The sequence below is a fragment of the Pongo pygmaeus genome, chromosome 18, assembly GCF_028885625.2.
Source record: "Pongo pygmaeus isolate AG05252 chromosome 18, NHGRI_mPonPyg2-v2.0_pri, whole genome shotgun sequence".
NCBI classification, from domain to species: Eukaryota; Metazoa; Chordata; class Mammalia; order Primates; family Hominidae; genus Pongo; species Pongo pygmaeus.
In genome coordinates this window covers 38529414-38601502 of record NC_072391.2, presented here as the reverse complement: position 1 = coordinate 38601502, position 72089 = coordinate 38529414, and positions in this window count along the sequence as shown.

Here is a 72089-nt window from a genome sequence, read left to right as displayed (position 1 = left end):
ACAAATAGTAGTGAGAAGCATTTTCACAAACTTCTGTGTGATGTGTGCATTCAACTCAAAGGGCTGAGCTCATCTTTTGATAGAGCAGTTTTAAAACACTCTTTTTCTGGAATCTGCAAGTGGACATTTGGAGCGCTTTGAGGACTGTGGGGGCAAGGAAATATTTTCACATAACAAGTAGACAGAAGCATTCTCTGAAACTTCTTTGTGGTGTGTGCATTCAACTCACAGAGTTAGAACATTCCTTTTGACAGAGAAGTTTGGAAACACTCTTTTTATAGAATAGGCAAGTGGATATTTGGACCTCTTTTAGGAATTCGTTGGAAACGGGACACCCTCACACAAAAACTAGACAGAAGCATTCTCACAAACATCTGTGTGACGTGAGCATTCAGCTCGCAGAGCTGAACCTCTCTTTGATAGGGCAGTTTTGAAACACTCTTTTTCTAGAATCTGCAAGTGGACATTTGGAGCGCTTTTAGGCCTGTGGTGGAAAGGAAATATCTTCACTCACAAACTAGACAGATGTATTCTCTGAAACTGCCTTGTGGTGCGTGCATTCAACTCACAGAGTTGAACATTCCTTTCGAATGAGAAGTTTTGAAACACTCTTTTTGTAGAAACTGCAAGTGAAACCTTGGACCGCTGATGGGAATTCGTTGGAAACGGGACACCTTCACACAAAAACTAGACCAAAGCATTCCCACAAACTTATCTGCGATGTGTGCACTCAGCTCACAAAGTTTAACATTTCTTTTCATGGATTAGTTTTGAAACACTCATTTTGCAGTATATGCAAGTGGTCATTCGGAAAACTGTGAGGCCTATGGTCGAAAAGGTAACACCTTCACCTATAACCTAGAAAGAAGCGTTCTGTGAAACTACTTTGTGTTGTTTGCATTCAACTCACAGAGTGGAACATTCCTTTTGTTAGAGCAGCCATGAGACAATCTTTTTGCATAGTCTGCAATTGGACATTTGGAGAGCTCTGAGGCCTGTGGTGGAAAACGAAATATCTTCACATAAAACCTAGAAAGAAGCATTCTCAGAAACCACTTTGTGATGTGTGCATTCAAGTCACAGGATTGAACATTCCTTTCGTTACAGCGGTTCTGAAACACACTTTTTCTAGAATCTCCATGTGGATATTTGGAACACTTACGGCAATTTGATGGAAACGAGACATCCTCACACAAAAAGGAGACAGAAGCATTCTCACAAACTCCTTTGTGATGTGTGATCTCAACTCACAGATGTGAACCTTCCTTTTGATAGAGCAGTTTCGAAACAATCTTTTTCTAGAATCTGCAAGTGGATATTTGGAGAGATGAGAGGCCTGTGGTTTAAAGGAAATATCTTCACATAACAAGTAGACAAAAGCATTCTCTGAAACGTCTTTGTGGTGTGTGCATTCACCTCACAGAGTTGAGCATTGCTTTTGACAGAGAAGTTTGGAAGCACTCTTTTTATAGTGTCTGCAAGTGGATATTTGGACCCCTTATTGGAATGCGTTGGAAATGGGACACCATCACACGAAAACGAGACAGAAGCATTCTCACAAACTTCTGCATGATGTGAGCATTCAGCTCACAGAGCTGAACCTTTCTTTTGATAGAGCAGTTTTGAGGCACTCTTTTTCCAGATTCTGCAAGTGGACATTTGGAGCGCCTTGAGGCCTGCGGTGGAAAGGAAATATCTTCACATAAAATCTAGACAGAAGCATTCTCTGAAACTTCTTTCTGGTGCGTGAATTAAATTCAGAGAGTTGAACATTCCTTTTGACAGAGAAGTTTTGAAACACTTTTTTTGTAGAATCTGCACGTGGAAATTTGGACCACTTCTAGGAATTCGTTGGAAACGGGACACCTTCACACAAAAACAAGACAGAAGCATTCTGACAGACTTCGGTGTGATATGTGCATTCAACTCACAGAGTTTAATCTTTCATTTCATGTGGCAGTTTCGAAACACTCTTTTTGTGGAATCTGCAAGTGGCTATTTGGACCGATTATAGGAATTCATTGGGAACGGGACACCCTCACACAAAAAGTAGTGAGAAGCACTTTCACAAACTTCTGTGTGATGTGTGCATTCAATTCAAAGGGCTGAGCTCTTCTTTCGATAGAGCAGTTTTAAAACACTCTTTTTCTGGAATCTGCAAGTGGACATTTGGAGCGCTTTGAGGACTGTGGGGGCAAGGAAATATCTTCACATAACAAGTAGACAGAAGCATTCTCTGAAACTTCTTTGTGGTGTGTGCATTCAACTCACAGAGTTTGAACATTCCTTTTGACAGAGAAGCTTGGAAACACTCTTTTTATAGAATAGGCAAGTGGATATTTGGACCTCTTTTAGGAATTCGTTGGAAACGGGACACCCTCACACAAAAACTAGACAGAAGCATTCTCACAAACTTCTGTGTGACGTGAGCATTCAGCTCGCAGAGCTGAACCTTTCTTTGATAGGGCAGTTTTGAAACACTCTTTTTCTAGAATCTGCAAGTGGACATTTGGAGCGCTTTTAGGCCTGTGGTGGAAAGGAAATATCTTCACTCACAAACTAGACAGATGCATTCTCTGAAACTGCCTTGTGGTGCGTGCATTCAACTCACAGAGTTGAACATTCCTTTCGAATGAGAAGTTTTGAAACACTCTTTTTGTAGAAACTGCAAGTGAAACCTTGGACTGCTGATGGGAATTCGTTGGAAACGGGACACCTTCACACAAAAACTAGACCAAAGCATTCCCACAAACTTATCTGCGATGTGTGCACTCAGCTCACAAAGTTTAACATTTCTTTTCATGGATTAGTTTTGAAACACTCATTTTGCAGTATATGCAAGTGGTCATTCGGAAAGCTATGAGGCCTATGGTCGAAAAGGTAACACCTTCACCTATAACCTAGAAAGAAGCGTTCTGAGAAACTACTTTGTGTTGTTTGCATTCAACTCACAGAGTGGAACATTCCTTTTCTTAGAGCAGCCATGAAACAATCTTTTTGCATAGTCTGCAATTGGACATTTGGAGAGCTCTGAGGCCTGTGGTGGAAAACGAAATATCTTCACATAAAACCTAGAAAGAAGCATTCTCAGAAACCACTTTGTGATGTGTGCATTCAAGTCACAGGATTGAACATTCCTTTCATTACAGCGGTTCTGAAACACACTTTTTCTAGAATCTCCATGTGGATATTTGGAACACTTACGGCAATTTGATGGAAACGAGACATCCTCACACAAAAAGAAGACAGAAGCATTCTCACAAACTCCTTTGTGATGTGTGATCTCAACTCACAGATGTGAACCTTCCTTTTGATAGAGCAGTTTCAAAACAATCTTTTTCTAGAATCTGCAAGTGGATATTTGGAGCGATGAGAGGCCTGTGGTTTAAAGGAAATATCTTCACATAACAAGTAGACAAAAGCATTCTCTGAAACGTCTTTGTGGTGTGTGCATTCACCTCACAGAGTTGAGCATTGCTTTTGACAGAGAAGTTTGGAAGCACTCTTTTTATAGTGTCTGCAAGTGGATATTTGGACCCCTTATTGGAATGCGTTGGAAATGGGACACCATCACACGAAAACGAGACAGAAGCATTCTCACAAACTTCTGCATGATGTGAGCATTCAGCTCACAGAGCTGAACCTTTCTTTTGATAGAGCAGTTTTGAAGCACTCTTTTTCCAGATTCTGCAAGTGGACATTTGGAGCGCCTTGAGGCCTGCGGTGGAAAGGAAATATCTTCACATAAAAACTAGACAGAAGCATTCTCTGAAACTTCTTTCTGGTGCGTGAATTAAATTCAGAGAGTTGAACATTCCTTTTGACAGAGAAGTTTTGAAACACTTTTTTTGTAGAATCTGCACGTGGAAATTTGGACCACTTCTAGGAATTCGTTGGAAACGGGACACCTTCACACAAAAACAAGACAGAAGCATTCTGACAGACTTCGGTGTGATATGTGCATTCAACTCACAGAGTTTAATCTTTCATTTCATGTGGCAGTTTCGAAACACTCTTTTTGTGGAATCTGCAAGTGGCTATTTGGACCGATTATAGGAATTCATTGGGAACGGGACACCCTCACACAAAAAGTAGTGAGAAGCACTTTCACAAACTTCTGTGTGATGTGTGCATTCAATTCAAAGGGCTGAGCTCTTCTTTCGATAGAGCAGTTTTAAAACACTCTTTTTCTGGAATCTGCAAGTGGACATTTGGAGCGCTTTGAGGACTGTGGGGGCAAGGAAATATCTTCACATAACAAGTAGACAGAAGCATTCTCTGAAACTTCTTTGTGGTGTGTGCATTCAACTCACAGAGTTTGAACATTCCTTTTGACAGAGAAGCTTGGAAACACTCTTTTTATAGAATAGGCAAGTGGATATTTGGACCTCTTTTAGGAATTCGTTGGAAACGGGACACCCTTACACAAAAACTAGACAGAAGCATTCTCACAAACTTCTGTGTGACGTGAGCATTCAGCTCGCAGAGCTGAACCTTTCTTTGATAGGGCAGTTTTGAAACACTCTTTTTCTAGAATCTGCAAGTGGACATTTGGAGCGCTTTTAGGCCTGTGGTGGAAAGGAAATATCTTCACTCACAAACTAGACAGATGCATTCTCTGAAACTGCCTTGTGGTGCGTGCATTCAACTCACAGAGTTGAACATTCCTTTCGAATGAGAAGTTTTGAAACACTCTTTTTGTAGAAACTGCAAGTGAAACCTTGGACTGCTGATGGGAATTCGTTGGAAACGGGACACCTTCACACAAAAACTAGACCAAAGCATTCCCACAAACTTATCTGCGATGTGTGCACTCAGCTCACAAAGTTTAACATTTCTTTTCATGGATTAGTTTTGAAACACTCATTTTGCAGTATATGCAAGTGGTCATTCGGAAAGCTATGAGGCCTATGGTCGAAAAGGTAACACCTTCACCTATAACCTAGAAAGAAGCGTTCTGAGAAACTACTTTGTGTTGTTTGCATTCAACTCACAGAGTGGAACATTCCTTTTCTTAGAGCAGCCATGAAACAATCTTTTTGCATAGTCTGCAATTGGACATTTGGAGAGCTCTGAGGCCTGTGGTGGAAAACGAAATATCTTCACATAAAACCTAGAAAGAAGCATTCTCAGAAACCACTTTGTGATGTGTGCATTCAAGTCACAGGATTGAACATTCCTTTCGTTACAGCGGTTCTGAAACACACTTTTTCTAGAATCTCCATGTGGATATTTGGAACACTTACGGCAATTTGATGGAAACGAGACATCCTCACACAAAAAGAAGACAGAAGCATTCTCACAAACTCCTTTGTGATGTGTGATCTCAACTCACAGATGTGAACCTTCCTTTTGATAGAGCAGTTTCGAAACAATCTTTTTCTAGAATCTGCAAGTGGATATTTGGAGCGATGAGAGGCCTGTGGTTTAAAGGAAATATCTTCACATAACAAGTAGACAAAAGCATTCTCTGAAACGTCTTTGTGGTGTGTGCATTCACCTCACAGAGTTGAGCATTGCTTTTGACAGAGAAGTTTGGAAGCACTCTTTTTATAGTGTCTGCAAGTGGATATTTGGACCCCTTATTGGAATGCGTTGGAAATGGGACACCATCACACGAAAACGAGACAGAAGCATTCTCACAAACTTCTGCATGATGTGAGCATTCAGCTCACAGAGCTGAACCTTTCTTTTGATAGAGCAGTTTTGAAGCACTCTTTTTCCAGATTCTGCAAGTGGACATTTGGAGCGCCTTGAGGCCTGCGGTGGAAAGGAAATATCTTCACATAAAAACTAGACAGAAGCATTCTCTGAAACTTCTTTCTGGTGCGTGAATTAAATTGAGAGAGTTCAACATTCCTTTTGACAGAGAAGTTTTGAAACACTTTTTTTGTAGAATCTGCACGTGGACATTTGGACCACTTCTAGGAATTCGTTGGAAACGGGACACCTTCACACAAAAACAAGACAGAAGCATTCTGACAGACTTCGGTGTGATATGTGCATTCAACTCACAGAGTTTAATCTTTCATTTCATGTGGCAGTTTCGAAACACTCTTTTTGTGGAATCTGCAAGTGGCTATTTGGACCGATTATAGGATTTCATTGGGAACGGGGCACCCTCACACAAATAGTAGTGAGAAGCACTTTCACAAACTTCTGTGTGATGTGTGCATTCAACTCAAAGGCTGAGCTCATCTTTTGATAGAGCAGTTTTAAAACACTCTTTTTCTGGAATCTGCAAGTGGACATTTGGAGCGCTTTGAGGACTGTGGGGGCAAGGAAATATTTTCACATAACAAGTAGACAGAAGCATTCTCTGAAACTTCTTTGTGGTGTGTGCATTCAACTCACAGAGTTTGAACATTCCTTTTGACAGAGAAGTTTGGAAACACTCTTTTTATGGAATAGGCAAGTGGATATTTGGACCTCTTTTAGGAATTCGTTGGAAACGGGACACCCTCACACAAAAACTAGACAGAAGCATTCTCACAAACATCTGTGTGACGTGAGCATTCAGCTCGCAGAGCTGAACCTCTCTTTGATAGGGCAGTTTTGAAACACTCTTTTTCTAGAATCTGCAAGTGGACATTTGGAGCGCTTTTAGGCCTGTGGTGGAAAGGAAATATCTTCACTCACAAACTAGACAGATGCATTCTCTGAAACTGCCTTGTGGTGCGTGCATTCAACTCACAGAGTTGAACATTCCTTTCAAATGAGAAGTTTTGAAACACTCTTTTTGTAGAAACTGCAAGTGAAACCTTGGACCGCTGATGGGAATTCGTTGGAAACGGGACACCTTCACACAAAAACTAGACCAAAGCATTCCCACAAACTTATCTGCGATGTGTGCACTCAGCTCACAAAGTTTAACATTTCTTTTCATGGATTAGTTTTGAAACACTCTTTTTGCAGTATATGCAAGTGGTCATTCGGAAAGCTATGAGGCCTATGGTCGAAAAGGTAACACCTTCACCTATAACCTAGAAAGAAGCGTTCTCAGAAACTACTTTGTGTTGTTTGCATGCAACTCACAGAGTGGAACATTCCTTTTCTTAGAGCAGCCATGAAACAATCTTTTTGCATAGTCTGCAATTGGACATTTGGTGAGCTCTGAGGCCTGTGGTGGAAAACGAAATATCTTCACATAAAACCTAGAAAGAAGCATTCTCAGAAACCACTTTGTGATGTGTGCATTCAAGTCACAGGATTGAACATTCCTTTCGTTACAGCGGTTCTGAAACACACTTTTTCTAGAATCTCCATGTGGATATTTGGAACACTTACGGCAATTTGATGGAAACGAGACATCCTCACACAAAAAGAAGACAGAAGCATTCTCACAAACTCCTTTGTGATGTGTGATCTCAACTCACAGATGTGAACCTTCCTTTTGATAGAGCAGTTTCGAAACAATCTTTTTCTAGAATCTGCAAGTGGATATTTGGAGAGATGAGAGGCCTGTGGTTTAAAGGAAATATCTTCACATAACAGGTAGACAAAAGCATTCTCTGAAACGCCTTTGTGGTGTGTGCATTCACCTCACAGAGTTGAGCATTGCTTTTGACAGAGAAGTTTGGAAGCACTCTTTTTATAGTGTCTGCAAGTGGATATTTGGACCCCTTATTGGAATGCGTTGGAAATGGGACACCATCACACGAAAACGAGACAGAAGCATTCTCACAAACTTCTGCATGATGTGAGCATTCAGCTCACAGAGCTGAACCTTTCTTTTGATAGAGCAGTTTTGAAGCACTCTTTTTCCAGATTCTGCAAGTGGACATTTGGAGCGCCTTGAGGCCTGCGGTGGAAAGGAAATATCTTCACATAAAAACTAGACAGAAGCATTCTCTGAAACTTCTTTCTGGTGCGTGAATTAAATTGAGAGAGTTCAACATTCCTTTTGACAGAGAAGTTTTGAAACACTTTTTTTGTAGAATCTGCACGTGGACATTTGGACCACTTCTAGGAATTCGTTGGAAACGGGACACCTTCACACAAAAACAAGACAGAAGCATTCTGACAGACTTCGGTGTGATATGTGCATTCAACTCACAGAGTTTAATCTTTCATTTCATGTGGCAGTTTCGAAACACTCTTTTTGTGGAATCTGCAAGTGGCTATTTGGACCGATTATAGGATTTCATTGGGAACGGGGCACCCTCACACAAATAGTAGTGAGAAGCACTTTCACAAACTTCTGTGTGATGTGTGCATTCAACTCAAAGGCTGAGCTCATCTTTTGATAGAGCAGTTTTAAAACACTCTTTTTCTGGAATCTGCAAGTGGACATTTGGAGCGCTTTGAGGACTGTGGGGGCAAGGAAATATTTTCACATAACAAGTAGACAGAAGCATTCTCTGAAACTTCTTTGTGGTGTGTGCATTCAACTCACAGAGTTTGAACATTCCTTTTGACAGAGAAGTTTGGAAACACTCTTTTTATAGAATAGGCAAGTGGATATTTGGACCTCTTTTAGGAATTCGTTGGAAACGGGACACCCTCACACAAAAACTAGACAGAAGCATTCTCACAAACATCTGTGTGACGTGAGCATTCAGCTCGCAGAGCTGAACCTCTCTTTGATAGGGCAGTTTTGAAACACTCTTTTTCTAGAATCTGCAAGTGGACATTTGGAGCGCTTTTAGGCCTGTGGTGGAAAGGAAATATCTTCACTCACAAACTAGACAGATGCATTCTCTGAAACTGCCTTGTGGTGCGTGCATTCAACTCACAGAGTTGAACATTCCTTTCAAATGAGAAGTTTTGAAACACTCTTTTTGTAGAAACTGCAAGTGAAACCTTGGACCGCTGATGGGAATTCGTTGGAAACGGGACACCTTCACACAAAAACTAGACCAAAGCATTCCCACAAACTTATCTGCGATGTGTGCACTCAGCTCACAAAGTTTAACATTTCTTTTCATGGATTAGTTTTGAAACACTCTTTTTGCAGTATATGCAAGTGGTCATTCGGAAAGCTATGAGGCCTATGGTCGAAAAGGTAACACCTTCACCTATAACCTAGAAAGAAGCGTTCTCAGAAACTACTTTGTGTTGTTTGCATGCAACTCACAGAGTGGAACATTCCTTTTCTTAGAGCAGCCATGAAACAATCTTTTTGCATAGTCTGCAATTGGACATTTGGTGAGCTCTGAGGCCTGTGGTGGAAAACGAAATATCTTCACATAAAACCTAGAAAGAAGCATTCTCAGAAACCACTTTGTGATGTGTGCATTCAAGTCACAGGATTGAACATTCCTTTCGTTACAGCGGTTCTGAAACACACTTTTTCTAGAATCTCCATGTGGATATTTGGAACACTTACGGCAATTTGATGGAAACGAGACATCCTCACACAAAAAGAAGACAGAAGCATTCTCACAAACTCCTTTGTGATGTGTGATCTCAACTCACAGATGTGAACCTTCCTTTTGATAGAGCAGTTTCGAAACAATCTTTTTCTAGAATCTGCAAGTGGATATTTGGAGAGATGAGAGGCCTGTGGTTTAAAGGAAATATCTTCACATAACAGGTAGACAAAAGCATTCTCTGAAACGCCTTTGTGGTGTGTGCATTCACCTCACAGAGTTGAGCATTGCTTTTGACAGAGAAGTTTGGAAGCACTCTTTTTATAGTGTCTGCAAGTGGATATTTGGACCCCTTATAGGAATGCGTTGGAAACGGGACACCATCACACGAAAACGAGACAGAAGCATTCTCACAAACTTCTGCATGATGTGAGCATTCAGCTCACAGAGCTGAACCTTTCTTTTGATAGAGCAGTTTTGAAGCACTCTTTTTCCAGATTCTGCAAGTGGACATTTGGAGCGCCTTGAGGCCTGTGGTGGAAAGTTAATATCTTCACATAAAAACTAGACAGAAGCATTCTCTGAAACTTCATTCTGGTGCGTGAATTAAATTCAGAGAGTTGAACATTCCTTTTGACAGAGAAGTTTTGAAACACTTTTTTTGTAGAATCTGCACGTGGAAATTTGGACCACTTCTAGGAATTCGTTGGAAACGTGACACCTTCACACAAAAACAAGACAGAAGCATTCTGACAGACTTCGGTGTGATATGTGCATTCAACTCACAGAGTTTAATCTTTCATTTCATGTGGCAGTTTCGAAACACTCTTTTTGTGGAATCTGCAAGTGGCTATTTGGACCGATTATAGGATTTCATTGGGAACGGGACACCCTCACACAAATAGTAGTGAGAAGCACTTTCACAAACTTCTGTGTGATGTGTGCATTCAACTCAAAGGGCTGAGCTCATCTTTTGATAGAGCAGTTTTAAAACACTCTTTTTCTGGAATCTGCAAGTGGACATTTGGAGCGCTTTGAGGACTGTGGGGGCAAGGAAATATTTTCACATAACAAGTAGACAGAAGCATTCTCTGAAACTTCTTTGTGGTGTGTGCATTCAACTCACAGAGTTAGAACATTCCTTTTGACAGAGAAGTTTGGAAACACTCTTTTTATAGAATAGGCAAGTGGATATTTGGACCTCTTTTAGGAATTCATTGGAAACGGGACACCCTCACACAAAAACTAGACAGAAGCATTCTCACAAACATCTGTGTGACGTGAGCATTCAGCTCGCAGAGCTGAACCTCTCTTTGATAGGGCAGTTTTGAAACACTCTTTTTCTAGAATCTGCAAGTGGACATTTGGAGCGCTTTTAGGCCTGTGGTGGAAAGGAAATATCTTCACTCACAAACTAGACAGATGCATTCTCTGAAACTGCCTTGTGGTGCGTGCATTCAACTCACAGAGTTGAACATTCCTTTCGAATGAGAAGTTTTGAAACACTCTTTTTGTAGAAACTGCAAGTGAAACCTTGGACCGCTGATGGGAATTCGTTGGAAACGGGACACCTTCACACAAAAACTAGACCAAAGCATTCCCACAAACTTATCTGCGATGTGTGCACTCAGCTCACAAAGTTTAACATTTCTTTTCATGGATTAGTTTTGAAACACTCATTTTGCAGTATATGCAAGTGGTCATTCGGAAAACTGTGAGGCCTATGGTCGAAAAGGTAACACCTTCACCTATAACCTAGAAAGAAGCGTTCTGTGAAACTACTTTGTGTTGTTTGCATTCAACTCACAGAGCGGAACATTCCTTTTGTTAGAGCAGCCATGAAACAATCTTTTTGCATAGTCTGCAATTGGACATTTGGAGAGCTCTGAGGCCTGTGGTGGAAAACGAAATATCTTCACATAAAACCTAGAAAGAAGCATTCTCAGAAACCACTTTGTGATGTGTGCATTCAAGTCACAGGATTGAACATTCCTTTCGTTACAGCGGTTCTGAAACACACTTTTTCTAGAATCTCCATGTGGATATTTGGAACACTTACGGCAATTTGATGGAAACGAGACATCCTCACACAAAATGAAGACAGAAGCATTCTCACAAACTCCTTTGTGATGTGTGATCTCAACTCACAGATGTGAACCTTCCTTTTGATAGAGCAGTTTCGAAACAATCTTTTTCTAGAATCTGCAAGTGGATATTTGGAGAGATGAGAGGCCTGTGGTTTAAAGGAAATATCTTCACATAACAAGTAGACAAAAGCATTCTCTGAAACGTCTTTGTGGTGTGTGCATTCACCTCACAGAGTTGAGCATTGCTTTTGACAGAGAAGTTTGGAAGCACTCTTTTTATAGTGTCTGCAAGTGGATATTTGGACCCCTTATTGGAATGCGTTGGAAATGGGACACCATCACACGAAAACGAGACAGAAGCATTCTCACAAACTTCTGCATGATGTGAGCATTCAGCTCACAGAGCTGAACCTTTCTTTTGATAGAGCAGTTTTGAGGCACTCTTTTTCCAGATTCTGCAAGTGGACATTTGGAGCGCCTTGAGGCCTGCGGTGGAAAGGAAATATCTTCACATAAAATCTAGACAGAAGCATTCTCTGAAACTTCTTTCTGGTGCGTGAATTAAATTCAGAGAGTTGAACATTCCTTTTGACAGAGAAGTTTTGAAACACTTTTTTTGTAGAATCTGCACGTGGAAATTTGGACCACTTCTAGGAATTCGTTGAAAACGGGACACCTTCACACAAAAACAAGACAGAAGCATTCTGACAGACTTCGGTGTGATATGTGCATTCAACTCACAGAGTTTAATCTTTCATTTCATGTGGCAGTTTCGAAACACTCTTTTTGTGGAATCTGCAAGTGGCTATTTGGACCGATTATAGGAATTCATTGGGAACGGGACACCCTCACACAAAAAGTAGTGAGAAGCACTTTCACAAACTTCTGTGTGATGTGTGCATTCAATTCAAAGGGCTGAGCTCTTCTTTCGATAGAGCAGTTTTAAAACACTCTTTTTCTGGAATCTGCAAGTGGACATTTGGAGCGCTTTGAGGACTGTGGGGGCAAGGAAATATCTTCACATAACAAGTAGACAGAAGCATTCTCTGAAACTTCTTTGTGGTGTGTGCATTCAACTCACAGAGTTTGAACATTCCTTTTGACAGAGAAGCTTGGAAACACTCTTTTTATAGAATAGGCAAGTGGATATTTGGACCTCTTTTAGGAATTCGTTGGAAACGGGACACCCTCACACAAAAACTAGACAGAAGCATTCTCACAAACTTCTGTGTGACGTGAGCATTCAGCTCGCAGAGCTGAACCTTTCTTTGATAGGGCAGTTTTGAAACACTCTTTTTCTAGAATCTGCAAGTGGACATTTGGAGCGCTTTTAGGCCTGTGGTGGAAAGGAAATATCTTCACTCACAAACTAGACAGATGCATTCTCTGAAACTGCCTTGTGGTGCGTGCATTCAACTCACAGAGTTGAACATTCCTTTCGAATGAGAAGTTTTGAAACACTCTTTTTGTAGAAACTGCAAGTGAAACCTTGGACTGCTGATGGGAATTCGTTGGAAACGGGACACCTTCACACAAAAACTAGACCAAAGCATTCCCACAAACTTATCTGCGATGTGTGCACTCAGCTCACAAAGTTTAACATTTCTTTTCATGGATTAGTTTTGAAACACTCATTTTGCAGTATATGCAAGTGGTCATTCGGAAAGCTATGAGGCCTATGGTCGAAAAGGTAACACCTTCACCTATAACCTAGAAAGAAGCGTTCTGAGAAACTACTTTGTGTTGTTTGCATTCAACTCACAGAGTGGAACATTCCTTTTCTTAGAGCAGCCATGAAACAATCTTTTTGCATAGTCTGCAATTGGACATTTGGAGAGCTCTGAGGCCTGTGGTGGAAAACGAAATATCTTCACATAAAACCTAGAAAGAAGCATTCTCAGAAACCACTTTGTGATGTGTGCATTCAAGTCACAGGATTGAACATTCCTTTCATTACAGCGGTTCTGAAACACACTTTTTCTAGAATCTCCATGTGGATATTTGGAACACTTACGGCAATTTGATGGAAACGAGACATCCTCACACAAAAAGAAGACAGAAGCATTCTCACAAACTCCTTTGTGATGTGTGATCTCAACTCACAGATGTGAACCTTCCTTTTGATAGAGCAGTTTCGAAACAATCTTTTTCTAGAATCTGCAAGTGGATATTTGGAGCGATGAGAGGCCTGTGGTTTAAAGGAAATATCTTCACATAACAAGTAGACAAAAGCATTCTCTGAAACGTCTTTGTGGTGTGTGCATTCACCTCACAGAGTTGAGCATTGCTTTGACAGAGAAGTTTGGAAGCACTCTTTTTATAGTGTCTGCAAGTGGATATTTGGACCCCTTATTGGAATGCGTTGGAAATGGGACACCATCACACGAAAACGAGACAGAAGCATTCTCACAAACTTCTGCATGATGTGAGCATTCAGCTCACAGAGCTGAACCTTTCTTTTGATAGAGCAGTTTTGAAGCACTCTTTTTCCAGATTCTGCAAGTGGACATTTGGAGCGCCTTGAGGCCTGCGGTGGAAAGGAAATATCTTCACATAAAAACTAGACAGAAGCATTCTCTGAAACTTCTTTCTGGTGCGTGAATTAAATTCAGAGAGTTGAACATTCCTTTTGACAGAGAAGTTTTGAAACACTTTTTTTGTAGAATCTGCACGTGGAAATTTGGACCACTTCTAGGAATTCGTTGGAAACGGGACACCTTCACACAAAAACAAGACAGAAGCATTCTGACAGACTTCGGTGTGATATGTGCATTCAACTCACAGAGTTTAATCTTTCATTTCATGTGGCAGTTTCGAAACACTCTTTTTGTGGAATCTGCAAGTGGCTATTTGGACCGATTATAGGAATTCATTGGGAACGGGACACCCTCACACAAAAAGTAGTGAGAAGCACTTTCACAAACTTCTGTGTGATGTGTGCATTCAATTCAAAGGGCTGAGCTCTTCTTTCAATAGAGCAGTTTTAAAACACTCTTTTTCTGGAATCTGCAAGTGGACATTTGGAGCGCTTTGAGGACTGTGGGGGCAAGGAAATATCTTCACATAACAAGTAGACAGAAGCATTCTCTGAAACTTCTTTGTGGTGTGTGCATTCAACTCACAGAGTTTGAACATTCCTTTTGACAGAGAAGCTTGGAAACACTCTTTTTATAGAATAGGCAAGTGGATATTTGGACCTCTTTTAGGAATTCGTTGGAAACGGGACACCCTTACACAAAAACTAGACAGAAGCATTCTCACAAACTTCTGTGTGACGTGAGCATTCAGCTCGCAGAGCTGAACCTTTCTTTGATAGGGCAGTTTTGAAACACTCTTTTTCTAGAATCTGCAAGTGGACATTTGGAGCGCTTTTAGGCCTGTGGTGGAAAGGAAATATCTTCACTCACAAACTAGACAGATGCATTCTCTGAAACTGCCTTGTGGTGCGTGCATTCAACTCACAGAGTTGAACATTCCTTTCGAATGAGAAGTTTTGAAACACTCTTTTTGTAGAAACTGCAAGTGAAACCTTGGACTGCTGATGGGAATTCGTTGGAAACGGGACACCTTCACACAAAAACTAGACCAAAGCATTCCCACAAACTTATCTGCGATGTGTGCACTCAGCTCACAAAGTTTAACATTTCTTTTCATGGATTAGTTTTGAAACACTCATTTTGCAGTATATGCAAGTGGTCATTCGGAAAGCTATGAGGCCTATGGTCGAAAAGGTAACACCTTCACCTATAACCTAGAAAGAAGCGTTCTGAGAAACTACTTTGTGTTGTTTGCATTCAACTCACAGAGTGGAACATTCCTTTTCTTAGAGCAGCCATGAAACAATCTTTTTGCATAGTCTGCAATTGGACATTTGGAGAGCTCTGAGGCCTGTGGTGGAAAACGAAATATCTTCACATAAAACCTAGAAAGAAGCATTCTCAGAAACCACTTTGTGATGTGTGCATTCAAGTCACAGGATTGAACATTCCTTTCGTTACAGCGGTTCTGAAACACACTTTTTCTAGAATCTCCATGTGGATATTTGGAACACTTACGGCAATTTGATGGAAACGAGACATCCTCACACAAAAAGAAGACAGAAGCATTCTCACAAACTCCTTTGTGATGTGTGATCTCAACTCACAGATGTGAACCTTCCTTTTGATAGAGCAGTTTCGAAACAATCTTTTTCTAGAATCTGCAAGTGGATATTTGGAGCGATGAGAGGCCTGTGGTTTAAAGGAAATATCTTCACATAACAAGTAGACAAAAGCATTCTCTGAAACGTCTTTGTGGTGTGTGCATTCACCTCACAGAGTTGAGCATTGCTTTTGACAGAGAAGTTTGGAAGCACTCTTTTTATAGTGTCTGCAAGTGGATATTTGGACCCCTTATTGGAATGCGTTGGAAATGGGACACCATCACACGAAAACGAGACAGAAGCATTCTCACAAACTTCTGCATGATGTGAGCATTCAGCTCACAGAGCTGAACCTTTCTTTTGATAGAGCAGTTTTGAAGCACTCTTTTTCCAGATTCTGCAAGTGGACATTTGGAGCGCCTTGAGGCCTGCGGTGGAAAGGAAATATCTTCACATAAAAACTAGACAGAAGCATTCTCTGAAACTTCTTTCTGGTGCGTGAATTAAATTGAGAGAGTTCAACATTCCTTTTGACAGAGAAGTTTTGAAACACTTTTTTTGTAGAATCTGCACGTGGACATTTGGACCACTTCTAGGAATTCGTTGGAAACGGGACACCTTCACACAAAAACAAGACAGAAGCATTCTGACAGACTTCGGTGTGATATGTGCATTCAACTCACAGAGTTTAATCTTTCATTTCATGTGGCAGTTTCGAAACACTCTTTTTGTGGAATCTGCAAGTGGCTATTTGGACCGATTATAGGAATTCATTGGGAACGGGACACCCTCACACAAAAAGTAGTGAGAAGCACTTTCACAAACTTCTGTGTGATGTGTGCATTCAATTCAAAGGGCTGAGCTCTTCTTTTGATAGAGCAGTTTTAAAACACTCTTTTTCTGGAATCTGCAAGTGGACATTTGGAGCGCTTTGAGGACTGTGGGGGCAAGGAAATATCTTCACATAACAAGTAGACAGAAGCATTCTCTGAAACTTCTTTGTGGTGTGTGCATTCAACTCACAGAGTTTGAACATTCCTTTTGACAGAGAAGCTTGGAAACACTCTTTTTATAGAATAGGCAAGTGGATATTTGGACCTCTTTTAGGAATTCGTTGGAAACGGGACACCCTCACACAAAAACTAGACAGAAGCATTCTCACAAACTTCTGTGTGACGTGAGCATTCAGCTCGCAGAGCTGAACCTTTCTTTGATAGGGCAGTTTTGAAACACTCTTTTTCTAGAATCTGCAAGTGGACATTTGGAGCGCTTTTAGGCCTGTGGTGGAAAGGAAATATCTTCACTCACAAACTAGACAGATGCATTCTCTGAAACTGCCTTGTGGTGCGTGCATTCAACTCACAGAGTTGAACATTCCTTTCGAATGAGAAGTTTTGAAACACTCTTTTTGTAGAAACTGCAAGTGAAACCTTGGACTGCTGATGGGAATTCGTTGGAAACGGGACACCTTCACACAAAAAGTAGACCAAAGCATTCCCACAAACTTATCTGCGATGTGTGCACTCAGCTCACAAAGTTTAACATTTCTTTTCATGGATTAGTTTTGAAACACTCATTTTGCAGTATATGCAAGTGGTCATTCGGAAAGCTATGGGGCCTATGGTCGAAAAGGTAACACCTTCACCTATAACCTAGAAAGAAGCGTTCTGAGAAACTACTTTGTGTTGTTTGCATTCAACTCACAGAGTGGAACATTCCTTTTCTTAGAGCAGCCATGAAACAATCTTTTTGCATAGTCTGCAATTGGACATTTGGAGAGCTCTGAGGCCTGTGGTGGAAAACGAAATATCTTCACATAAAACCTAGAAAGAAGCATTCTCAGAAACCACTTTGTGATGTGTGCATTCAAGTCACAGGATTGAACATTCCTTTCATTACACCGGTTCTGAAACACACTTTTTCTAGAATCTCCATGTGGATATTTGGAACACTTACGGCAATTTGATGGAAACGAGACATCCTCACACAAAAAGGAGTCAGAAGCATTCTCACAAACTCCTTTGTGATGTGTGATCTCAACTCACAGATGTGAACCTTCCTTTTGATAGAGCAGTTTCGAAACAATCTTTTTCTAGAATCTGCAAGTGGATATTTGGAGCGATGAGAGGCCTGTGGTTTAAAGGAAATATCTTCACATAACAAGTAGACAAAAGCATTCTCTGAAACGTCTTTGTGGTGTGTGCATTCACCTCACAGAGTTGAGCATTGCTTTTGACAGAGAAGTTTGGAAGCACTCTTTTTATAGTGTCTGCAAGTGGATAATTGGACCCCTTATTGGAATGCGTTGGAAATGGGACACCATCACACGAAAACGAGACAGAAGCATTCTCACAAACTTCTGCATGATGTGAGCATTCAGCTCACAGAGCTGAACCTTTCTTTTGATAGAGCAGTTTTGAAGCACTCTTTTTCCAGATTCTGCAAGTGGACATTTGGAGCACCTTGAGGCCTGCGGTGGAAAGGAAATATCTTCGCATAAAAACTAGACAGAAGCATTCTCTGAAACTTCTTTCTGGTGCGTGAATTAAATTCAGAGAGTTGAACATTCCTTTTGACAGAGAAGTTTTGAAACACTTTTTTTGTAGAATCTGCACGTGGAATTTTGGACCACTTCTAGGAATTCATTGGAAAAGGGACACCTTCACACAAAAACAAGACAGAAGCATTCTGACAGACTTCGGTGTGATATGTGCATTCAACTCACAGAGTTTAATCTTTCATTTCATGTGGCAGTTTCGAAACACTCTTTTTGTGGAATCTGCAAGTGGCTATTTGGACCGATTATAGGAATTCATTGGGAACGGGACACCCTCACACAAAAAGTAGTGAGAAGCACTTTCACAAACTTCTGTGTGATGTGTGCATTCAATTCAAAGGGCTGAGCTCTTCTTTTGATAGAGCAGTTTTAAAACACTCTTTTTCTGGAATCTGCAAGTGGACATTTGGAGCGTTTTGAGGACTGTGGGGGAAGGAAATATCTTCACATAACAAGTAGACAGAAGCATTCTCTGAAACTTCTTTGTGGTGTGTGCATTCAACTCACAGAGTTTGAACATTCCTTTTGACAGAGAAGCTTGGAAACACTCTTTTTATAGAATAGGCAAGTGGATATTTGGACCTCTTTTAGGAATTCGTTGGAAACGGAACAGCCACACACAAAAACTAGACAGAAGCATTCTCACAAACTTCTGTGTGACGTGAGCATTCAGCTCGCAGAGCTGAACCTTTCTTTGATAGGGCAGTTTTGAAACACTCTTTTTCTAGAATCTGCAAGTGGACATTTGGAGCGCTTTTAGGCCTGTGGTGGAAAGGAAATATCTTCACTCACAAACTAGACAGATGCATTCTCTGAAACTGCCTTGTGGTGCGTGCATTCAACTCACAGAGTGGAACATTCCTTTCGAATGAGAAGTTTTGAAACACTCTTTTTGTAGAAACTGCAAGTGAAACCTTGGACTGCTGATGGGAATTCGTTGGAAACGGGACACCTTCACACAAAAAGTAGACCAAAGCATTCCCACAAACTTATCTGCGATGTGTGCACTCAGCTCACAAAGTTTAACATTTCTTTTCATGGATTAGTTTTGAAACACTCATTTTGCAGTATATGCAAATGGTCATTCGGAAAGCTATGAGGCCTATGGTCGAAAAGGTAACACCTTCACCTATAACCTAGAAAGAAGCGTTCTGAGAAACTACTTTGTGTTGTTTGCATTCAACTCACAGAGTGGAACATTCCTTTTCTTAGAGCAGCCATGAAACAATCTTTTTGCATAGTCTGCAATTGGACATTTGGAGAGCTCTGAGGCCTGTGGTGGAAAACGAAATATCTTCACATAAAACCTAGAAAGAAGCATTCTCAGAAACCACTTTGTGATGTGTGCATTCAAGTCACAGGATTGAACATTCCTTTCGTTACAGCGTTTCTGAAACACACTTTTTCTAGAATCTCCATGTGGATATTTGGAACACTTACGGCAATTTGATGGAAACGAGACATCCTCACACAAAAAGGAGACAGAAGCATTCTCACAAACTCCTTTGTGATGTGTGATCTCAACTCACAGATGTGAACCTTCCTTTTGATAGAGCAGTTTCGAAACAATCTTTTTCTAGAATCTGCAAGTGGATATTTGGAGCGATGAGAGGCCTGTGGTTTAAAGGAAATATCTTCACATAACAAGTAGACAAAAGCATTCTCTGAAACGTCTTTGTGGTGTGTGCATTCACCTCACAGAGTTGAGCATTGCTTTTGACAGAGAAGTTTGGAAGCACTCTTTTTATAGTGTCTGCAAGTGGATATTTGGACCCCTTATTGGAATGCGTTTGAAATGGGACACCATCACACGAAAACGAGACAGAAGCATTCTCACAAACTTCTGCATGATGTGAGCATTCAGCTCACAGAGCTGAACCTTTCTTTTGATAGAGCAGTTTTGAAGCACTCTTTTTCCAGATTCTGCAAGTGGACATTTGGAGCGCCTTGAGGCCTGCGGTGGAAAGGAAATATCTTCACATAAAAACTAGACAGAAGCATTCTCTGAAACTTCTTTCTGGTGCGTGAATTAAATTCAGAGAGTTGAACATTCCTTTTGACAGAGAAGTTTTGAAACACTTTTTTTGTAGAATCTGCACGTGGAAATTTGGACCACTTCTAGGAATTCGTTGGAAACGGGACACCTTCACACAAAAACAAGACAGAAGCATTCTGACAGACTTCGGTGTGATATGTGCATTCAACTCACAGAGTTTAATCTTTCATTTCATGTGGCAGTTTCGAAACACTCTTTTTGTGGAATCTGCAAGTGGCTATTTGGACCGATTATAGGAATTCATTGGGAACGGGACACCCTCACACAAAAAGTAGTGAGAAGCACTTTCACAAACTTCTGTGTGATGTGTGCATTCAATTCAAAGGGCTGAGCTCTTCTTTTGATAGAGCAGTTTTAAAACACTCTTTTTCTGGAATCTGCAAGTGGACATTTGGAGTGCTTTGAGGACTGTGGGGCAAGGAAATATCTTCACATAACAAGTAGACAGAAGCATTCTCTGAAACTTCTTTGTGGTGTGTGCATTCAACTCACAGAGTTTGAACATTCCTTTTGACAGAGAAGCTTGGAAACACTCTTTTTATAGAATAGGCAAGTGGATATTTGGACCTCTTTTAGGAATTCGTTGGAAACGGGACACCCTCACACAAAAACTAGACAGAAGCATTCTCACAAACTTCTGTGTGACGTGAGCATTCAGCTCGCAGAGCTGAACCTTTCTTTGATAGGGCAGTTTTGAAACACTCTTTTTCTAGAATCTGCAAGTGGACATTTGGAGCGCTTTTAGGCCTGTGGTGGAAAGGAAATATCTTCACTCACAAACTAGACAGATGCATTCTCTGAAACTGCCTTGTGGTGCGTGCATTCAACTCACAGAGTTGAACATTCCTTTCGAATGAGAAGTTTTGAAACACTCTTTTTGTAGAAACTGCAAGTGAAACCTTGGACAGCTGATGGGAATTCGTTGGAAACGGGACACCTTCACACAAAAACTAGACCAAAGCATTCCCACAAACTTATCTGCGATGTGTGCCCTCAGCTCACAAAGTTTAACATTTCATTTCATGGATTAGTTTTGAAACACTCATTTTGCAGTATATGCAAGTGGTCATTCGGAAAGCTATGAGGCCTATGGTCGAAAAGGTAACACCTTCACCTATAACCTAGAAAGAAGCGTTCTGAGAAACTACTTTGTGTTGTTTGCATTCAACTCACAGAGTGGAACATTCCTTTTCTTAGAGCAGCCATGAAACAATCTTTTTGCATAGTCTGCAATTGGACATTTGGTGAGCTCTGAGGCCTGTGGTGGAAAACGAAATATCTTCACATAAAACCTAGAAAGAAGCATTCTCAGAAACCACTTTGTGATGTGTGCATTCAAGTCACAGGATTGAACATTCCTTTCGTTACAGCGGTTCTGAAACACACTTTTTCTAGAATCTCCATGTGGATATTTGGAACACTTACGGCAATTTGATGGAAACGAGACATCCTCACACAAAAAGAAGACAGAAGCATTCTCACAAACTCCTTTGTGATGTGTGATCTCAACTCACAGATGTGAACCTTCCTTTTGATAGAGCAGTTTCAAAACAATCTTTTTCTAGAATCTGCAAGTGGATATTTGGAGCGATGAGAGGCCTGTGGTTTAAAGGAAATATCTTCACATAACAAGTAGACAAAAGCATTCTCTGAAACGCCTTTGTGGTGTGTGCATTCACCTCACAGAGTTGAACATTGCTTTTTACAGAGAAGTTTGGAAGCACTCTTTTTGTAGTGTCGGCAAGTGGATATTTGGACCCCTTATAGGAATGCGTTGGAAATGGGACACCATCACACGAAAACGAGACAGAATCATTCTCACAAACTTCTGCATGATGTGAGCATTCAGCTCACAGAGCTGAACCTTTCTTTTGATAGAGCAGTTTTGAGGCACTCTTTTTCCAGATTCTGCAAGTGGACATTTGGAGCGCCTTGAGGCCTGCGGTGGAAAGGAAATATCTTCACATAAAAACTAGACAGAAGCATTCTCTGAAACTTCTTTCTGGTGCGTGAATTAAATTGAGAGAGTTCAACATTCCTTTTGACAGAGAAGTTTTGAAACACTTTTTTTGTAGAATCTGCACGTGGACATTTGGACCACTTCTAGGAATTCGTTGGAAAAGGGACACCTTCACACAAAAACAAGACAGAAGCATTCTGACAGACTTCGGTGTGATATGTGCATTCAACTCACAGAGTTTAATCTTTCATTTCATGTGGCAGTTTCGAAACACTCTTTTTGTGGAATCTGCAAGTGGCTATTTGGACCGATTATAGGAATTCATTGGGAACGGGACACCCTCACACAAAAAGTAGTGAGAAGCACTTTCACAAACTTCTGTGTGATGTGTGCATTCAATTCAAAGGGCTGAGCTCTTCTTTTGATAGAGCAGTTTTAAAACACTCTTTTTCTGGAATCTGCAAGTGGACATTTGGAGCGCTTTGAGGACTGTGGGGGCAAGGAAATATCTTCACATAACAAGTAGACAGAAGCATTCTCTGAAACTTCTTTGTGGTGTGTGCATTCAACTCACAGAGTTTGAACATTCCTTTTGACAGAGAAGCTTGGAAACACTCTTTTTATAGAATAGGCAAGTGGATATTTGGACCTCTTTTAGGAATTCGTTGGAAACGGGACACCCTCACACAAAAACTAGACAGAAGCATTCTCACAAACTTCTGTGTGACGTGAGCATTCAGCTCGCAGAGCTGAACCTTTCTTTGATAGGGCAGTTTTGAAACACTCTTTTTCTAGAATCTGCAAGTGGACATTTGGAGCGCTTTTAGGCCTGTGGTGGAAAGGAAATATCTTCACTCACAAACTAGACAGATGCATTCTCTGAAACTGCCTTGTGGTGCGTGCATTCAACTCACAGAGTGGAACATTCCTTTCGAATGAGAAGTTTTGAAACACTCTTTTTGTAGAAACTGCAAGTGAAACCTTGGACTGCTGATGGGAATTCGTTGGAAACGGGACACCTTCACACAAAGAGTAGACCAAAGCATTCCCACAAACTTATCTGCGATGTGTGCACTCAGCTCACAAAGTTTAACATTTCTTTTCATGGATTAGTTTTGAAACACTCATTTTGCAGTATATGCAAATGGTCATTCGGAAAGCTATGAGGCCTATGGTCGAAAAGGTAACACCTTCACCTATAACCTAGAAAGAAGCGTTCTGAGAAACTACTTTGTGTTGTTTGCATTCAACTCACAGAGTGGAACATTCCTTTTCTTAGAGCAGCCATGAAACAATCTTTTTGCATAGTCTGCAATTGGACATTTGGAGAGCTCTGAGGCCTGTGGTGGAAAACGAAATATCTTCACATAAAACCTAGAAAGAAGCATTCTCAGAAACCACTTTGTGATGTGTGCATTCAAGTCACAGGATTGAACATTCCTTTCGTTACAGCGGTTCTGAAACACACTTTTTCTAGAATCTCCATGTGGATATTTGGAACACTTACGGCAATTTGATGGAAACGAGACATCCTCACACAAAAAGGAGACAGAAGCATTCTCACAAACTCCTTTGTGATGTGTGATCTCAACCCACAGATGTGAACCTTCCTTTTGATAGAGCAGTTTCGAAACAATCTTTTTCTAGAATCTGCAAATGGATATTTGGAGCGATGAGAGGCCTGTGGTTTAAAGGAAATATCTTCACCTAACAAGTAGACAAAAGCATTCTCTGAAACGTCTTTGTGGTGTGTGCATTCACCTCACAGATTTGAGCATTGCTTTTGACAGAGAAGTTTGGAAGCACTCTTTTTATAGTGTCTGCAAGTGGATATTTGGACCCCTTATTGGAATGCGTTTGAAATGGGACACCATCACACGAAAACGAGACAGAAGCATTCTCACAAACTTCTGCATGATGTGAGCATTCAGCTCACAGAGCTGAACCTTTCTTTTGATAGAGCAGTTTTGAAGCACTCTTTTTCCAGATTCTGCAAGTGGACATTTGGAGCGCCTTGAGGCCTGCGGTGGAAAGGAAATATCTTCACATAAAAACTAGACAGAAGCATTCTCTGAAACTTCTTTCTGGTGCGTGAATTAAATTCAGAGAGTTGAACATTCCTTTTGACAGAGAAGTTTTGAAACACTTTTTTTGTAGAATCTGCACGTGGAAATTTGGACCACTTCTAGGAATTCGTTGGAAACGGGACACCTTCACACAAAAACAAGACAGAAGCATTCTGACAGACTTCGGTGTGATATGTGCATTCAACTCACAGAGTTTAATCTTTCATTTCATGTGGCAGTTTCGAAACACTCTTTTTGTGGAATCTGCAAGTGGCTATTTGGACCGATTATAGGAATTCATTGGGAACGGGACACCCTCACACAAAAAGTAGTGAGAAGCACTTTCACAAACTTCTGTGTGATGTGTGCATTCAATTCAAAGGGCTGAGCTCTTCTTTTGATAGAGCAGTTTTAAAACACTCTTTTTCTGGAATCTGCAAGTGGACATTTGGAGCGCTTTGAGGACTGTGGGGGCAAGGAAATATCTTCACATAACAAGTAGACAGAAGCATTCTCTGAAACTTCTTTGTGGTGTGTGCATTCAACTCACAGAGTTTGAACATTCCTTTTGACAGAGAAGCTTGGAAACACTCTTTTTATAGAATAGGCAAGTGGATATTTGGACCTCTTTTAGGAATTCGTTGGAAACGGGACACCCTCACACAAAAACTAGACAGAAGCATTCTCACAAACTTCTGTGTGACGTGAGCATTCAGCTCGCAGAGCTGAACCTTTCTTTGATAGGGCAGTTTTGAAACACTCTTTTTCTAGAATCTGCAAGTGGACATTTGGAGCGCTTTTAGGCCTGTGGTGGAAAGGAAATATCTTCACTCACAAACTAGACAGATGCATTCTCTGAAACTGCCTTGTGGTGCGTGCATTCAACTCACAGAGTTGAACATTCCTTTCGAATGAGAAGTTTTGAAACACTCTTTTTGTAGAAACTGCAAGTGAAACCTTGGACAGCTGATGGGAATTCGTTGGAAACGGGACACCTTCACACAAAAACTAGACCAAAGCATTCCCACAAACTTATCTGCGATGTGTGCACTCAGCTCACAAAGTTTAACATTTCATTTCATGGATTAGTTTTGAAACACTCATTTTACAGTATATGCAAGTGGTCATTCGGAAAGCTATGAGGCCTATGGTCGAAAAGGTAACACCTTCACCTATAACCTAGAAAGAAGCGTTCTGAGAAACTACTTTGTGTTGTTTGCATTCAACTCACAGAGTGGAACATTCCTTTTCTTAGAGCAGCCATGAAACAATCTTTTTGCATAGTCTGCAATTGGACATTTGGTGAGCTCTGAGGCCTGTGGTGGAAAACGAAATATCTTCACATAAAACCTAGAAAGAAGCATTCTCAGAAACCACTTTGTGATGTGTGCATTCAAGTCACAGGATTGAACATTCCTTTCGTTACAGCGGTTCTGAAACACACTTTTTCTAGAATCTCCATGTGGATATTTGGAACACTTACGGCAATTTGATGGAAACGAGACATCCTCACACAAAAAGAAGACAGAAGCATTCTCACAAACTCCTTTGTGATGTGTGATCTCAACTCACAGATGTGAACCTTCCTTTTGATAGAGCAGTTTCGAAACAATCTTTTTCTAGAATCTGCAAGTGGATATTTGGAGAGATGAGAGGCCTGTGGTTTAAAGGAAATATCTTCACATAACAGGTAGACAAAAGCATTCTCTGAAACGTCTTTGTGGTGTGTGCATTCACCTCACAGAGTTGAGCATTGCTTTTGACAGAGAAGTTTGGAAGCACTCTTTTTATAGTGTCTGCAAGTGGATATTTGGACCCCTTATTGGAATGCATTGGAAATGGGACACCATCACACGAAAACGAGACAGAAGCATTCTCACAAACTTCTGCATGATGTGAGCATTCAGCTCACAGAGCTGAACCTTTCTTTTGATAGAGCAGTTTTGAAGCACTCTTTTTCCAGATTCTGCAAGTGGACATTTGGAGCGCCTTGAGGCCTGCGGTGGAAAGGAAATATCTTCACATAAAAACTAGACAGAAGCATTCTCTGAAACTTCATTCCGGTGCGTGAATTAAATTCAGAGAGTTGAACATTCCTTTTGACAGAGAAGTTTTGAAACACTTTTTTTGTAGAATCTGCACGTGGAAATTTGGACCACTTCTAGGAATTCGTTGGAAACGGGACACCTTCACACAAAAACAAGACAGAAGCATTCTGACAGACTTTGGTGTGATAAGTGCATTCAACTCACAGAGTTTAATCTTTCATTTCATGTGGCAGTTTCGAAACACTCTTTTTGTGGAATCTGCAAGTGGCTATTTGGACCGATTATAGGAATTCATTGGGAACGGGACACCCTCACACAAAAATTAGTGAGAAGCACTTTCACAAACTTCTGTGTGATGTGTGCATTCAATTCAAAGGGCTGAGCTCTTCTTTTGATAGAGCAGTTTTAAAACACTCTTTTTCTGGAATCTGCAAGTGGACATTTGGAGCGCTTTGAGGACTGTGGGGGCAAGGAAATATTTTCACATAACAAGTAGACAGAAGCATTCTCTGAAACTTCTTTGTGGTGTGTGCATTCAACTCACAGAGTTTGAACATTCCTTTTGACAGAGAAGTTTGGAAACACTCTTTTTATAGAATAGGCAAGTGGATATTTGGACCTATTTTAGGAATTCGTTGGAAACGGGACACCCTCACACAAAAACTAGACAGAAGCATTCTCACAAACATCTGTGTGACGTGAGCATTCAGCTCGCAGAGCTGAACCTCTCTTTGATAGGGCAGTTTTGAAACACTCTTTTTCTAGAATCTGCAAGTGGACATTTGGAGCGCTTTTAGGCCTGTAGTGGAAAGGAAATATCTTCACTCACAAACTAGACAGATGCATTCTCTGAAACTGCCTTGTGGTGCGTGCATTCAACTCACAGAGTGGAACATTCCTTTCGAATGAGAAGTTTTGAAACACTCTTTTTGTAGAAACTGCAAGTGAAACCTTGGACTGCTGATGGGAATTCGTTGGAAACGGGACACCTTCACACAAAGAGTAGACCAAAGCATTCCCACAAACTTATCTGCGATGTGTGCACTCAGCTCACAAAGTTTAACATTTCTTTTCATGGATTAGTTTTGAAACACTCATTTTGCAGTATATGCAAATGGTCATTCGGAAAGCTATGAGGCCTATGGTCGAAAAGGTAACACCTTCACCTATAACCTAGAAAGAAGCGTTCTGAGAAACTACTTTGTGTTGTTTGCATTCAACTCACAGAGTGGAACATTCCTTTTCTTAGAGCAGCCATGAAACAATCTTTTTGCATAGTCTGCAATTGGACATTTGGAGAGCTCTGAGGCCTGTGGTGGAAAACGAAATATCTTCACATAAAACCTAGAAAGAAGCATTCTCAGAAACCACTTTGTGATGTGTGCATTCAAGTCACAGGATTGAACATTCCTTTCGTTACAGCGGTTCTGAAACACACTTTTTCTAGAATCTCCATGTGGATATTTGGAACACTTATGGCAATTTGATGGAAACGAGACATCCTCACACAAAAAGGAGACAGAAGCATTCTCACAAACTCCTTTGTGATGTGTGATCTCAACCCACAGATGTGAACCTTCCTTTTGATAGAGCAGTTTCGAAACAATCTTTTTCTAGAATCTGCAAATGGATATTTGGAGCGATGAGAGGCCTGTGGTTTAAAGGAAATATCTTCACCTAACAAGTAGACAAAAGCATTCTCTGAAACGTCTTTGTGGTGTGTGCATTCACCTCACAGATTTGAGCATTGCTTTTGACAGAGAAGTTTGGAAGCACTCTTTTTATAGTGTCTGCAAGTGGATATTTGGACCCCTTATTGGAATGCGTTTGAAATGGGACACCATCACACGAAAACGAGACAGAAGCATTCTCACAAACTTCTGCATGATGTGAGCATTCAGCTCACAGAGCTGAACCTTTCTTTTGATAGAGCAGTTTTGAAGCACTCTTTTTCCAGATTCTGCAAGTGGACATTTGGAGCGCCTTGAGGCCTGCGGTGGAAAGGAAATATCTTCACATAAAAACTAGACAGAAGCATTCTCTGAAACTTCTTTCTGGTGCGTGAATTAAATTCAGAGAGTTGAACATTCCTTTTGACAGAGAAGTTTTGAAACACTTTTTTTGTAGAATCTGCACGTGGAAATTTGGACCACTTCTAGGAATTCGTTGGAAACGGGACACCTTCACACAAAAACAAGACAGAAGCATTCTGACAGACTTCGGTGTGATATGTGCATTCCACTCACAGAGTTTAATCTTTCATTTCATGTGGCAGTTTCGAAACACTCTTTTTGTGGAATCTGCAAGTGGCTATTTGGACCGATTATAGGAATTCATTGGGAACGGGACACCCTCACACAAAAAGTAGTGAGAAGCACTTTCACAAACTTCTGTGTGATGTGTGCATTCAATTCAAAGGGCTGAGCTCTTCTTTTGATAGAGCAGTTTTAAAACACTCTTTTTCTGGAATCTGCAAGTGGACATTTGGAGCGCTTTGAGGACTGTGGGGGCAAGGAAATATCTTCACATAACAAGTAGACAGAAGCATTCTCTGAAACTTCTTTGTGGTGTGTGCATTCAACTCACAGAGTTTGAACATTCCTTTTGACAGAGAAGCTTGGAAACACTCTTTTTATAGAATAGGCAAGTGGATATTTGGACCTCTTTTAGGAATTCGTTGGAAACGGGACACCCTCACACAAAAACTAGACAGAAGCATTCTCACAAACTTCTGTGTGACGTGAGCATTCAGCTCGCAGAGCTGAACCTTTCTTTGATAGGGCAGTTTTGAAACACTCTTTTTCTAGAATCTGCAAGTGGACATTTGGAGCGCTTTTAGGCCTGTGGTGGAAAGGAAATATCTTCACTCACAAACTAGACAGATGCATTCTCTGAAACTGCCTTGTGGTGCGTGCATTCAACTCACAGAGTTGAACATTCCTTTCGAATGAGAAGTTTTGAAACACTCTTTTTGTAGAAACTGCAAGTGAAACCTTGGACAGCTGATGGGAATTCGTTGGAAACGGGACACCTTCACACAAAAACTAGACCAAAGCATTCCCACAAACTTATCTGCGATGTGTGCACTCAGCTCACAAAGTTTAACATTTCATTTCATGGATTAGTTTTGAAACACTCATTTTACAGTATATGCAAGTGGTCATTCGGAAAGCTATGAGGCCTATGGTCGAAAAGGTAACACCTTCACCTATAACCTAGAAAGAAGCGTTCTGAGAAACTACTTTGTGTTGTTTGCATTCAACTCACAGAGTGGAACATTCCTTTTCTTAGAGCAGCCATGAAACAATCTTTTTGCATAGTCTGCAATTGGACATTTGGTGAGCTCTGAGGCCTGTGGTGGAAAACGAAATATCTTCACATAAAACCTAGAAAGAAGCATTCTCAGAAACCACTTTGTGATGTGTGCATTCAAGTCACAGGATTGAACATTCCTTTCGTTACAGCGGTTCTGAAACACACTTTTTCTAGAATCTCCATGTGGATATTTGGAACACTTACGGCAATTTGATGGAAACGAGACATCCTCACACAAAAAGAAGACAGAAGCATTCTCACAAACTCCTTTGTGATGTGTGATCTCAACTCACAGATGTGAACCTTCCTTTTGATAGAGCAGTTTCGAAACAATCTTTTTCTAGAATCTGCAAGTGGATATTTGGAGAGATGAGAGGCCTGTGGTTTAAAGGAAATATCTTCACATAACAGGTAGACAAAAGCATTCTCTGAAACGTCTTTGTGGTGTGTGCATTCACCTCACAGAGTTGAGCATTGCTTTTGACAGAGAAGTTTGGAAGCACTCTTTTTATAGTGTCTGCAAGTGGATATTTGGACCCCTTATTGGAATGCATTGGAAATGGGACACCATCACACGAAAACGAGACAGAAGCATTCTCACAAACTTCTGCATGATGTGAGCATTCAGCTCACAGAGCTGAACCTTTCTTTTGATAGAGCAGTTTTGAAGCACTCTTTTTCCAGATTCTGCAAGTGGACATTTGGAGCGCCTTGAGGCCTGCGGTGGAAAGGAAATATCTTCACATAAAAACTAGACAGAAGCATTCTCTGAAACTTCATTCCGGTGCGTGAATTAAATTCAGAGAGTTGAACATTCCTTTTGACAGAGAAGTTTTGAAACACTTTTTTTGTAGAATCTGCACGTGGAAATTTGGACCACTTCTAGGAATTCGTTGGAAACGGGACACCTTCACACAAAAACAAGACAGAAGCATTCTGACAGACTTTGGTGTGATAAGTGCATTCAACTCACAGAGTTTAATCTTTCATTTCATGTGGCAGTTTCGAAACACTCTTTTTGTGGAATCTGCAAGTGGCTATTTGGACCGATTATAGGAATTCATTGGGAACGGGACACCCTCACACAAAAATTAGTGAGAAGCACTTTCACAAACTTCTGTGTGATGTGTGCATTCAATTCAAAGGGCTGAGCTCTTCTTTTGATAGAGCAGTTTTAAAACACTCTTTTTCTGGAATCTGCAAGTGGACATTTGGAGCGCTTTGAGGACTGTGGGGGCAAGGAAATATTTTCACATAACAAGTAGACAGAAGCATTCTCTGAAACTTCTTTGTGGTGTGTGCATTCAACTCACAGAGTTTGAACATTCCTTTTGACAGAGAAGTTTGGAAACACTCTTTTTATAGAATAGGCAAGTGGATATTTGGACCTATTTTAGGAATTCGTTGGAAACGGGACACCCTCACACAAAAACTAGACAGAAGCATTCTCACAAACATCTGTGTGACGTGAGCATTCAGCTCGCAGAGCTGAACCTCTCTTTGATAGGGCAGTTTTGAAACACTCTTTTTCTAGAATCTGCAAGTGGACATTTGGAGCGCTTTTAGGCCTGTAGTGGAAAGGAAATATCTTCACTCACAAACTAGACAGATGCATTCTCTGAATCTGCCTTGTGGTGCGTGCATTCAACTCACAGAGTTGAACATTCCTTTCGAATGAGAAGTTTTGAAACACTCATTTTGTAGAAACTGCAAGTGAAACCTTGGACCGCTGATGGGAATTCGTTGGAAACGGGACACCTTCACACAAAAACTAGACCAAAGCATTCCCACAAACTTATCTGCGATGTGTGCACTCAGCTCACAAAGTTTAACATTTCTTTTCATGGATTAGTTTTGAAACACTCATTTTGCAGTATATACAAGTGGTCATTCGGAAAGCTATGAGGCCTATGGTCGAAAAGGTAACACCTTCACCTATAACCTAGAAAGAAGCGTTCTGAGAAACTACTTTGTGTTGTTTGCATTCAACTCACAGAGTGGAACATTCCTTTTCTTAGAGCAGTCATGAAACAATCTTTTTGCATAGTCTGCAATTGGACATTTGGAGAGCTCTGAGGCCTGTGGTGGAAAACGAAATATCTTCACATAAAACCTAGAAAGAAGCATTCTCAGAAACCACTTTGTGATGTGTGCATTCAACTCACAGGATTGAATATTCCTTTCATTACAGCGGTTCTGAAACACACTTTTTCTAGAATCTCCATGTGGATATTTGGAACACTTACGGCAATTCGATGGAAACGAGACATCCTCACACAAAAAGGAGACAGAAGCATTCTCACAAACTCCTTTGTGATGTGTGATCTCAACTCACAGATGTGAACCTTCCTTTTGATAGAGCAGTTTCGAAACAATCTTTTTCTAGAATCTGCAAGTGGATATTTGGAGCGATGAGAGGCCTGTGGTTTAAAGGAAATATCTTCACATAACAAGTAGACAAAAGCATTCTCTGAAACGCCTTTGTGGTGTGTGCATTCACCTCACAGGGTTGAACATTGCTTTTTACAGAGAAGTTTGGAAGCACTCTTTTTGTAGTGTCGGCAAGTGGATATTTGGACCCCTTATAGGAATGCGTTGGAAATGGGACACCATCACACGAAAACGAGACAGAATCATTCTCACAAACTTCTGCATGATGTGAGCATTCAGCTCACAGAGCTGAACCTTTCTTTTGATAGAGCAGTTTTGAGGCACTCTTTTTCCAGATTCTGCAAGTGGACATTTGGAGCGCCTTGAGGCCTGCGGTGGAAAGGAAATATCTTCACATAAAAACTAGACAGAAGCATTCTCTGAAACTTCTTTCTGGTGCGTGAATTAAATTCACAGAGTTGAACATTCCTTTTCACAGAGAAGTTTTGAAACACTTTTTTTGTAGAATCTGCACGTGGAAATTTGGACCACTTCTAGGAATTCTTTGGAAACGGGGCACCTTCACACAAAAACAAGACAGAAGCATTCTGACAGACTTCGGTGTGATATGTGCATTCAACTCACAGAGTTTAATCTTTCATTTCATGTGGCAGTTTCGAAACACTCTTTTTGTGGAATCTGCAAGTGGCTATTTGGACCGATTACAGGAATTCATTGGGAACGGGACACCCTCACACAAAAAGTATTGAGAAGCACTTTCACAAACCTCTGTGTGATGTGTTCATTCAACAAAAAGGGCTGAGCTCTTCTTTTGATAGAGCAGTATTAAAACGCTCTTTTTCTGGAATCTGCAAGTGGACATTTGGAGCGCTTTGAGGACTGCGGGCGCAAGGAAATATTTTCACATAACAAGTAGACAGAAGCATTCTCTGAAACTTCTTTGTGGTGTGTGCATTCAACTCACAGAGTTTGAACATTCCTTTTGACAGAGAAGTTTGGAAACACTCTTTTTATAGAATAGGCAAGTGGATATTTGGACCACTTTTAGGAATTCATTGGAAACGGGACACCCTCACACAAAAACTAGACAGAAGGATTCTCACAAACTTCTGTGTGACATGAGCATTCAGCTCACAGAGCTGAACCTCTCTTTGAAAGGGCAGTTTTGAAACACTCTTTTTCTAGAATCTGCAAGTGGACATTTGGAGCGCTTTTAGGCCTGTGGTGGAAAGGAAATATCTTCACTCACAAACTAGACAGATGCATTCTCTGAAACTGCCTTGTGGTGCGTGCATTCAACTCACAGAGTTGAACATTCCTTTCGAATGAGAAGTTTTGAAACACTCTTTTTGTAGAAACTGCAAGTGAATCCTTGGACCGCTGATGGTAAATCGTTGGAAACGGGACACCTTCACACAAAAACTAGACCAAAGCATTCCCACAAACTTATCTGCGATGTGTGCACTCAGCTCACAAAGTTTAACATTTCTTTTCATGGTTTAGTTTTGAAACACTCTTTTGCAGTATATGCAAGTGGTCATTCGGCAAGCTGTGAGGCCTATGGTCGAAAAGGTAACACCTTCACCTATAACCTAGAAAGAAGCGTTCTGAGAAACTACTTTGTGTTGTTTGCATTCAACTCACAGAGTGGAACATTCCTTTTCTTAGAGCAGCCATGAAACAATCTTTTTGCATAGTCTGCAATTGGACATTTGGAGAGCTCTGAGGCCTGTGGTGGAAAACGAAATATCTTCACATAAAACCTAGAAAGAAGCATTCTCAGAAACCACTTTGTTATGTGTGCATTCAACTCACAGGATTGAATATTCCTTTCGTTACAGCGGTTCTGAAACACACTTTTTCTAGAATCTCCATGTGGATATTTGGAACACTTACGGCAATTTGATGGAAACGAGACATCCTCACACAAAAAGGAGACAGAAGCATTCTCACAAACTCCTTTGTGATGTGTGATCTCAACTCACAGATGTGAACCTTCCTTTTGATAGAGCAGTTTCGAAACAATCTTTTTCTAAAATCTGCAAGTGGATATTTGGAGCGATGAGAGGCCTGTGGTTTAAAGGAAATATCTTCACATAACAAGTAGACAAAAGCATTCTCTGAAACGTCTTTGTGGTGTGTGCATTCACCTCACAGAGTTGAGCATTGCTTTTGACAGAGAAGTTTGGAAGCACTCTTTTTATAGTGTCTGCAAGTGGATATTTGGACCCCTTATTGGAATGCGTTGGAAATGGGACACCATCACACGAAAACGAGACAGAAGCATTCTCACAAACTTCTGCATGATGTGAGCATTCAGCTCACAGAGCTGAACCTTTCTTTTGATAGAGCAGTTTTGAAGCACAATTTTTCCAGATTCTGCAAGTGGACATTTGGAGCGCCTTGAGGCCTGCGGTGGAAAGGAAATATCTTCACATAAAAACTAGACAGAAGCATTCTCTGAAACTTCTTTCTGGTGCGTGAATTAAATTCAGAGAGTTGAACATTCCTTTTGACAGAGAAGTTTTGAAACACTTTTTTTGTAGAATCTGCACGTGGAAATTTGGACCACTTCTAGGAATTCGTTGGAAACGGGACACCTTCACACAAAAACAAGACAGAAGCATTCTGACAGACTTCGGTGTGATATATGCATTCAACTCACAGAGTTTAATCTTTCATTTCATGTGGCAGTTTCGAAACACTCTTTTTGTGGAATCTGCAAGTGGCTATTTGGACCAATTGTAGGAATTCATTGGGAACAGGGCACCCTCACACAAAAAGTAGTGAGAAGCACTTTCACAAACTTCTGTGTGATGTGTGCATTCAATTCAAAGGGCTGAACTCTTCTTTTGATAGAGCAGTTTTAAAACACTCTTTTTCTGGAATCTGCAAGTGGACATTTGGAGCCCTTTGAGGACTGTGGGGGCAAGGAAATATCTTCACATAACAAGTAGACAGAAGCATTCTCTGAAACTTCTTTGTGGTGTGTGCATTCAACTCACAGAGTTTGAACATTCCTTTTGACAGAGAAGCTTGGAAACACTCTTTTTATAGAATAGGCAAGTGGATATTTGGACCTCTTTTAGGAATTCTTTGGAAACGGGACACCCTCACACAAAAACTAGACAGAAGCATTCTCACAAACATCTGTGTGACGTGAGCATTCAGCTCGCAGAGCTGAACCTTTCTTTGATAGGGCAGTTTTGAAACACTCTTTTTCTAGAATCTGCAAGTGGACATTTGGAGCGCTTTTAGGCCTGTGGTGGAAAGGAAATATCTTCCCTCACAAACTAGACAGATGCATTCTCTGAAACTGCCTTGTGGTGCGTGCATTCAACTCACAGAGTTGAACATTCCTTTCGAATGAGAAGTTTTGAAACACTCTTTTTGTAGAAACTGCAAGTGAAATCTTGGACCGCTGATGGGAATTCGTTGGAAACGGGACACCTTCACACAAAAACTAGACCAAAGCATTCCCACAAACTTATCTGCGATGTGTGCACTCAGCTCACAAAGTTTAACATTTCTTTCCATGGATTAGTTTTGAAACACTCTTTTTGCAGTATATGCAAGTGGTCATTCGGAAACCTCTGAGGCCTATGGTCGAAAAGGTAACACCTTCACCTATAACCTAGAAAGAAGCGTTCTGAGAAACTACTTTGTGTTGTTTGCATTCAACTCATAGAGTGGAACATTCCTTTTCTTAGAGCAGCCATGAAACAATCTTTTTGCATAGTCTGCAATTGGACATTTGGAGAGCTCTGAGGCCTGTGGTGGAAAACGAAATATCTTCACATAAAACCTAGAAAGAAGCATTCTCAGAAACCACTTTGTGATGTGTGCATTCAACTCACAGGATTGAATATTCCTTTCATTACAGCAGTTCTGAAACACACTTTTTCTAGAATCTCCATGTGGATATTTGGAACACTTACGGCAATTTGATGGAAACGAGACATCCTCACACAAAAAGGAGACAGAAGCATTCTCACAAACTCCTTTGTGATGTGTGATCTCAACTCACAGATGTGAACCTTCCTTTTGATAGAGCAGTTTCGAAACAATCTTTTTCTAGAATCTGCAAGTGGATATTTGGAGCGATGAGAGGCCTGTGGTTTAAAGGAAATATCTTCACATAACAAGTAGACAAAAGCATTCTCTGAAACGTCTTTGTGGTGTGTGCATTCACCTCACAGAGTTGAGCATTGCTTTTGACAGAGAAGTTTGGAAGCACTCTTTTTATAGTGTCTGCAAGTGGATATTTGGACCCCTTATTGGAATGCGTTGGAAATGGGACACCATCACACGAAAACGAGACAGAAGCATTCTCACAAACTTCTGTATGATGTGAGCATTCAGCTCACAGAGCTGAACCTTTCTTTTGATAGAGCAGTTTTGAAGCACTCTTTTTAAAGATTCTGCAAGTGGACATTTGGAGCACCTTGAGGCCTGCGGTGGAAAGGAAATATCTTCACATAAAAACTAGACAGAAGCATTCTCTGAAACTTCTTTCTGGTGCGTGAATTAAATTCAGAGAGTTGAACATTCCTTTTGACAGAGAAGTTTTGAAACACTTTTTTTGTAGAATCTGCACGTGGAAATTTGGACCACTTCTAGGAATTCGTTGGAAACGGGACACCTTCACACAAAAACAAGACAGAAGCATTCTGACAGACTTCGGTGTGATATGTGCATTCAACTCATAGAGTTTAATCTTTCCTTTCATGTGGCAGTTTCGAAACACTCTTTTTGTGGAATCTGCAAGTGGCTATTTGGACCGATTATAGGAATTCATTGGGAACCGGACACCCTCACACAAAAAGTATTTAGAAGCACTTTCACAAACCTCTGTGTGATGTGTTCATTCAACACAAAAGGCTGAGCTCTTCTTTTGATAGAGCAGTTTTAAAACGCTCTTTTTCTGGAATCTGCAAGTGGACATTTGGAGCGCTTTGAGGACTGTGGGGGCAAGGAAATACTTTCACATAACAAGTAGACAGAAGCATCCTCTGAAACTTCTTTGTGGTGTGTGCATTCAACTCACAGAGTTTGAACATTCCTTTTGACAGAGAAGTTTGGAAACACTCTTTTTATAGAATAGGCAAGTGGATATTTGGACCACTTTTAGGAATTCATTGGAAACGGGACACCCTCACACAAAAACTAGACAGAAGCATTCTCACAAACTTCTGTGTGACGTGAGCATTCAGCTCGCTGAGCTGAACCTCTCTTTGAAAGGGCAGTTTTGAAACACTCTTTTTCTAGAATCTGCAAGTGGACATTTGGAGCGCTTTTAGGCCTGTTTTGGAAAGGAAATATCTTCACTCACAAACTAGACAGATGCATTCTCTGAAACTGCCTTGTGGTGCGTGCATTCAACTCACAGAGTTGAACATTCCTTTCGAATGAGAAGTTTTGAAACACTCTTTTTGTAGAAACTGCAAGTGAAACCTTCGACCGCTGATGGGAATTCGTTGGAAACGGGACACCTTCACACAAAAACTAGACCAAAGCATTCCCACAAACTTATCTGCGATGTGTGCACTCAGCTCACAAAGTTTAACATTTCTTTCCATGGATTAGTTTTGAAACACTCTTTTTGCAGTATATGCAAGTGGTCATTCGGAAACCTCTGAGGCCTATGGTCGAAAAGGTAACACCTTCACCTATAACCTAGAAAGAAGCGTTCTGAGAAACTACTTTGTGTTGTTTGCATTCAACTCATAGAGTGGAACATTCCTTTTCTTAGAGCAGCCATGAAACAATCTTTTTGCATAGTCTGCAATTGGACATTTGGAGAGCTCTGAGGCCTGTGGTGGAAAACGAAATATCTTCACATAAAACCTAGAAAGAAGCATTCTCAGAAACCACTTTGTGATGTGTGCATTCAACTCACAGGATTGAATATTCCTTTCATTACAGCGGTTCTGAAACACACTTTTTCTAGAATCTCCATGTGGATATTTGGAACACTTACGGCAATTTGATGGAAACGAGACATCCTCACACAAAAAGGAGACAGAAGCATTCTCACAAACTCCTTTGTGATGTGTGATCTCAACTCACAGATGTGAAACTTCCTTTTGATAGAGCAGTTTCGAAACAATCTTTTTCTAGAATCTGCAAGTGGATATTTGGAGCGATGAGAGGCCTGTGGTTTAAAGGAAATATCTTCACATAACAAGTAGACAAAAGCATTCTCTGAAACGTCTTTGTGGTGTGTGCATTCACCTCACAGAGTTGAGCATTGCTTTTGACAGAGAAGTTTGGAAGCACTCTTTTTATAGTGTCTGCAAGTGGATATTTGGACCCCTTATTGGAATGCGTTGGAAATGGGACACCATCACACGAAAACGAGACAGAAGCATTCTCACAAACTTCTGCATGATGTGAGCATTCAGCTCACAGAGCTGAACCTTTCTTTTGATAGAGCAGTTTTGAAGCACTCTTTTTAAAGTTTCTGCAAGTGGACATTTGGAGCGCCTTGAGGCCTGTGGTGGAAAGGAAATATCTTCACATAAAAACTAGACAGAAGCATTCTCTGAAACTTCTTTCTGGTGCGTGAATTAAATTCAGAGAGTTGAACATTCCTTTTGACAGAGAAGTTTTGAAACACTTTTTTTGTAGAATCTGCACGTGGAAATTTGGACCACTTCTAGGAATTCGTTGGAAACGGGACACCTTCACACAAAAACAAGACAGAAGCATTCTGACAGACTTCGGTGTGATATGTGCATTCAACTCACAGAGTTTAATCTATCATTTCATGTGGCAGTTTCGAAACACTCTTTTTGTGGAATCTGCAAGTGGCTATTTGGACCGATTATAGGAATTCATTGGGAACTGGACACCCTCACACAAATAGTAGTGAGAAGCACTTTCACAAACTTCTGTGTGATGTGTGCATTCAACTCAAAGGGCTGAGCTCTTCTTTTGATAGAGCAGTTTTAAAACACTCTTTTTCTGGAATCTGCAAGTGGACATTTGGAGCACTTTGAGGAATGTGGGGGCAAGGAAATATTTTCACATAACAAGTAGACAGAAGCATTCTCTGAAACTTCTTTGTGGTGTGTGCATTCAACTCACAGAGTTTGAACATTCCTTTTGACAGAGAAGTTTGGAAACACTCTTTTTATAGAATAGGCAAGTGGATATTTGGACCTCTTTTAGGAATTCGTTGGAAACGGGACACCCTCACACAAAAACTAGACAGAAGCATTCTCACAAACTTCTGTGTGACGTGAGCATTCAGCTCGCAGAGCTGAACCTCTCTTTGATAGGGCAGTTTTGAAACACTCTTTTTCTAGAATCTGCAAGTGGACATTTGGAGCGCTTTTAGGCCTGTGGTGGAAAGGAAATATCTTCACTCACAAACTAGACAGATGCATTCTCTGAAACTGCCTTGTGGTGCGTGCATTCAACTCACAGAGTTGAACATTCCTTTCGAATGAGAAGTTTTGAAACACTCTTTATGTAGAAACTGCAAGTGAAACCTTGGACCGCTGATGGGAATTCGTTGGAAACGGGACACCTTCACACAAAAACTAGACCAAAGCATTCCCACAAACTTATCTGCGATGTGTGCACTCAGCTCACAAAGTTTAACATTTCTTTTCATGGATTAGTTTTGAAACACTCTTTTTGCAGTATATGCAAGTGGTCATTCGGAAAACTGTGAGGCCTATGGTCGAAAAGGTAACACCTTCACCTATAACCTAGAAAGTAGCGTTCTGTGAAACTACTTTGTGTTGTTTGCATTCAACTCACAGAGTGGAACATTCCTTTTGTTAGAGCAGCCATGAAACAATCTTTTTGCATAGTCTGCAATTGGACATTTGGAGAGCTCTGAGGCCTGTAGTGGAAAACGAAATATCTTCACATAAAACCTAGAAAGAAGCATTCTCAGAAACCACTTTGTGATGTGTGCATTCAAGTCACAGGATTGAACATTCCTTTCGTTACAGCGGTTCTGAAGCACACTTTTTCTAGAATCTCCATGTGGATATTTGGAACACTTACGGCAATTTGATGGAAACGAGACATCCTCACACAAAAAGGAGACAGAAGCATTCTCACAAACTCCTTTGTGATGTGTGATCTCAACTCACAGATGTGAACCTTCCTTTTGATAGAGCAGTTTCGAAACAATCTTTTTCTAGAATCTGCAAGTGGATATTTGGAGTGATGAGAGGCCTGTGGTTTAAAGGAAATATCTTCACATAACAGGTAGACAAAAGCATTCTCTGAAACGTCTTTGTGGTGTTTGCATTCACCTCACAGAGTTGAGCATTGCTTTTGACAGAGAAGTTTGGAAGCACTCTTTTTATAGTGTCTGCAAGTGGATATTTGGACCCCTTATTGGAATGCGTTGGAAATGGGACACCATCACACGAAAACGAGACAGAAGCATTCTCACAAACTTCTGCGTGATGTGAGCATTCAGCTCACAGAGCTGAACCTTTCTTTTGATAGAGCAGTTTTGAAGCACAATTTTTCCAGATTCTGCAAGTGGACATTTGGAGCGCCTTGAGGCCTGCGGTGGAAAGGAAATATCTTCACATAAAAACTAGACAGAAGCATTCTCTGAAACTTCATTCCAGTGCGTGAATTAAATTCAGAGAGTTGAACATTCCTTTTGACAGAGAAGTTTTGAAACACTTTTTTTGTAGAATCTGCACGTGGAAATTTGGACCACTTCTAGGAATTCGTTGGAAACGGGACACCTTCACACAAAAACAAGACAGAAGCATTCTGACAGACTTCGGTGTGATATGTGCATTCAACTCACAGAGTTTAATCTATCATTTCATGTGGCAGTTTCGAAACACTCTTTTTGTGGAATCTGCAAGTGGCTATTTGGACCGATTATAGGAATTCATTGGGAACGGGGCACCCTCACACAAATAGTAGTGAGAAGCACTTTCACAAACTTCTGTGTGATGTGTGCATTCAACTCAAAAGGCTGAGCTCTTCTTTTGATAGAGCAGTTTTAAAACACTCTTTTTCTGGAATCTGCAAGTGGACATTTGGAGCGCTTTGAGGACTGTGGGGGCAAGGAAATATTTTCACATAACAAGTAGACAGAAGCATTCTCTGAAACTTCTTTGTGGTGTGTGCATTCAACTCACAGAGTTTGAACATTCCTTTTGACAGAGAAGTTTGGAAACACTCTTTTTATAGAATAGGCAAGTGGATATTTGGACCTCTTTTAGGAATTCGTTGGAAACGGGACACCCTCACACAAAAACTAGACAGAAGCATTCTCACAAACTTCTGTGTGACGTGAGCATTCAGCACGCAGAGCTGAACCTCTCTTTGATAGGGCAGTTTTGAAACACTCTTTTTCTAGAATCTGCAAGTGGACATTTGGAGCGCTTTTAGGCCTGTGGTGGAAAGGAAATATCTTCACTCACAAACTAGACAGATGCATTCTCTGAAACTGCCTTGTGGTGCGTGCATTCAATTCACAGAGTTGAACATTCCTTTCGAATGAGAAGTTTTGAAACACTCTTTTTGTAGAAACTGCAAGTGAAACCTTGGACCGCTGATGGGAATTCGTTGGAAACGGGACACCTTCACACAAAAACTAGACCAAAGCATTCCCACAAACTTATCTGCGATGTGTGCACTCAGCTCGCAAAGTTTAACATTTCTTTTCATGGATTAGTTTTGAAACACTCTTTTTGCAGTATATGCAAGTGGTCATTCGGAAAACTATGAGGCCTATGGTCGAAAAGGTAACACCTTCACCTATAACCTAGAAAGAAGCATTCTGTGAAACTACTTTGTGTTGTTTGCATTCAACTCACAGAGTGGAACATTCCTTTTCTTAGAGCAGCCATGAAACAATCTTTTTGCATAGTCTGCAATTGGACATTTGGAGAGCTCTGAGGCCTGTGGTGGAAAACGAAATATCTTCACATAAAACCTAGAAAGAAGCATTCTCAGAAACCACTTTGTGATGTGTGCATTCAAGTCACAGGATTGAACATTCCTTTCGTTACAGCGGTTCTGAAACACACTTTTTCTAGAATCTCCATGTGGATATTTGGAACACTTACGGCAATTTGATGGAAACGAGACATCCCCACACAAAAAGGAGACAGAAGCATTCTCACAAACTCCTTTGTGATGTGTGATCTCAACTCACAGATGTGAACCTTCCTTTTGATAGAGCAGTTTCGAAACAATCTTTTTCTAGAATCTGCAAGTGGATATTTGGAGCGATGAGAGGCCTGTGATTTAAAGGAAATATCTTCACATAACAAGTAGACAAAAGCATTCTCTGAAACGTCTTTGTGCTGTGTGCATTCACCTCACAGAGTTGAGCATTGCTTTTGACAGAGAAGTTTGGAAGCACTCTTTTTATAGTGTCTGCAAGTGGATATTTGGACCCCTTATTGGAATGTGTTGGAAATGGGACACCATCACACGAAAACGAGACAGAAGCATTCTCAGAAACTTCTGAATGATGTGAGCATTCAGCTCACAGAGCTGAACCTTTCTTTTGATAGAGCAGTTTTGAAGCACTCTTTTTCCAGATTCTGCAAGTGGACATTTGGAGCGCCTTGAGGCCTGCGGTGGAAAGGAAATATCTTCACATAAAAACTAGACAGAAGCATTCTCTGAAACTTCTTTCTGGTGCATGAATTAAATTCAGAGAGTTGAACATTCCTTTTGACAGAGAAGTTTTGAAACACTTTTTTTGTAGAATCTGCATGTGGAATTTTGGACCACTTCTAGGAATTCATTGGAAAAGGGACACCTTCACACAAAAACAAGACAGAAGCATTCTGACAGACTTCGGTGTGATATGTGCATTCAACTCACAGAGTTTAATCTTTCATTTCATGTGGCAGTTTCGAAACACTCTTTTTGTGGAATCTGCAAGTGGCTATTTGGACCGATTATAGGAATTCATTGGGAACTGGACACCCTCACACAAAAAGTAGTGAGAAGCACTTTCACAAACTTCTGTGTGATGTGTGCATTCAATTCAAAGGGCTGAGCTCTTCTTTTGATAGAGCAGTTTTAAAACACTCTTTTTCTGGAATCTGCAAGTGGACATTTGGAGCGCTTTGAGGACTGTGGGGGAAGGAAATATCTTCACATAACAAGTAGACAGAAGCATTCTCTGAAACTTCTTTGTGGTGTGTGCATTCAACTCACAGAGTTTGAACATTCCTTTTGACAGAGAAGCTTGGAAACACTCTTTTTATAGAATAGGCAAGTGGATATTTGGACCTCTTTTAGGAATTCGTTGGAAACGGGACACCCTCACACAAAAACTAGACAGAAGCATTCTCACAAACTTCTGTGTGACGTGAGCATTCAGCTCGCAGAGCTAAACCTCTCTTTGAAAGGGCAGTTTTGAAACACTCTTTTTCTAGAATCTGCAAGTGGACATTTGGAGCGCTTTTAGGCCTGTGGTGGAAAGGAAATATCTTCACTCACAAACTAGACAGATGCATTCTCTGAAACTGCCTTGTGGTGCGTGCATTCAACTCACAGAGTGGAACATTCCTGTCGAATGAGAAGTTTTGAAACACTCTTTTTGTAGAAACTGCAAGTGAAACCTTGGACCGCTGATGGGAATTCGTTGGAAACGGGACACCTTCACACAAAAACTAGACCAAAGCATTCCCACAAACTTATCTGCGATGTGTGCACTCAGCTCACAAAGTTTAACATTTCTTTTCATGGATTAGTTTTGAAACACTCTTTTTGCAGTATATGCAAGTGGTCATTTGGAAAGCTATGAGGCCTATGTACGAAAAGGTAACACGTTCACCTATAACCTAGAAAGAAGCGTTCTGTGAAGCTACTTTGTGTTGTTTGCATTCAAGTCACAGAGTGGAACATTCCTTTTCTTAGAGCAGCCATGAAACAATCTTTTTGCATAGTCTGCAATTGGACATTTGGAGAGCTCTGAGGCCTGTGGTGGAAAACGAAATATCTTCACATAAAACCTAGAAAGAAGCATTCTCAGAAACCACTTTGTGATGTGTGCATTCAACTCACAGGATTGAACATTCCTTTCATTACAGCGGTTCTGAAACACACTTTTTCTAGAATCTCCATGTGGATATTTGGAACACTTACGGCAATTTGATGGAAACGAGACATCCTCACACAAAAAGGAGACAGAAGCATTCTCACAAACTCCTTTGTGATGTGTGATCTCAACTCAGAGATGTGAACCTTCCTTTTGATAGAGCAGTTTCGAAACAATCTTTTTCTAGAATCTGCAAGTGGATATTTGGAGCGATGAGAAGCCTGTGGTTTAAAGGAAATATCTTCACATAACAAGTAGACAAAAGCATTCTCTGAAACGTCTTTGTGGTGTTTGCATTCACCTCACAGAGTTGAGCATTGCTTTTGACAGAGAAGTTTGGAAGCACTCTTTTTATAGTGTCTGCAAGTGGATATTTGGACCCCTTATTGGAATGCGTTGGAAATGGGACACCATCACACGAAAACGAGACAGAAGCATTCTCACAAACTTCTGCGTGATGTGAGCATTCAGCTCACAGAGCTGAACCTTTCTTTTGATAGAGCAGTTTTGAAGCACTCTTTTTCCAGATTCTGCAAGTGGACATTTGGAGCGCCTTGAGGCCTGCCGTGGAAAGGAAATATCTTCACATAAAAACTAGACAGAAGCATTCTCTGAAACTTCATTCTGGTGCGTGAATTAAATTCAGAGAGTTGAACATTCCTTTTGACAGAGAAGTTTTGAAACACTTTTTTTGTAGAATCTGCACGTGGAAATTTGGACCATTTCTAGGAATTCGTTGGAAACGGGGCACCTTCACACAAAAACAAGACAGAAGTATTCTGAAAGACTTCGGTGTGATATGTGCATTCAACTCATAGAGTTTAATCTTTCCTTTCATGTGGCAGTTTCGAAACACTCTTTTTGTGGAATCTGCAAGTGGCTATTTGGACCGATTATAGGAATTCATTGGGAACGGGGCACCCTCACACAAAAAGTAGTGAGAAGCACTTTCACAAACTTCTGTGTGATGTGTGCATTCAACTCAAAGGGCTGAGCTCTTCTTTTGATAGAGCAGTTTTAAAACACTCTTTTTCTGGAATCTGCAAGTGGACATTTGGAGCGCTTTGAGGACTGTGGGGGCAAGGAAATATTTTCACATAACAGGTAGACAGAAGCATTCTCTGAAACTTCTTTGTGGTGTGTGCATTCAACTCACAGAGTTTGAACATTCCTTTTGGCAGAGAAGTTTGGAAACACTCTTTTTATAGAATAGGCAAGTGGATATTTGGACCACTTTTAGGAATTCATTGGAAACGGGACACCCTCACACAAAAACTAGACAGAAGCATTCTCACAAACTTCTGTGTGACGTGAGCATTCAGCTCGCAGAGCTGAACCTCTCTTTGAAAGGGCAGTTTTGAAACACTCTTTTTCTAGAATCTGCAAGTGAACATTTGGAGCGCTTTTAGGCCTGTGGTGGAAACGAAATATCTTCACTCACAAACTAGACAGATGCATTCTCTGAAACTGCCTTGTGGTGGGTGCATTCAACTCACAGAGTTGAACATTCCTTTCGAATGAGAAGTTTTGAAACACTCTTTTTGTAGAAACTGCAAGTGAAAACTTGGACCGCTGATGGGAATTCGTTGGAAACGGGACACCTTCACACAAAAGCTAGACCAAAGCATTCCCACAAACTTATCTGCGATGTGTGCACTCAGCTCACAAAGTTTAACATTTCTTTTCATGGATTAGTTTTGAAACACTCTTTTTGCAGTATATGCAAGTGGTCATTCGGAAAGCTGTGAGGCCTATGGTCGAAAAGGTAACACCTTCACCTATAACCTAGAAAGAAGGGTTCTGAGAAACTACTTTGTGTTGTTTGCATTCAACTCACAGAGTGGAACATTTCTTTTGTTAGAGCAGCCATGAAACAATCTTTTTGCATAGTCTGCAATTGGACATTTGGAGAGCTCTGAGGCCTGTGGTGGAAAACGAAATATCTTCACATAAAACCTAGAAAGAAGCATTCTCAGAAACCACTCTGTGATGTGTGCATTCAAGTCACAGGATTGAACATTCCTTTCATTACAGCGGTTCTGAAACACACTTTTTCTAGAATCTCTATGTGGATATTTGGAACACTTACGGCAATTTGATGAAAACGAGACATCCTCACACAAAAAGGAGACAGAAGCATTCTCACAAACTCCTTTGTAATGTGTGATCTCAACTCACAGGTGTGAACCTTCCTTTTGATAGAGCAGTTTTGAAACAATATTTTCTAGAATCTGCAAGTGGATATTTGGAGTGATGAGAGGCCTGTGGTTTAAAGGAAATATCTTCACATAACAAGTAGACAAAAGCATTCTCTGAAACGACTTTGTGGTGTGTGCATTCACCTCACAGAGTTGAGCATTGCTTTTGACAGAGAAGTTTGGAAGCAATCTTTTTATAGTGTCTGCAAGTGGATATTTGGACCCCTTATAGGAATGCATTGGAAATGGGACACCATCACACGAAAACGAGACAGAAACATTCTCACAAAATTCTGCGTGATGTGAGCCTTCAGCTCACAGAGCTGAACCTTTCTTTTGATAGAGCAGTTTTGAAGCACTCTTTTTCCAGATTCTGCAAGTGGACATTTGGAGCGCCTTGAGGCCTGCGGTGGAAAGGAAATATCTTCACATAAAAACTAGACAGAAGCATTCTCTGAAACTTCATTCTGGTGCGTGAATTAAATTCAGAGAGTTGAACATTCCTTTTGACAGAGAAGTTTTGAAACACTTTTTTTGTAGAATCTGCACGTGGAAATTTGGACCACTTCTGGGAATTCGTTGGAAACAGGACATCTTCAAACAAAAACAAGACAGAAGCATTCCGACAGCCTTCGGTGTGATATGTGCATTCAACTCACAGAGTTTAATCTTTCCTTTCATGTGGCAGTTTCGAAACACTCTTTTTGTGGAATCTGCAAGTGGCTATTTGGACCGATTATAGGAATTCATTGGGAACGGGGCACCCTCACACAAAAAGTAGTGAGAAGCACTTTCACAAACTTCTGTGTGATGTGTGCATTCAACTCAAAGGGCTGAGCTCTTCTTTTGATAGAGCAGTTTTAAAACACTCTTTTTCTGGAATTTGCAAGTGGACATGTGGAGCGCTTTGAGGACTGTGGGGGCAAGGAAATATTTTCACATAACAAGTAGACAGAAGCATTCTCTGAAACTTCTTTGTGGTGTGTGCATTCAACTCACAGAGTTTGAACATTCCTTTTGACAGAGAATTTTGGAAACACTCTTTTTATAGAATAGGGAAGTGGATATTTGGACGAATTTTAGGAATTCATTGGAAACGGGACACCCTCACACAAAAACTTGACAGAAGCATTCTCACAAACTTCTGTGTGACGTGAGCATTCAGCTCGCAGAGCTGAACCTCTCTTTGAAAGGGCAGTTTTGAAACACTCTTTTTCTAGAATCTGCAAGTGGACATTTGGAGCGCTTTTAGGCCTGTGGTGGAAAGGAAATATCTTCACTCACAAACTAGACAGATGCATTCTCTGAAACTGCCTTGTGGTGCGTGCATTCAACTCACAGAGTTGAACATTCCTTTCGAATGAGAAGTTTTGAAACACTCTTTTTGTAGAAACTGCAAGTGAAACCTTGGACCGCTGATGGGAATTCATTGGAAACGGGACACCTTCACACAAAAACTAGACCAAAGCATTCCCACAAACTTATCTGTGATGTATGCACTCAGCTCACAAAGTTTAACATTTCTTTTCATGGATTAGTTTTGAAACACTCTTTTTGTAGTATATGCAAGTGGTCATTTGGAAAGCTATGAGGCCTATGGTCGAAAAGGTAACACCTTCACCTATAATCTAGAAAGAAGCGTTCTGAGAAAGAACTTTGTGTTCCTTGCATTCAACTCACAGAGTGGAACATTCCCTTTCTTAGAGCAGCCATGAAACAATCTTTTTGCATAGTCTGCAATTGGACATTTGGAGAGCTCTGAGGCCTGTGGTGGAAAACGAAATATCTTCACATAAAACCTAGAAAGAAGCATTCTCAGAAACCACTTTGTGATGTGTGCATTCAACTCACAGGATTGAACATTCCTTTCATTACAGCGGTTCTGAAACACACTTTTTCTAGAATCTCCATGTGGATATTTGGAACACTTACGGCAATTTGATGGAAACGAGACATCCTCACACAAAAAGGAGACAGAAGCATTCTCACAAACTCCTTTGTGATGTGTGATCTCAACTCACAGATGTGAACCTTCCTTTTGATAGAGCAGTTTCGAAACAATCTTTTTCTAGAATCTGCAAGTGGATATTTGGAGCGATGAGAGGCCTGTGGTTTAAAGGAAATATCTTCACATAACAAGTAGACAAAAGCATTCTCTGAAACGTCTTTGTGGTGTGTGCATTCACCTCACAGAGTTGAGCATTGCTTTTGACAGAGAAGTTTGGAAGCACTCTTTTTATAGTGTCTGCAAGTGGATATTTGGACCCCTTATTGGAATGCGTTGGAAATGGGACACCATCACACGAAAACGAGACAGAAGCATTCTCACAAACTTCTGCATGATGTGAGCATTCAGCTCACAGAGCTGAACCTTTCTTTTGATAGAGCAGTTTTGAAGCACTCTTTTTCCAGATTCTGCAAGTGGACATTTGGAGCGCCTTGAGGCCTGCGGTGGAAAGGAAATATCTTCACATAAAAACTAGACAGAAGCATTCTCTGAAACTTCTTTCTGGTGCGTGAATTAAATTCAGAGAGTTGAACATTCCTTTTGACACAGAAGTTTTGAAACACTTTTTTTGTAGAATCTGCACGTGGAAATTTGGACCACTTCTAGGAATTCGTTGGAAACGGGACACCTTCACACAAAAACAAGACAGAAGCATTCTGACAGACTTCGGTGTGATATGTGCATTCAACTCACAGAGTTTAATCTTTCGTTTCATGTGGCAGTTTCGAAACACTCTTTTTGTGGAATCTGCAAGTGGCTATTTGGACCGATTATAGGAATTCATCGGGAACTGGACACCCTCACACAAATAGTAGTGAGAAGCACTTTCACAAACTTCTGTGTGATGTGTGCATTCAACTCAAAGGGCTGAGCTCTTCTTTTGATAGAGCAGTTTTAAAACACTCTTTTTCTGGAATCTGCAAGTGGACATTTGGAGCACTTTGAGGACTGTGGGGGCAAGGAAATATTTTCACATAACAAGTAGACAGAAGCATTCTCTGAAACTTCTTTGTGGTGTGTGCATTCAACTCACAGAGTTTGAACATTCCTTTTGACAGAGAAGTTTCGAAACACTCTTTTTATAGAATAGGCAAGTGGATATTTGGACCTCTTTTAGGAATTCGTTGGAAACGGGACACCCTCACACAAAAACTAGACAGAAGCATTCTCACAAACTTCTGTGTGACGTGAGCATTCAGCATGAAGAGCTGAACCTCTCTTTGATAGGGCAGTTTTGAAACACTCTTTTTCTAGAATCTGCAAGTGGACATTTGGAGCGCTTTTAGGCCTGTGGTGGAAAGGAAATATCTTCACTCACAAACTAGACAGATGCATTCTCTGAAACTGCCTTGTGGTGCGTGCATTCAATTCACAGAGTTGAACATTCCTTTCGAATGAGAAGTTTTGAAACACTCTTTTTGTAGAAACTGCAAGTGAAACCTTGGACCGCTGATGGGAATTCGTTGGAAACGGGACACCTTCACACAAAAACTAGACCAAAGCATTCCCACAAACTTATCTGCGATGTGTGCACTCAGCTCGCAAAGTTTAACATTTCTTTTCATGGATTAGTTTTGAAACACTCTTTTTGCAGTATATGCAAGTGTTCATTCGGAAAACTATGAGGCCTATGGTCGAAAAGGTAACACCTTCACCTATAACCTAGAAAGAAGCATTCTGTGAAACTACTTTGTGTTGTTTGCATTCAACTCACAGAGTGGAACATTCCTTTTCTTAGAGCAGCCATGAAACAATCTTTTTGCATAGTCTGCAATTGGACATTTGGAGAGCTCTGAGGCCTGTGGTGGAAAACGAAATATCTTCACATAAAACCTAGAAAGAAGCATTCTCAGAAACCACTTTGTGATGTGTGCATTCAAGTCACAGGATTGAACATTCCTTTCGTTACAGCGGTTCTGAAACACACTTCTTCTAGAATCTCCATGTGGATATTTGGAACACTTACGGCAATTTGATGGAAACGAGACATCCTCACACACAAAGGAGACAGAAGCATTCTCACAAACTCCTTTGTGATGTGTGATCTCAACTCACAGATGTGAACCTTCCTTTTGATAGAGCAGTTTCGAAACAATCTTTTTCTAGAATCTGCAAGTGGATATTTGGAGCGATGAGAGGCCTGTGGTTTAAAGGAAATATCTTCACATAACAAGTAGACAAAAGCATTCTCTGAAACGTCTTTGTGGTGTGTGCATTCACCTCACAGAGTTGAGCATTGCTTTTGACAGAGAAGTTTGGAAGCACTCTTTTTATAGTGTCTGCAAGTGGATATTTGGACCCCTTATTGGAATGTGTTGGAAATGGGACACCATCACACGAAAACGAGACAGAAGCATTCTCAGAAACTTCTGCATGATGTGAGCATTCAGCTCACAGAGCTGAACCTTTCTTTTGATAGAGCAGTTTTGAAGCACTCTTTTTCCAGATTCTGCAAGTGGACATTTGGAGCGCCTTGAGGCCTGCGGTGGAAAGGAAATATCTTCACATAAAAACTAGACAGAAGCATTCTCTGAAACTTCTTTCTGGTGCGTGAATTAAATTCAGAGAGTTGAACATTCCTTTTGACAGAGAAGTTTTGAAACACTTTTTGTGTAGAATCTGCACGTGGAATTTTGGACCACTTCTAGGAATTCATTGGAAAAGGGACACCTTCACACAAAAACAAGACAGAAGCATTCTGACAGACTTCGGTGTGATATGTGCATTCAACTCACAGAGTTTAATCTTTCATTTCATGTGGCAGTTTCGAAACACTCTTTTTGTGGAATCTGCAAGTGGCTATTTGGACCGATTATAGGAATTCATTGGGAACTGGACACCCTCACACAAAAAGTAGTGAGAAGCACTTTCACAAACTTCTGTGTGATGTGTGCATTCAATTCAAAGGGCTGAGCTCTTCTTTTGATAGAGCAGTTTTAAAACACTCTTTTTCTGGAATCTGCAAGTGGACATTTGGAGCGCTTTGAGGACTGTGGGGGCAAGGAAATATCTTCACATAACAAGTAGACAGAAGCATTCACTGAAACTTCTTTGTGGTGTGTGCATTCAACTCACAGAGCTTGAACATTCCTTTTGACAGAGAAGTTTGGAAACACTCTTTTTATACAATAGGCAAGTGGATATTTGGACCTCTTTTAGGAATTCGTTGGAAACGGGACACCCTAACACAAAAACTAGACGGAAGCATTCTCACAAACTTCTGTGTGACGTGAGCATTCAGCTCGCAGAGCTGAACCTCTCTTTGATAGGGCAGTTTTGAAACACTCTTTTTCTAGAATCTGCAAGTGGACATTTGGAGCGCTTTTAGGCCTGTGGTGGAAAGGAAATATCTTCACTCACAAACTAGACAGATGCATTCTCTGAAACTGCCTTGTGGTGCGTGCATTCAACTCACAGAGTTGAACATTCCTTTCGACTGAGAAGTTTTGAAACACTCTTTTTGTAGAAACTGCAAGTGAAACCTTCGACCGCTGATGGGAATTCGTTGGAAACGGGACACCTTCACACAAAAACTAGACCAAAGCATTCCCACAAACTTATCTGCGATGTGTGCACTCAGCTCACAAAGTTTAACATTTCTTTTCATGGATTAGTTTTGAAACACTCTTTTTGCAGTATATGCAAGTGGTCATTCGGAAAGCTGTGAGGCCTATGGTCGAAAAGGTAACACCTTCACCTATAACCTAGAAAGAAGGGTTCTGAGAAACTACTTTGTGTTGTTTGCATTCAACTCACAGAGTGGAACATTTCTTTTGTTAGAGCAGCCATGAAACAATCTTTTTGCATAGTCTGCAATTGGACATTTGGAGAGCTCTGAGGCCTGTGGTGGAAAACGAAATATCTTCACATAAAACCTAGAAAGAAGCATTCTCAGAAACCACTTTGTGATGTGTGCATTCAAGTCACAGGATTGAACATTCCTTTCGTTACTGCGGTTCCGAAACACACTTTTTCTAGAATCTCTATGTGGATATTTGGAACACTTACGGCAATTTGATGAAAACGAGACATCCTCACACAAAAAGGAGACAGAAGCATTCTCACAAACTCCTTTGTGATGTGTGATCTCAGCTCACAGATGTGAACCTTCCTTTTGATAGAGCAGTTTGGAAACAATATTTTCTAGAATCTGCAAGTGGATATTTGGAGTGATGAGAGGCCTGTGGTTTAAAGGAAATATCTTCACATAACAAGTAGACAAAAGCATTCTCTGAAACGTCTTTGTGGTGTGTGCATTCACCTCACAGAGTTGAGCATTGCTTTTGACAGAGAAGTTTGGAAGCACTCTTTTTATAGTGTCTGCAAGTGGATATTTGGACCCCTTATAGGAATGCGTTGGAAATGGGACACCATCACACGAAAACGAGACAGAAGCATTCTCACAAAATTCTGCGTGATGTGAGCCTTCAGCTCACAGAGCTGAACCTTTCTTTTGATAGAGCAGTTTTGAAGCACTCTTTTTCCAGATTCTGCAAGTGGACATTTGGAGCGCCTTGAGGCCTGCAGTGGAAAGGAAATATCTTCACATAAAAACTAGACAGAAGCATTCTCTGAAACTTCATTCTGGTGCGTGAATTAAATTCAGAGAGTTGAACATTCCTTTTGACAGAGAAGTTTTGAAACACTTTTTTTGTAGAATCTGCATGTGGAAATTTGGACCACTTCTAGGAATTCGTTGGAAACGGGACACCTTCACACAAAAACAAGACAGAAGCATTCTGACAGACTTCGGTGTGATATGTGCATTCAACTCACAGAGTTTAATCTATCATTTCATGTGGCAGTTTCGAAACACTCTTTTTGTGGAATCTGCAAGTGGCTATTTTGACCGATTATAGGAATTCATTGGGAACGGGGCACCCTCACACAAATAGTAGTGAGAAGCACTTTCACAAACTTCTGTGTGATGTGTGCATTCAACTCAAAGGGCTGAGCTCTTCTTTTGATAGAGCAGTTTTAAAACACTCTTTTTCTGGAATCTGCAAGTGGACATTTGGAGCGCTTTGAGGACTGTGGGGGCAAGGAAATATTTTCACATAAGAAGTAGACAGAAGCATTCTCTGAAACTTCTTTGTGGTGTGTGCATTCAACTCACAGAGTTTGAACATTCCTTTTGACAGAGAAGTTTGGAAACACTCTTTTTATAGAATAGGCAAGTGGATATTTGGACCTCTTTTAGGAATTCGTTGGAAACGGGACACCCTCACACAAAAACTAGACAGAAGCATTCTCACAAACTTCTGTGTGACGTGAGCATTCAGCTCGCAGAGCTGAACCTTTCTTTGATAGGGCAGTTTTGAAACACTCTTTTTCTAGAATCTGCAAGTGGACATTTGGAGCGCTTTTAGGCCTGTGGTGGAAAGGAAATATCTTCACTCACAAACTAGACAGATGCATTCTCTGAAACTGCCTTGTGGTGCGTGCATTCAACTCACAGAGTTGAACATTCCTTTCGAATGAGAAGTTTTGAAACACTCTTTTTGTAGAAACTGCAAGTGAAACCTTGGACTGCTGATGGGAATTCGTTGGAAACGGGACACCTTCACACAAAAACTAGACCAAAGCATTCCCACAAACTTATCTGCGATGTGTGCACTCAGCTCACAAAGTTTAACATTTCTTTTCATGGATTAGTTTTGAAACACTCATTTTGCAGTATATGCAAGTGGTCATTCGGAAAGCTATGAGGCCTATGGTCGAAAAGGTAACACCTTCACCTATAACCTAGAAAGAAGCGTTCTGAGAAACTACTTTGTGTTGTTTGCATTCAACTCACAGAGTGGAACATTCCTTTTCTTAGAGCAGCCATGAAACAATCTTTTTGCATAGTCTGCAATTGGACATTTGGTGAGCTCTGAGGCCTGTGGTGGAAAACGAAATATCTTCACATAAAACCTAGAAAGAAGCATTCTCAGAAACCACTTTGTGATGTGTGCATTCAAGTCACAGGATTGAACATTCCTTTCATTACAGCGGTTCTGAAACACACTTTATCTAGAATCTCCATGTGGATATTTGGAACACTTACGGCAATTTGATGGAAACGAGACATCCTCACACAAAAAGGAGACAGAAGCATTCTCACAAACTCCTTTGTGATGTGTGATGTCAACTCACAGATGTGAACCTTCCTTTTGATAGAGCAGTTTCGAAACAATCTTTTTCTAGAATCTGCAAGTGGATATTTGGAGAGATGAGAGGCCTGTGGTTTAAAGGAAATATCTTCACATAACAAGTAGACAAAAGCATTCTCTGAAACGTCTTTGTGGTGTGTGCATTCACCTCACAGAGTTGAGCATTGCTTTTGACAGAGAAGTTTGGAAGCACTCTTTTTATAGTGTCTGCAAGTGGATATTTGGACCCCTTATTGGAATGCGTTGGAAATGGGACACCATCACACGAAAACGAGACAGAAGCATTCTCACAAACTTCTGCATGATGTGAGCATTCAGCTCACAGAGCTGAACCTTTCTTTTGATAGAGCAGTTTTGAAGCACTCTTTTTCCAGATTCTGCAAGTGGACATTTGGAGCGCCTTGAGGCCTGCGGTGGAAAGGAAATATCTTCACATAAAAACTAGACAGAAGCATTCTCTGAAACTTCATTCCGGTGCGTGAATTAAATTCAGAGAGTTGAACATTCCTTTTGACACAGAAGTTTTGAAACACTTTTTTTGTAGAATCTGCACGTGGAAATTTGGACCACTTCTAGGAATTCGTTGGAAACGGGACACCTTCACACAAAAACAAGACAGAAGCATTCTGACAGACTTCGGTGTGATATGTGCATTCAACTCACAGAGTTTAATCTTTCATTTCATGTGGCAGTTTCGAAACACTCTTTTTGTGGAATCTGCAAGTGGCTATTTGGACCGATTATAGGAATTCATTGGGAACGGGACACCCTCACACAAAAAGTAGTGAGAAGCACTTTCACAAACTTCTGTGTGATGTGTGCATTCAATTCAAAGGGCTGAGCTCTTCTTTCGATAGAGCAGTTTTAAAACACTCTTTTTCTGGAATCTGCAAGTGGACATTTGGAGCGCTTTGAGGACTGTGGGGGCAAGGAAATATCTTCACATAACAAGTAGACAGAAGCATTCTCTGAAACTTCTTTGTGGTGTGTGCATTCAACTCACAGAGTTTGAACATTCCTTTTGACAGAGAAGCTTGGAAACACTCTTTTTATAGAATAGGCAAGTGGATATTTGGACCTCTTTTAGGAATTCGTTGGAAACGGGACACCCTCACACAAAAACTAGACAGAAGCATTCTCACAAACTTCTGTGTGACGTGAGCATTCAGCTCGCAGAGCTGAACCTCTCTTTGATAGGGCAGTTTTGAAACACTCTTTTTCTAGAATCTGCAAGTGGACATTTGGAGCGCTTTTAGGCCTGTGGTGGAAAGGAAATATCTTCACTCACTAACCAGACAGATGCATTCTCTGAAACTGCCTTGTGGTGCGTGCATTCAACTCACAGAGTTGAACATTCCTTTCGAATGAGAAGTTTTGAAACACTCTTTATGTAGAAACTGCAAGTGAAACCTTGGACCGCTGATGGGAATTCGTTGGAAACGGGACACCTTCACACAAAAACTAGACCAAAGCATTCCCACAAACTTATCTGCGATGTGTGCACTCAGCTCACAAAGTTTAACATTTCTTTTCATGGATTAGTTTTGAAACACTCTTTTTGCAGTATATGCAAGTGGTCATTCGGAAAACTGTGAGGCCTATGGTCGAAAAGGTAACACCTTCACCTATAACCTAGAAAGAAGCGTTCTGTGAAACTACTTTGTGTTGTTTGCATTCAACTCACAGAGTGGAACATTCCATTTGTTAGAGCAGCCATGAAACAATCTTTTTGCATAGTCTGCAATTGGACATTTGGAGAGCTCTGAGGCCTGTAGTGGAAAACGAAATATCTTCACATAAAACCTAGAAAGAAGCATTCTCAGAAACCACTTTGTGATGTGTGCATTCAAGTCACAGGATTGAACATTCCTTTCGTTACAGCGGTTCTGAAGCACACTTTTTCTAGAATCTCCATGTGGATATTTGGAACACTTACGGCAATTTGATGGAAACGAGACATCCTCACACAAAAAGGAGACAGAAGCATTCTCACAAACTCCTTTGTGATGTGTGATCTCAACTCACAGATGTGAACCTTCCTTTTGATAGAGCAGTTTCGAAACAATCTTTTTCTAGAATCTGCAAGTGGATATTTGGAGTGATGAGAGGCCTGTGGTTTAAAGGAAATATCTTCACATAACAGGTAGACAAAAGCATTCTCTGAAACGTCTTTGTGGTGTTTGCATTCACCTCACAGAGTTGAGCATTGCTTTTGACAGAGAAGTTTGGAAGCACTCTTTTTATAGTGTCTGCAAGTGGATATTTGGACCCCTTATTGGAATGCGTTGGAAATGGGACACCATCACACGAAAACGAGACAGAAGCATTCTCACAAACTTCTGCGTGATGTGAGCATTCAGCTCACAGAGCTGAACCTTTCTTTTGATAGAGCAGTTTTGAAGCACAATTTTTCCAGATTCTGCAAGTGGACATTTGGAGCGCCTTGAGGCCTGCGGTGGAAAGGAAATATCTTCACATAAAAACTAGACAGAAGCATTCTCTGAAACTTCATTCCGGTGCGTGAATTAAATTCAGAGAGTTGAACATTCCTTTTGACAGAGAAGTTTTGAAACACTTTTTTTGTAGAATCTGCACGTGGAAATTTGGACCACTTCTAGGAATTCGTTGGAAACGGGACACCTTCACACAAAAACAAGACAGAAGCATTCTGACAGACTTCGGTGTGATATGTGCATTCAACTCACAGAGTTTAATCTATCATTTCATGTGGCAGTTTCGAAACACTCTTTTTGTGGAATCTGCAAGTGGCTATTTGGACCGATTATAGGAATTCATTGGGAACGGGGCACCCTCACACAAATAGTAGTGAGAAGCACTTTCACAAACTTCTGTGTGATGTGTGCATTCAACTCAAAAGGCTGAGCTCTTCTTTTGATAGAGCAGTTTTAAAACACTCTTTTTCTGGAATCTGCAAGTGGACATTTGGAGCGCTTTGAGGACTGTGGGGGCAAGGAAATATTTTCACATAACAAGTACACAGAAGCATTCTCTGAAACTTCTTTGTGGTGTGTGCATTCAACTCACAGTGTTTGAACATTCCTTTTGACAGAGAAGTTTGGAAACACTCTTTTTATAGAATAGGCAAGTGGATATTTGGACCTCTTTTAGGAATTCGTTGGAAACGGGACACCCTCACACAAAAACTAGACAGAAGCATTCTCACAAACTTCTGTGTGACGTGAGCATTCAGCACGCAGAGCTGAACCTCTCTTTGATAGGGCAGTTTTGAAACACTCTTTTTCTAGAATCTGCAAGTGGACATTTGGAGCGCTTTTAGGCCTGTGGTGGAAAGGAAATATCTTCACTCACAAACTAGACAGATGCATTCTCTGAAACTGCCTTGTGGTGCGTGCATTCAATTCACAGAGTTGAACATTCCTTTCGAATGAGAAGTTTTGAAACACTCTTTTTGTAGAAACTGCAAGTGAAACCTTGGACCGCTGATGGGAATTCGTTGGAAACGGGACACCTTCACACAAAAACTAGACCAAAGCATTCCCACAAACTTATCTGCGATGTGTGCACTCAGCTCGCAAAGTTTAACATTTCTTTTCATGGATTAGTTTTGAAACACTCTTTTTGCAGTATATGCAAGTGGTCATTCGGAAAACTATGAGGCCTATGGTCGAAAAGGTAACACCTTCACCTATAACCTAGAAAGAAGCATTCTGTGAAACTACTTTGTGTTGTTTGCATTCAACTCACAGAGTGGAACATTCCTTTTCTTAGAGCAGCCATGAAACAATCTTTTTGCATAGTCTGCAATTGGACATTTGGAGAGCTCTGAGGCCTGTGGTGGAAAACGAAATATCTTCACATAAAACCTAGAAAGAAGCATTCTCAGAAACCACTTTGTGATGTGTGCATTCAACTCACAGGATTGAATATTCCTTTCATTACAGCGGTTCTGAAACACACTTTTTCTAGAATCTCCATGTGGATATTTGGAACACTTACGGCAATTTGATGGAAACGAGACATCCTCACACAAAAAGGAGACAGAAGCATTCTCACAAACTCCTTTGTGATGTGTGATCTCAACTCACAGATGTGAACCTTCCTTTTGATAGAGCAGTTTCGAAACAATCTTTTTCTAGAATCTGCAAGTGGATATTTGGAGCGATGAGAGGCCTGTGGTTTAAAGGAAATATCTTCACATAACAAGTAGACAAAAGCATCCTCTGAAACGTCTTTGTGGTGTGTGCATTCACCTCACAGAGTTGAGCATTGCTTTTGACAGAGAAGTTTGGAAGCACTCTTTTTATAGTGTCTGCAAGTGGATATTTGGACCCCTTATTGGAATGCGTTGGAAATGGGACACCATCACACGGAAACGAGACAGAAGCATTCTCAAAAACTTCTGCATGATGTGAGCATTCAGCTCACAGAGCTGAACCTTTCTTTTGATAGAGCAGTTTTGAAGCACTCTTTTTCCAGATTCTGCAAGTGGACATTTGGAGCGCCTTGAGGCCTGTGGTGGAAAGGAAATATCTTCACATAAAAACTAGACAGAAGCATTCTCTGAAACTTCATTCCGGTGCGTGAATTAAATTCAGAGAGTTGAACATTCCTTTTGACAGAGAAGTTTTGAAACACTTTTTTTGTAGAATCTGCACGTGGAAATTTGGACCACTTCTAGGAATTCGTTGGAAACGTGACACCTTCACACAAAAACAAGACAGAAGCATTCTGACAGACTTCGGTGTGATATGTGCATTCAACTCACAGAGTTTAATCTTTCATTTCATGTGGCAGTTTCGAAACACTCTTTTTGTGGAATCTGCAAGTGGCTATTTGGACCGATTATAGGATTTCACTGGGAACGGGGCACCCTCACACAAATAGTAGTGAGAAGCACTTTCACAAACTTCTGTGTGATGTGTGCATTCAACTCAAAGGGCTGAGCTCATCTTTTGATAGAGCAGTTTTAAAACACTCTTTTTCTGGAATCTGCAAGTGGACATTTGGAGCGCTTTGAGGACTGTGGGGGCAAGGATATATTCTCACATAACAAGTAGACAGAAGCATTCTCTGAAACTTCTTTGTGGTGTGTGCATTCAACTCACAGAGTTTGAACATTCCTTTTGACAGAGAAGTTTGGAAACACTCTTTTTATAGAATAGGCAAGTGGATATTTGGACGAATTTTAGGAATTCGTTGGAAACGGGACACCATCACACAAAAACTAGACAGAAGCATTCTCACAAACATCTGTGTGACGTGAGCATTCAGCTCGCAGAGCTGAACCTCTCTTTGATAGGGCAGTTTTGAAACACTCTTTTTCTAGAATCTGCAAGTGGACATTTGGAGCGCTTTTAGGCCTGTGGTGGAAAGGAAATAACTTCACTCACAAACTAGACAGATGCATTCTCTGAAACTGCCTTGTGGTGCGTGCATTCAACTCACAGAGTTGAACATTCCTTTCGAATGAGAAGTTTTGAAACACTCTTTTTGTAGAAACTGCAAGTGAAACCTTGGACGGCTGATGGGAATTCGTTGGAAACGGGACACCTTCACACAAAAACTAGACCAAAGCATTCCCACAAACTTATCTGCGATGTGTGCACTCAGCTCACAAAGTTTAACATTTCTTTTCATTTATTAGTTTTGAAACACTCTTTTTGCAGTATATGCAAGTGGTCATTCGGAAAACTGTGAGGCCTATGGTCGAAAAGGTAACACCTTCACCTATAACCTAGAAAGAAGCGTTCTGAGAAACTACTTTGTGTTGTTTGCATTCAACTCACAGAGTGGAACATTCCTTTTCTTAGAGCAGCCATGAAACAATCTTTTTGCATAGTCTGCAATTGGACATTTGGAGAGCTCTGAGGCCTGTGGTGGAAAACGAAATATCTTCACATAAAACCTAGAAAGAAGCATTCTCAGAAACCACTTTGTGATGTGTGCATTCAACTCACAGGATTGAATATTCCTTTCGTTACAGCGGTTCTGAAACACACTTTTTCTAGAATCTCCATGTGGATATTTGGAACACTTACGGCAATTTGATGGAAACGAGACATCCTCACACAAAAAGGAGACAGAAGCATTCTCACAAACTCCTTTGTGATGTGTGATCTCGACTCACAGATGTGAACCTTCCTTTTGATAGAGCAGTTTCGAAACAATCTTTTTCTAGAATCTGCAAGTGGATATTTGGAGCGATGAGAGGCCTGTGGTTTAAAGGAAATATCTTCACATAACAAGTAGACAAAAGCATCCTCTGAAACGTCTTTGTGGTGTGTGCATTCACCTCACAGAGTTGAGCATTGCTTTTGACAGAGAAGTTTGGAAGCACTCTTTTTATAGTGTCTGCAAGTGGGTATTTGGACCCCTTATTGGAATGCGTTGGAAATGGGACACCATCACACGGAAACGAGACAAAAGCATTCTCAAAAACTTCTGCATGATGTGAGCATTCAGCTCACAGAGCTGAACCTTTCTTTTGATAGAGCAGTTTTGAAGCACTCTTTTTCCAGATTCTGCAAGTGGACATTTGGAGCGCCTTGAGGCCTGTGGTGGAAAGGAAATATCTTCACATAAAAACTAGACAGAAGCATTCTCTGAAACTTCATTCCAGTGCGTGAATTAAATTCAGAGAGTTGAACATTCCTTTTGACAGAGAAGTTTTGAAACACTTTTTTTGTAGAATCTGCACGTGGAAATATGGACCACTTCTAGGAATTCGTTGGAAACGTGACACCTTCACACAAAAACAAGACAGAAGCATTCTGACAGACTTCGGTGTGATATGTGCATTCAACTCACAGAGTTTAATCTTTCATTTCATGTGGCAGTTTCGAAACACTCTTTTTGTGGAATCTGCAAGTGGCTATTTGGACCGATTATAGGAATTCATTGGGAACGGGACACCCTCACACCAAAAGTATTGAGAAGCACTCTCACAAACCTCTGTGTGATGTGTTCATTCAACACAAAGGGCTGAGCTCTTCTTTTGATAGAGCAGTTTTAAAACACTCTTTTTCTGGAATCTGCAAGTGGACATTTGGAGCGCTTTGAGGACTGTGGGGGCAAGGAAATATCTTCACATAACAAGTAGACAGAAGCATTCACTGAAACTTCTTTGTGGTGTGTGCATTCAACTCACAGAGCTTGAACATTCCTTTTGACAGAGAAGTTTGGAAACACTCTTTTTATACAATAGGCAAGTGGATATTTGGACCTCTTTTAGGAATTCGTTGGAAACGGGACACCCTAACACAAAAACTAGACGGAAGCATTCTCACAAACTTCTGTGTGACGTGAGCATTCAGCTCGCAGAGCTGAACCTCTCTTTGATAGGGCAGTTTTGAAACACTCTTTTTCTAGAATCTGCAAGTGGACATTTGTAGCGCTTTTAGGCCTGTGGTGGAAAGGAAATATCTTCACTCACAAACTAGACAGATGCATTCTCTGAAACTGACTTGTGGTGCGTGCATTCAACTCACAGAGTTGAACATTCCTTTCGACTGAGAAGTTTTGAAACACTCTTTTTGTAGAAACTGCAAGTGAAACCTTCGACCGCTGATGGGAATTCGTTGGAAACGGGACACCTTCACACAAAAACTAGACCAAAGCATTCCCACAAACTTATCTGCGATGTGTGCACTCAGCTCACAAAGTTTAACATTTCTTTTCATGGATTAGTTTTGAAACACTCTTTTTGCAGTATATGCAAGTGGTCATTCGGAAAGCTGTGAGGCCTATGGTCGAAAAGGTAACACCTTCACCTATAACCTAGAAAGAAGGGTTCTGAGAAACTACTTTGTGTTGTTTGCATTCAACTCACAGAGTGGAACATTTCTTTTGTTAGAGCAGCCATGAAACAATCTTTTTGCATAGTCTGCAATTGGACATTTGGAGAGCTCTGAGGCCTGTGGTGGAAAACGAAATATCTTCACATAAAACCTAGAAAGAAGCATTCTCAGAAACCACTTTGTGATGTGTGCATTCAAGTCACAGGATTGAACATTCCTTTCGTTACTGCGGTTCCGAAACACACTTTTTCTAGAATCTCTATGTGGATATTTGGAACACTTACGGCAATTTGATGAAAACGAGACATCCTCACACAAAAAGGAGACAGAAGCATTCTCACAAACTCCTTTGTGATGTGTGATCTCAGCTCACAGATGTGAACCTTCCTTTTGATAGAGCAGTTTGGAAACAATATTTTCTAGAATCTGCAAGTGGATATTTGGAGTGATGAGAGGCCTGTGGTTTAAAGGAAATATCTTCACATAACAAGTAGACAAAAGCATTCTCTGAAACGTCTTTGTGGTGTGTGCATTCACCTCACAGAGTTGAGCATTGCTTTTGACAGAGAAGTTTGGAAGCACTCTTTTTATAGTGTCTGCAAGTGGATATTTGGACCCCTTATAGGAATGCGTTGGAAATGGGACACCATCACACGAAAACGAGACAGAAGCATTCTCACAAAATTCTGCGTGATGTGAGCCTTCAGCTCACAGAGCTGAACCTTTCTTTTGATAGAGCAGTTTTGAAGCACTCTTTTTCCAGATTCTGCAAGTGGACATTTGGAGCGCCTTGAGGCCTGCAGTGGAAAGGAAATATCTTCACATAAAAACTAGACAGAAGCATTCTCTGAAACTTCATTCTGGTGCGTGAATTAAATTCAGAGAGTTGAACATTCCTTTTGACAGAGAAGTTTTGAAACACTTTTTTTGTAGAATCTGCATGTGGAAATTTGGACCACTTCTAGGAATTCGTTGGAAACGGGACACCTTCACACAAAAACAAGACAGAAGCATTCTGACAGACTTCGGTGTGATATGTGCATTCAACTCACAGAGTTTAATCTATCATTTCATGTGGCAGTTTCGAAACACTCTTTTTGTGGAATCTGCAAGTGGCTATTTTGACCGATTATAGGAATTCATTGGGAACGGGGCACCCTCACACAAATAGTAGTGAGAAGCACTTTCACAAACTTCTGTGTGATGTGTGCATTCAACTCAAAGGGCTGAGCTCTTCTTTTGATAGAGCAGTTTTAAAACACTCTTTTTCTGGAATCTGCAAGTGGACATTTGGAGCGCTTTGAGGACTGTGGGGGCAAGGAAATATTTTCACATAAGAAGTAGACAGAAGCATTCTCTGAAACTTCTTTGTGGTGTGTGCATTCAACTCACAGAGTTTGAACATTCCTTTTGACAGAGAAGTTTGGAAACACTCTTTTTATAGAATAGGCAAGTGGATATTTGGACCTCTTTTAGGAATTCGTTGGAAACGGGACACCCTCACACAAAAACTAGACAGAAGCATTCTCACAAACTTCTGTGTGACATGAGCATTCAGCACGCAGAGCTGAACCTCTCTTTGATAGGGCAGTTTTGAAACACTCTTTTTCTAGAATCTGCAAGTGGACATTTGGAGCGCTTTTAGGCCTGTGATGGAAAGGAAATATCTTCACTCACAAACTAGACAGATGCATTCTCTGAAACTGCCTTGTGGTGCGTGCATTCAATTCACAGAGTTGAACATTCCTTTCGAATGAGAAGTTTTGAAACACTCTTTTTGTAGAAACTGCAAGTGAAACCTTGGACCGCTGATGGGAATTCGTTGGAAACGGGACACCTTCACACAAAAACTAGACCAAAGCATTCCCACAAACTTATCTGCGATGTGTGCACTCAGCTCGCAAAGTTTAACATTTCTTTTCATGGATTAGTTTTGAAACACTCTTTTTGCAGTATATGCAAGTGGTCATTCGGAAAACTATGAGGCCTATGGTCGAAAAGGTAACACCTTCACCTATAACCTAGAAAGAAGCATTCTGTGAAACTACTTTGTGTTGTTTGCATTCAACTCACAGAGTGGAACATTCCTTTTCTTAGAGCAGCCATGAAACAATCTTTTTGCATAGTCTGCAATTGGACATTTGGAGAGCTCTGAGGCCTGTGGTGGAAAACGAAATATCTTCACATAAAACCTAGAAAGAAGCATTCTCAGAAACCACTTTGTGATGTGTGCATTCAAGTCACAGGATTGAACATTCCTTTCGTTACAGCGGTTCTGAAACACACTTCTTCTAGAATCTCCATGTGGATATTTGGAACACTTACGGCAATTTGATGGAAACGAGACATCCTCACACAAAAAGGAGACAGAAGCATTCTCACAAACTCCTTTGTGATGTGTGATCTCAACTCACAGATGTGAACCTTCCTTTTGATAGAGCAGTTTCGAAACAATCTTTTTCTAGAATCTGCAAGTGGATATTTGGAGCGATGAGAGGCCTGTGATTTAAAGGAAATATCTTCACATAACAAGTAGACAAAAGCATTCTCTGAAACGTCTTTGTGCTGTGTGCATTCACCTCACAGAGTTGAGCATTGCTTTTGACAGAGAAGTTTGGAAGCACTCTTTTTATAGTGTCTGCAAGTGGATATTTGGACCCCTTATTGGAATGTGTTGGAAATGGGACACCATCACACGAAAACGAGACAGAAGCATTCTCAGAAACTTCTGCATGATGTGAGCATTCAGCTCACAGAGCTGAACCTTTCTTTTGATAGAGCAGTTTTGAAGCACTCTTTTTCCAGATTCTGCAAGTGGACATTTGGAGCGCCTTGAGGCCTGCGGTGGAAAGGAAATATCTTCACATAAAAACTAGACAGAAGCATTCTCTGAAACTTCTTTCTGGTGCGTGAATTAAATTCAGAGAGTTGAACATTCCTTTTGACAGAGAAGTTTTGAAACACTTTTTTTGTAGAATCTGCACGTGGAATTTTGGACCACTTCTAGGAATTCATTGGAAAAGGGACACCTTCACACAAAAACAAGACAGAAGCATTCTGACAGACTTCGGTGTGATATGTGCATTCAACTCACAGAGTTTAATCTTTCATTTCATGTGGCAGTTTCGAAACACTCTTTTTGTGGTAACTGCAAGTGGCTATTTGGACCGATTATAGGAATTCATTGGGAACTGGACACCCTCACACAAAAAGTAGTGAGAAGCACTTTCACAAACTTCTGTGTGATGTGTGCATTCAATTCAAAGGGCTGAGCTCTTCTTTTGATAGAGCAGTTTTAAAACACTGTTTTTCTGGAATCTGCAAGTGGACATTTGGAGCGCTTTGAGGACTGTGGGGGAAGGAAATATCTTCACATAACAAGTAGACAGAAGCATTCTCTGAAACTTCTTTGTGGTGTGTGCATTCAACTCACAGAGTTTGAACATTCCTTTTGACAGAGAAGCTTGGAAACACTCTTTTTATAGAATAGGCAAGTGGATATTTGGACCTCTTTTAGGAATTCGTTGGAAACGGGACACCCTCACACAAAAACTAGACAGAAGCATTCTCACAAACTTCTGTGTGACGTGAGCATTCAGCTCGCAGAGCTAAACCTCTCTTTGAAAGGGCTGTTTTGAAACACTCTTTTTCTAGAATCTGCAAGTGGACATTTGGAGCGCTTTTAGGCCTGTGGTGGAAAGGAAATATCTTCACTCACAAACTAGACAGATGCATTCTCTGAAACTGCCTTGTGGTGCGTGCATTCAACTCACAGAGTGGAACATTCCTGTCGAATGAGAAGTTTTGAAACACTCTTATTGTAGAAACTGCAAGTGAAACCTTGGACCGCTGATGGGAATTCGTTGGAAACGGGACACCTTCACACAAAAACTAGACCAAAGCATTCCCACAAACTTATCTGTGATGTGTGCACTCAGCTCACAAAGTTTAACATTTCTTTTCATGGATTAGTTTTGAAACACTCTTTTTGCAGTATATGCAAGTGGTCATTTGGAAAGCTATGAGGCCTATGTTCGAAAAGGTAACACGTTCACCTATAACCTAGAAAGAAGCGTTCTGTGAAACTACTTTGTGTTGTTTGCATTCAAGTCACAGAGTGGAACATTCCTTTTCTTAGAGCAGCCATGAAACAATCTTTTTGCATAGTCTGCAATTGGACATTTGGAGAGCTCTGAGGCCTGTGGTGGAAAACGAAATATCTTCACATAAAACCTAGAAAGAAGCATTCTCAGAAACCACTTTGTGATGTGTGCATTCAACTCACAGGATTGAACATTCCTTTCATTACAGCGGTTCTGAAACACACTTTTTCTAGAATCTCCATGTGGATATTTGGAACACTTACGGCAATTTGATGGAAACGAGACATCCTCACACAAAAAGGAGACAGAAGCATTCTCACAAACTCCTTTGTGATGTGTGATCTCAACTCACAGATGTGAACCTTCCTTTTGATAGAGCAGTTTCGAAACAATCTTTTTCTAGAATCTGCAAGTGGATATTTGGAGCGATGAGAAGCCTGTGGTTTAAAGGAAATATCTTCACATAACAAGTAGACAAAAGCATTCTCTGAAACGTCTTTGTGGTGTTTGCATTCACCTCACAGAGTTGAGCATTGCTTTTGACAGAGAAGTTTGGAAGCACTCTTTTTATTGTGTCTGCAAGTGGATATTTGGACCCCTTATTGGAATGCGTTGGAAAAGGGACACCATCACACGAAAACGAGACAGAAGCATTCTCACAAACTTCTGCGTGATGTGAGCATTCAGCTCACAGAGCTGAACCTTTCTTTTGATAGAGCAGTTTTGAAGCACTCTTTTTCCAGATTCTGCAAGTGGACATTTGGAGCGCCTTGAGGCCTGCGGTGGAAAGGAAATATCTTCACATAAAAACTAGACAGAAGCATTCTCTGAAACTTCATTCTGGTGCGTGAATTAAATTCAGAGAGTTGAACATTCCTTTTGACAGAGAAGTTTTGAAACACTTTTTTTGTAGAATCTGCACGTGGAAATTTGGACCACTTCTAGGAATTCGTTGGAAACGGGACACCTTCACACAAAAACAAGACAGAAGCATTCTGACAGACTTCGGTGTGATACGTGCATTCAACTCACAGAGTTTAATCTTTCCTTTCATGTGGCAGTTTCGAAACACTGTTTTTGTGGAATCTGCAAGTGGCTATTTGGACCGATTATAGGAATTCATTGGGAACGGGGCACCCTCACACAAAAAGTAGTGAGAAGCACTTTCACCAACTTCTGTGTGATGTGTGCATTCAACTCAAAGGGCTGAGCTCTTCTTTTGATAGAGCAGTTTTAAAACACTCTTTTTCTGGAATCTGCAAGTGGACATGTGGAGCGCTTTGAGGACTGTGGGGGCAAGGAAATATCTTCACATAACAAGTAGACAGAAGCATTCTCTGAAACTTCTTTGTGGTGTGTGCATTCAACTCACAGAGCTTGAACATTCCTTTTGACAGAGAAGTTTGGAAACACTCTTTTTATACAATAGGCAAGTGGATATTGGGACCTCTTTTAGGAATTCGTTGGAAACGGGACACCCTCACACAAAAACTAGACGGAAGCATTCTCACAAACTTCTGTGTGACGTGAGCATTCAGCTCGCAGAGCTGAACCTCTCTTTGATAGGGCAGTTTTGAAACACTCTTTTTCTAGAATCTGCAAGTGGACATTTGGAGCGCTTTTAGGCCTGTGGTGGAAAGGAAATATCTTCACTCACAAACTAGACAGATGCATTCTCTGAAACTGCCTTGTGGTGCGTGCATTCAACTCACAGAGTTGAACATTCCTTTCGACTGAGAAGTTTTGAAACACTCTTTTTGTAGAAACTGCAAGTGAAACCTTGGACCGCTGATGGGAATTCGTTGGAAACGGGACACCTTCACACAAAAACTAGACCAAAGCATTCCCACAAACTTATCTGCGATGTGTGCACTCAGCTCACAAAGTTTAACATTTCTTTTCATGGATTAGTTTTGAAACACTCATTTTGCAGTATATGCAAGTGGTCATTCGGAAATCTATGAGGCCTATGGTCGAAAAGGTAACACCTTCACCTATAACCTAGAAAGAAGCGTTCTGTGAAACTACTTTGTGTTGTTTGCATTCAACTCACAGAGTGGAACATTCCTTTTCTTAGAGCAGCCATGAAACAATCTTTTTGCATAGACTGCAATTGGACATTTGGAGAGCTCTGAGGCCTGTGGTGGAAAACGAAATATCTTCACATAAAACCTAGAAAGAAGCATTCTCAGAAACCACTTTGTGATGTGTGCATTCAAGTCACAGGATTGAACATTCCTTTCATTACAGCGGTTCTGAAACACACTTTTTCTAGAATCTCCATGTGGATATTTGGAACACTTACGGCAATTTGATGGAAACGAGACATCCTCACACAAAAAGGAGACAGAAGCATTCTCACAAACTCCTTTGTGATGTGTGATCTCAACTCACAGATGTGAACCTTCCTTTTGATAGAGCAGTTTCGAAACAATCTTTTTCTAGAATCTGCAAGTGGATATTTGGAGCGATGAGAGGCCTGTGGTTTAAAGGAAATATCTTCACATAACAAGTAGACAAAAGCATTCTCTGAAACGACTTTGTGGTGTTTGCATTCGCCTCACAGTGTTGAGCATTGCATTTGACAGAGAAGTTTGGAAGCACTCTTTTTATAGTGTCTGCAAGTGGATATTTGGACCCCTTATTGGAATGCGTTGGAAATGGGACACCGTCACACGAAAACGAGACAGAAGCATTCTCACAAACTTCTGCATGATGTGAGCATTCAGCTCACAGAGCTGAACCTTTCTTTTGATAGAGCAGTTTTGAAGCACTCTTTTTCCAGATTCTGCAAGTGGACATTTGGAGCGCCTTGAGGCCTGCGGTGGAAAGGAAATATCTTCACATAAAAACTAGACAGAAGCATTCTCTGAAACTTCATTCTGGTGTGTGAATTAAATTCAGAGAGTTGAACATTCCTTTTGACAGAGAAGTTTTGAAACACTTTTTTTGTAGAATCTGCACATGGAAATTTGGAACACTTCTGGGAATTCGTTGGAAACAGGACATCTTCAAACAAAAACAAGACAGAAGCATTCCGACAGCCTTCGGTGTGATATGTGCATTCAACTCACAGAGTTTAATCTTTCCTTTCATGTGGCAGTTTCGAAACACTCTTTTTGTGGAATCTGCAAGTGGCTATTTGGACCGATTATAGGAATTCATTGGGAACGGGGCACCCTCACACAAAAAGTAGTGAGAAGCACTTTCACAAACTTCTGTGTGATGTGTGCATTCAACTCAAAGGGCTGAGCTCTTCTTTTGATAGAGCAGTTTTAAAACACTCTTTTTCTGGAATCTGCAAGTGGACATGTGGAGCGCTTTGAGGACTGTGGGGGCAAGGAAATATTTTCACATAACAAGTAGACAGAAGCATTCTCTGAAACTTCTTTGTGGTGTGTGCATTCAACTCACAGAATTTGAACATTCCTTTTGACAGAGAAGTTTGGAAACACTCTTTTTATAGAATAGGGAAGTGGATATTTGGACGACTTTTAGGAATTCATTGGAAACGGGACACCCTCACACAAAAACTAGACAGAAGCATTCTCACAAACTTCTGTGTGACGTGAGCATTCAGCTCGCAGAGCTGAACCTCTCTTTGAAAGGGCTGTTTTGAAACACTCTTTTTCTAGAATCTGCAAGTGGACATTTGGAGCGCTTTTAGGCCTGTGGTGGAAAGGAAATATCTTCACTCACAAACTAGACAGATGCATTCTCTGAAACTGCCTTGTGGTGCGTGCATTCAACTCACAGAGTTGAACATTCCTTTCGAATGAGAAGTTTTGAAACACTCTTTTTGTAGAAACTGCAAGTGAAACCTTGGACCGCTGATGGGAATTCGTTGGAAACGGGACACCTTCACACAAAAACTAGACCAAAGCATTCCCACAAACTTATCTGCGATGTGTGCACTCAGCTAACAAAGTTTAACATTTCTTTTCATGGATTAGTTTTGAAACACTCTTTTTGCAGTATATGCAAGTGGTCATTTGGAAAGCTATGAGGCCTATGGTCGAAAAGGTAACACCTTCACCTATAACCTAGAAAGAAGCGTTCTGAGAAAGAACTTTGTGTTCCTTGCATTCAACTCACAGAGTGGAACATTCCCTTTCTTAGAGCAGCCATGAAACAATCTTTTTGCATAGTCTGCAATTATACATTTGGAGAGCTCTGAGGCCTGTGGTGGAAAACGAAATATCTTCACATAAAACCTAGAAAGAAGCATTCTCAGAAACCACTTTATGATGTGTGCATTCAACTCACAGGATTGAACATTCCTTTCATTACAGCGGTTCTGAAACACACTTTTTCTAGAATCTCCATGTGGATATTTGGAACAATTACGGCAATTTGATGGAAACGAGACATCCTCACACAAAAAGGAGACAGAAGCATTCTCACAAACTCCTTTGTGATGTGTGATCTCAACTCACAGATGTGAACCTTCCTTTTGATAGAGCAGTTTCGAAACAATCTTTTTCTAGAATCTGCAAGTGGATATTTGGAGCGATGAGAGGCCTGTGATTTAAAGGAAATATCTTCACATAACAAGTAGACAAAAGCATTCTCTGAAACGTCTTTGTGCTGTGTGCATTCACCTCACAGAGTTGAGCATTGCTTTTGACAGAGAAGTTTGGAAGCACTCTTTTTATAGTGTCTGCAAGTGGATATTTGGACCCCTTATTGGAATGCGTTGGAAATGGGACACCATCACACGAAAACGAGACAGAAGCATTCTCAGAAACTTCTGCATGATGTGAGCATTCAGCTCACAGAGCTGAACCTTTCTTTTGATAGAGCAGTTTTGAAGCACTCTTTTTCCAGATTCTGCAAGTGGACATTTGGAGTGCCTTGAGGCCTGCGGTGGAAAGGAAATATCTTCACATAAAAACTAGACAGAAGCATTCTCTGAAACTTCTTTCTGGTGCGTGAATTAAATTCAGAGAGTTGAACATTCCTTTTGACAGAGAAGTTTTGAAACACTTTTTTTGTAGAATCTGCACGTGGAATTTTGGACCACTTCTAGGAATTCATTGGAAAAGGGACACCTTCACACAAAAACAAGACAGAAGCATTCTGACAGACTTCGGTGTGATATGTGCATTCAACTCGCAGAGTTTAATCTTTCCTTTCATGTGGCAGTTTCGAAACACTCTTTTTGTGGAATCTGCAAGTGGCTATTTGGACCGATTATAGGAATTCATTGGGAACGGGGCACCCTCACACAAAAAGTAGTGAGAAGCACTTTCACAAACTTCTGTGTGATGTGTGCATTCAACTCAAAGGGCTGAGCTCTTCTTTTGATAGAGCAGTTTTAAAACACTCTTTTTCTGGAATCTGCAAGTGGACATTTGGAGCGCTTTGAGGACTGTGGGGGCAAGGAAATATTTTCACATAACAAGTAGACAGAAGCATTCTCTGAAACTTCTTTGTGGTGTGTGCATTCAACTCACAGAGTTTGAACATTCCTTTTGACAGAGAAGTTTGGAAACACTCTTTTTATAGAATAGGCAAGTGGATATTTGGACCTCTTTTAGGAATTCGTTGGAAACGGGACACCCTCACACAAAAACTAGACAGAAGCATTCTCACAAACATCTGTGTGACGTGAGCATTCAGCTCGCGGAGCTGAACCTCTCTTTGATAGGGCAGTTTTGAAACACTCTTTTTCTAGAATCTGTGAGTGGACATTTGGAGCGCTTTTAGGCCTGTAGTGGAAAGGAAATATCTTCACTCACAAACTAGACAGATGCATTCTCTGAATCTGCCTTGTGGTGCGTGCATTCAACTCACAGAGTTGAACATTCCTTTCGAATGAGAAGTTTTGAAACACTCTTTTTGTAGAAACTGCAAG